The sequence below is a fragment of the Clarias gariepinus genome, chromosome 28, assembly GCF_024256425.1.
Source record: "Clarias gariepinus isolate MV-2021 ecotype Netherlands chromosome 28, CGAR_prim_01v2, whole genome shotgun sequence".
NCBI classification, from domain to species: Eukaryota; Metazoa; Chordata; class Actinopteri; order Siluriformes; family Clariidae; genus Clarias; species Clarias gariepinus.
In genome coordinates this window covers 4,031,009-4,103,097 of record NC_071127.1, presented here as the reverse complement: position 1 = coordinate 4,103,097, position 72,089 = coordinate 4,031,009, and the positions used below count along the sequence as shown (strand labels likewise).

The 72,089-nt window shown below is 36.6% G+C and overlaps 2 protein-coding genes and 1 long non-coding RNA gene across 4 annotated transcripts; all 3 read left to right on the top strand.

The window, feature by feature from the left end:
• The first annotated feature begins 17,620 nt into the window (after positions 1–17,620).
• Positions 17,621–29,364, top strand: LOC128516048 (uncharacterized). Its single transcript, XM_053490342.1, has 10 exons — positions 17,621–17,820; positions 24,856–24,993; positions 25,732–25,869; positions 25,957–25,975; positions 26,964–27,005; positions 27,109–27,202; positions 27,364–27,402; positions 27,794–27,910; positions 28,183–28,275; positions 28,419–29,364. Exons 2-10 carry the CDS (start codon positions 24,865–24,867, stop codon positions 28,429–28,431), a joined length of 684 nt encoding a protein of 227 aa, XP_053346317.1. The 5' UTR covers positions 17,621–17,820; positions 24,856–24,864; the 3' UTR covers positions 28,432–29,364.
• Positions 29,365–33,011: 3,647 nt separating this feature from the next.
• LOC128515703 (uncharacterized) lies at positions 33,012–35,278 on the top strand. The gene is made up of 3 exons (XR_008356696.1): positions 33,012–33,083; positions 34,401–34,526; positions 35,183–35,278. It is a non-coding gene; the product is annotated as an uncharacterized LOC128515703 (long non-coding RNA).
• Positions 35,279–43,240: 7,962 nt separating this feature from the next.
• Positions 43,241–61,039, top strand: LOC128516105 (NLR family CARD domain-containing protein 3-like). Of its 2 annotated transcripts, XM_053490402.1 has the most exons (10): positions 43,255–43,327; positions 43,692–43,768; positions 48,083–48,227; positions 48,385–48,501; positions 50,917–51,033; positions 53,113–54,873; positions 56,988–57,161; positions 57,747–57,920; positions 58,409–58,582; positions 59,907–61,039. In XM_053490402.1, exons 3-10 carry the CDS (start codon positions 48,175–48,177, stop codon positions 59,911–59,913), a joined length of 2,577 nt encoding a protein of 858 aa, XP_053346377.1. In that variant the 5' UTR covers positions 43,255–43,327; positions 43,692–43,768; positions 48,083–48,174; the 3' UTR covers positions 59,914–61,039. The 2 variants fall into 2 exon arrangements, with proteins under 2 accessions (XP_053346379.1, XP_053346377.1); XM_053490404.1 differs by lacking the exon at positions 43,692–43,768 and having other exon boundaries at positions 43,241–43,327.
• The last annotated feature ends 11,050 nt before the right edge of the window (positions 61,040–72,089 follow it).

Sequence of the window (72,089 nt, the reverse complement as noted above, 5' to 3'; positions counted from 1 at the left end):
GTCATTCATAGCGGCCCCACAGCCCTCGTGCGGACACTGAGCTCACTACATGTTCTGCTTTATACCGCTGGTGTCACAATGATTCAGTATGTATTTGGTCTTTATTTTTAAACGGGCAGATATAATTTTTATCCTCTATTGAAACATTGCAGCAGTTTAAGAACTGTGAATTTAATCGGACATCGTACGTTTTGCATGTGTCGCTAATGATTAGATGTTTAGCTGTTGGGGAAAGTATCCTTCAATACGGACACTGAACGATGCAAAACTGAAATTCATATACAGCTGGATTAAAAAAAATGAACGGGTGACAAATGCGTACATTCACGTAACTCAAACTAAATAATTATACATGCGCACATATACTTTAGTAGCTATGTGTACGTTTATATACGCATGCTAAGTGGCATTGAGAAAGTGGAGCGGAGAAGCAAATTTAAAATCTGTTGGTGTTGGCATAAACTGGTCTATGACTGGATCAGGATTACAACATGGGTAGCTGAAGAAGATGAGGAAATAAATTTAGACGATAACACTAACAAGGAGTAAAAAAGGATGCGGAAAAGGTAGAACAAGGAAAAACAATAAAAGGAGTTTAAAGGAGAACAGTTCAGGAGGTGGGCAACCGGTTGTAAAAAAAAAAAGGTGGAAAGGGAGGAATATAAGATTATTATTAAATTTAGAGAGGAAGACGGCTACCATGGGCCCAATAGTGCTGACACAAGACTTATACGGAATACTTATACAGCGTGCAAATGGCAAAAGGATTGCGAGACAGTAGTCTGTTTATAAAATGTAGAAATGAAAATCGAAGAGATAAACCATGCACCTAGAAAGTATATGCAAGAAATTAATAAAAAAGAAGAACAAATTGAGTGTATAAAAAAGTCTCGAAGAGTAATTACAGGTGTTACAATAGATTTGGAGAAACTGAAACAAAACAAAAGAGGGCGTATGGTGTTGAGACTTAAAACACTACAAAAAAAAACCTATGGAGAAAATGACCAGGAAAAAAAGGTTCCAACTACCTACCGGCCTATAGCTTTAACATCACATGTAAAAATGGGCAATAGCTACTTAGAAAACTTTGTGGTATTATTCCACCTATTTTAAGCCACCTGTGGTAATGGAATACCACAGGGTAGTATAGTGAGTCCTTTTCCGTAATGATAAATTACATTTTCCTTAAAGTCGACAAATGGATACGAGTTTCCCTCTTTTCTGATGATGGGGCAGTTTGAAAAAGAGGTAAAAATACAAAATATATAGTAAAGAAGGTACAGGAAGCAGTAGATAAAACAAAAACAGTGATTTTTACAAAGAAAATTAAGTAATAATATACAAATAAAGCTATATCAAGAAAAGTTCTAGAGAAATGATAGGGAAATATTTCATATTCTTAAGAATATGATTTGATAAGTATCCCACATGGGAGATTCATATACAAAACATGGCTGACAAAAAAGCTTTAAATATTATGAGATGTCTAGTAGAGAAGTAATAAGGAGCAAATAGGTCAGCACTTAGGACTATTTATATAGGACTGATCAAGTCAGTGCTTGACTACGGAAGCATAGTGTTTGGATCGGCATCAAATATTCCACTTAAAATGTTAGGAATCATAAAATTAAAATTTTATTTGTCACATACACAGTCATACACAATACGATATGCAGTGAAATGCTTAGACAACTGCCCATGAACTGAAAATAAAAGACTATTAAGAAAAATAGAAAGTAAATTTAACTAAGAAGGAATAAAATATCTGTGAAATACAAAATATACAATATAAGAAAAATAAGAAAAACCTAGCTGTACAATATAAAAAATATAGAATTTTTCTGTGGGAAGGAAGTTAAATATAAATAGAAATGTCCAGGGGGTCTGCAAATATGCCTGATCCTATGTACTATGTACAGGAGCAATTAGAACATCCCTGGGGGCAGCCCTAAAAGTAAAAATGGGGGGAAATGCCTTTAAATCTCAGAAGGTTGCAACTGTCAATTAACTTTTTGGTTAAGGTGCAGGGACACAAACAGGACCACCCTAAACCCTAGGTAACCCCAAAGCCTAGCTGGGGAAAAGAGAAAAGTAAAGGGAAAAAACTTTGGATGGACAGTTGCACAAAAAGCAGCAGAGGCAGGAATAATAAAGGTGAAAGTAAGTCCAATAGTTCAGAGACCAACAATATGCCCACTGATACTCCCAGAAGTAACAGTAGACTCAACTAGTGGACACTACTAGAAAAACGAGAAAGCAAGATATAATAAATACAGAAACCAGAGTGTTGGCACTAAAATTTCACTTCTATAACTTTATTCACATTTATACAGATGTTTTAAAGAATTAAACAACAAACTAGGAATAGTATTTACAGTACCAGAATTCAAAGTAGAAAACATGGCATGGATCACTGATGGACTATCGGTATACACTGGGGAAATGCTAGCCATCCTGTTAGCTACAAGTGCCTTACAGAAAATCAGAAATGAGGACCATAATTAAACAAAATATGAAAGAAGGATGGCAGAGACAGTGTGAAGAAGAAGTAACTGGAAGGTGGATGTATATAATATAAAAGGAGGTAGGAATGGTGAGAAGTGCTGGGACAAACAGAGCAGAGCAGTCAGTAATATCCAGACTAAGGTTTGATCACACCGGACTAAATAGCACATTATTTAACATGGGGGAAACAAGAGACAGGAAAATGTGAACATTGTGGACAGGTGGAAACAGTAGAACATGTCATGTATTGTGATGTATTGTGCAAAAATACAAAGACCAAAGTCAAGAGCTGATAGGAGATCTGAAAGACATAAAAAAACACAATTCAGCCTACAAGAATTATTACAAAAGGAAAGAGGAGATAAAAACTACAAACTCTTGATACAATACCTTAAGAGAACCAAACTAATTAAGAGAACCTAAAGGAAAACATGTATGAACGTTTATTCCCCACTATTACTCTTTCCCCACCTTTTTTATTCACTGTTAGTATAGACAGGATCTTGACTCACACCCCAGGTGGCGGTAATGTACCTTAAGCACCATAGAAGAAGAAAACAACCGGAAGAGAGGAATAACACAAAAAGAACACTTTAGCATCGGGCAAGATCCTAGTTTTGTACTCGTAGGTAAACTGTGATCTGCATTTTTATTTCAGTTTACTGTTACTCCTGATGTCTGTAGTAGTTTTTAACACTACTGAGTGTTTGAAACGGTTACAGTGTCGTGTTTCACATAGGCTAGCCTGTTAGCACTGTTAGCACAAACCTAGCATAAACTATGATGTAGGTTTTGCAGAACGCGTGTAGTGGATTATGTATTCTTCCGCTTACACTTTCATTCAGTTTTTACCATGAAATCACCGGAATTCATCACCTTATTGATTTTAATCTCTCTCTCTCTCTCTCTCTCTCTCTCTCTACACACACACACACACACACACACACACAGTTTAGGTGAATGCTTTATGAAAAATTAGAGTAGAACTCGCATCATATTACAAATCCAGTAAATACTAAACAAAAAGAAACATAAGCAAACAAAAACAACACAAATCTGACAGGTAAGTATCTGCACACAGGGCAGGTAGGGCTTGGTATTTAAGATGTTGAACTGTGGCACAGGAGGTCCCTGGTTCGAGCCCTGACTCCACCGAGTCGCCACTGAGCAAGGTCATTCACCCCTAAGTCCTCAGATACAATCAGGTGTTGAGCTGGAAACCCGACCCTGTACATAACTTCCAAAGCAGCATGTAGATGGAACATGTTGTAGAGTGAATATCGAGTGTATGAGAGACGCTCGGTTTCTCCGAGTCCCTCAGGATCCCACATTGTGTCACACTTTTCACTTTTACGGATATACTGCGGTGTGCTGTTACTTTAATTCTAACTTGCAGTATATCATCATATGTTTACGTGTGCGTATCCTGACACCTGCATGCTACTTGGCACAATGCAGTCAGACACGTCCAGTTCTTCTGGCAACCGCTTTACACCACTGCATTCCATGCATTTCACTGAATCGTATACTGTGTATGGCTGTGAACATGACAAATATTTGAATTTGAGAGTTTTTAAGTTGTCTTTTTCAGTCTCTCTTGTTTTAAAATGGCTTTAATACATGTTTAAATGTGTGGATTTATGAACACATCTTAAGGGTAAAGCCATTTATTTTTTTATTTATTTTATTTTTTATTTTTTGCAGAGTCGTGCCATGGAGAACATCACCACTTTATCCTGCACAAACATCTCTGCTGGCTTTGGTTTCACCTACATGGTGTTGCCTTATATGCTATCTGTTTTACGCCACGACGAGGACTGTGAACAAGCCTGGTACGATGAGGTGAGACCAGATTTAAAGCCACTTTTTGTTCAGCAAAAATTAGGCCTCGATATTGTGACAATATAGTATTGATCCAATAAATCTTGATTAGTTATGTGTTTTTAAATGTAAAATTTCCAAAAATCTGGAAGCTGAGTTTAAGAAAAATACTAGAGTTTTTTAAAATCATTTAAATACTAAACAAAAGAAGTACAGTATATTATACATATCTTCTCATCATCAATTTTTTTAGTGTAAAAAAACACAGAAATGGCTTAAAATATTGTAATATTACATTTTTGTTTTCTTTTCCCACCCCACACTTTAGTAGTCCTACATTTTATTTGTGTTGTATGAGGGTGAGTCAATATTGTTAAACAATTAACTCCAGTTATATTAAAACTTCTGTTGGCCGCACCGTCTTATCTGCCCCTTCCGTTCAAGGCTCCTGTCTTCCAGTCACTGCTGTGCAGGTGTGAACTTGTTACATCAGTACATTTGTAGCTGCGGTAGAACAAAAATGGACGCCCCCCTTGTGGTTAGCTTAAAAGAAGAGCAGCGTGCAGTGATTGTTTTTCTTTCATGGTCTGAGGGTGTACCTGGTGCTTCTATTTATTAAAGACTTTGCGCTCAGCATAGAGAAAGTGTTTGGCTATTTGGAAACTAAATTTGGACCAATACTCCTTGGGAGAGAATCAATACCTTTTGATGAGATATGACATCATCAGTACGAGCCTGAGTGTAAACGGCTACAAATATGGCACAGAAACATCCTCAATCGCCGACCGAGAAAAAGGTCTAAAGTCAACCATCAGCTGGATTTGAAGCTGGACTGAAGCTTACATTTTCTGGGATTTTCAAGGTCCAGTATGGGGATCAGGACAAAGGCTCAGCAATCAACAATGCTTATTGAAATGAGATGCTTATTGAAGAAATGAAGCCTCAAGTATGGGTAAAGTGCAGAGGACTGCTATCCAAGGGGTTTAGTCCCCTAAAATCAGCCTAAAGGAGGACAAAGATTCACTTCTGATCAAGTAGTGCAGACAACTTGTTGACAGATTAATACACTTTATCAATCTCCTTACTTTTCAGGTCAAAAAATAATTAACTTTGAAAAAAGAAAATGCGTCTGTGTCCTCGGAATTTTGCATGTAGCAGCAGTGAGCTTCGTACGTTCAGGCATCTCTGTTCGTTAATGTAATGTGTGAGTAACTGCGAAGTGTGCGTACATGCATGTAAAAAGTAAGCAGCGTTAACACAGTCACTAGTTTGCTGTACGTAAGTCCACCATTGCACAAAATATCCTCATAAACAAAGCTGACATAAAATCACACAGACATTGACTTCATCGGCACAAGGTGACGCTACAACAAGTGAAAATCTCAGTTTCCCCGTGTTCACACACCACCACTCAAAAAAACTAGTTTTGAAAAATCTTAACTTTATACAGAGTTTTCCAAAAGCTCAGTTTTCAACGGTGAAAACTGTTTGCATGAGGACAAAAAGCTAAAACCGCAGGGAAGAATATCTGTTATTAAAAATACCCGTCTACGTGTGGACATGGCCTAAGTCCTTTTAAAGACAACTTGTTGAAAGATCCTTAACCCACACTACACTCACTCCATTTGGCTAATACACTTTAATTGTGCACAGTGGTACAACGGTAATGACGTATTTACTTATTTAGAATTTACTTACTTTGATTGAAGAATAGTTATCAGTTAATGATATTTGTGATGGGCAGCAGCTTATGGGTAATTCAAGACGTAACAGAAACACTATTCCATCAGACAGTGACATAAAATTATATGTCATGGTCATCCCTTTTAATTAACAGAAGTACATTAGATACTGTTATATCCTGAACCATCAGTATGAATTGTCTGGGTTTCTCTCCTTTTTTAGGAACTGAAGTGTTTATCAGATGGACATAAGATTTGGAATACAACTGGGCTGGTTGTTGGTGTCACCAGTGAAAGCATCACGCTCTCCGAGTGCATCAAGCTTTACTGTAATGTCAACTGTGATGGATCAGGCCAAAAGGTTTATATTTTTATTTATCCTGCTATATGCTTTTAAATTTTTATTGCCCTTGATGTGATTTAATGATTGATTGTTTTTTTTTGCAGCTTCGACACATTTACCAAGGTATGTACTGTGTGGTGTGTGTCTTATCTATCTTGTGTGTGTCTGTCCAGCTCAGTTTAACTTTAAAGCTCAATGTTGTCTAAAGGAGTCTAAAAAAAAAATTCACTTCAGCCATATCTTTCTAATTACATTTAACAAACTATAAAGTTATTTCCACTTTTTTGTTTTAAATTATCTTGTTTTTAATTTTTTTTTATTTTATTTCATTAGATTACTATATTATTTTATTATTTATGTGAAGCACTTTGGACAAATAAACAAAAAGAGCTGGTCACTGTACTGAAAAAGGATGAATTCTTCTTTACCCTTGTGTTACAAAGAGTTCACTCTGAAGACTCCTTTCCCTAAGTGTTACACATAAACATGCCCCTTTGATAAAAATGTCACATCAATCATTAAATTTGGATTTTAATCAAATTCTTTAATTATAAATAGATGTCCCAGTAATTGCAAAGAGGGGTCCGCACATTAACCAACAACAACTAAACCTTTTTTTTTTTGTATTAATGCCATCAAAGGTCACACTGTAACTGTTTGTGTTTTGTTTCCTTCCTCAAAGTGACCAAAGAAGATGTACAGGAGCACAGTGAGTATTTTATGCAACATTTATTTTTGCATTAAAATGAAATGATCATTAGGATTTACGAAAGAATGTTTTCCATTTCTTTCTGTTTTTAACAGAAAATTCCAACTCTGGCACCACAGCGACTGGAGTACTGACTGAAGTCCTGATTTTAGTCTTGATTGGACATCTGTTACTTTACACACAGAAGGTATTTGTGCGTTACTATTTAAAGCAGAGCTGAATAACTCAAGCTGGAATATTTTAATCTTCTGTATGATGACGCTAACGTTAGGTTGATGGATTTAGTTAGTAATTAATACATTTTCTTCTTGTTATTTCGAATTGTGGGTTCAATGCTGGATAGGTATGAAGTCTGGGAGAGATTAGTGCATGACAGTCGAACAGATGAGAGATGTACACTGAGGCTGCTTTCACACTTGTGCTTTATTTCCCTAATAATAAAAACTTGGATCTAAATCTGAAATAAAATTGTGTGCAACGGTGTCCAAAATGTTTATCATTCTTTGCTATTTAATATCTATTGGTATACAAGGTGTATTTACCCATTTTCATTCTTTTTGATTGTTAGATTTCATTAATTGTAGTTTGATCTTTTATGGAAGATGATATAGTGGATAAATACATAATTATGCAGTTGTAAGGAAGCATGTAAAGATATTAAATTTTCTTAGATTAATTTAAATTGCTTTATTGGTAATGCATTACTAATTTTTTTCCTCCATTGTGTTTTCAGTGACGAGAGCTGAGTCTCGGAGAGCAGCTGAGGATTACAGCTTCAAAAACTTTGTCCTTTCTGCTTCTGCCTTCTCTATAAATGCACTTTCATGTTTCTAGAGGTTCACTAGACTACATTTAGAACACTTTTTAAATTTTATTGACAGTTTTATTTTTTAAAGAAGATCCCATATTTGTAGAATTTTAAAAGATAAAACAGTGTTGGGTGTTTTTATTTTTTTCTTTCTTGTAATTCTCCAATTCCAAGCAAGTAAAAAAAAAAAATCTTCTCCATGATTTTTAGATACTGTCAAAATAACTTAATTTTTAAGTACTAAATATTGTTTTGCCCTTTTCTATGCTCTGCACTTTTCTTCCGTACCTTGCTACAACCTGTGAATGTATATTTGTATATGTGTTTGTGCTTCTGCACGGTCTGCTCTGTTCACCAAGCGCGCTGGAGCTCTCTGCCAAATATAACGTTATCATTAAGCAACAGTATTTTTCTGTAAGGACAATCATGAATTAAATTCTTCCTGCTAGGACTGGTTCCGGTTATGGGTGTGCTTGCTCACTTTGTCTTCTTCTTTTACTGTGTTGGTTTTGACCTGTGCCTTTCCTGCAATTGAGCTTAATCTGTACCTCGAATTAGTTGTTAGCAACTTAGAATTATACTTATAAGTATTAAGTATTTTTTTTTGTGATATATTTTTTTTGTGGGGGAGGTTTTTTTTCCCCCTAATTTAGTCAAGGCCAAACAGGGAGGTTGAAGGTTATCACGTTCACTGCCAATGAAATGTCCAGTATGCTAGATCATGAATTACTGCCCTCATCATTACTGCACTTGTTTCTGCAGCATTTTTGGAAATTTCTTCAGGATAATTAAAGTACTGAACAACTGATGTAAACTGTTGCCAGTTTATCACTTTGATCTTTTTGATGTTGATACTGATGCATCAACCATGACTTCACATCCAGTGAATGTAGAATTATCCAATATGTAGTTATGTCGACTGCATGTCTTTTTTGCATTGGTGCTGGTCATTGAACATTACAGTGAACTTGAGCCTCTTCTAGCTATTTGTTTTTTTGGACCCATTCTGTTTTAATTTATTCTTATCAGTAGCTTTGTGTTTAGTTACATGCAACACCTTTACAGCTTTTATGGTTTTATAATGTTCTTATTAGAGAAACAAATAGGGTTAGCATTATCATGCACAACCTTCAGTGAAATGTCATTACCCCTCAGTTATTGCACAATTATGGTGTTAATTTAATCATCAGAGACCTGGTGGAAAAAGCTGCTCTTGTTATTAATTACTAATCAATTTAATTGCTTTCTTATTAAATTACACTAACTAGACACTGAATTATTATTGATGCTCAATGCCCAAGCTTTTTTTTTTTTTTAAGTTACTGAGAAAAGTGATCATTTACCTTTATTAATTAAATAACAGTTGCATATTGTTGGCCCATTACATTTATATATTATTTAGACTGTAAATTGTTTTAGCTTCTAACCAAGACTGTATTTTAGAAAGAAAAATGTTAAGCACAGTAATCAATGATGCAATGATGTATTATTTATTGTGTTTATAATTTATTCAATTAAACGGCCATCAGTTTGGTTACTGTACAACATTATATAGATGGAAAGATTCTTTAAGACATTGAAGGTATTTATATTTATTTATTTTTTTTTTCATTATGCAATCCTGTAAAAAAAAAAGGGGAAAATGTACTGACCTGGTTTTACGTGATAAAATATATCACGTAGCTACATTATATATTTTATATATCATATATATATAGTATATTTAAATAAACACCAGCTTCGCCACTGGTGGTAGGATGATGTGTTTATTCTCGTTATTTAATTTCTTACTAAAAACAAAAGTACAGTAGTGGAACAGTTTATGTTTTCCTGACATCTTTTGGTGGTTCAGTGTAACTGCATCACCTTAGTCTCATATGAATAAATTTTTTTTTTTCCCTCCCCACATATTTATGCTAATGTTAACAAAAATGAACAGTATTACAGTTATAGCTATTTAAAAATATATTAATATTGTAATTATTTTTTGTTTGTTTTTTTAATATGTCCCGCAAGGTTATTAGGTTAGATTCAACTTTATTGTCACTGCACATGTAAGTACAAGGCAATGAAATACAGTTAGCATCCAACCAGAAGTGCATTTTCACAGTAATTTCCATTATTGCATAAAAGGGTTACGTACAATGAGTGCAATGGTTATAGATAAAGGAACACATTGTATAGCACGGTTATGATATTGCAGTAGAGAAGGTTATATACATGTGTGCAACTTGTTATTGAGAGTGGAATGAAGTAGGTCATTTTATACTATATACAATACTGTATGTGCAACAGTTATAAATAGTGCAGTCCTGAGTGTTCAGTTTATGTTCAGTAGTGAAAGCAGCAATTTTGGTTGTGTAAGGTAATTTATTCAGTCAAAGTATGAATTACTGCTATCAGTGTGAAGCTGCTTGTCTTTGTCCGGAGGCTCCTGTAGCACCTCCCAGAAGGCAGGAGGGCAAAGAACCTACGAGCAGGGTGATAGTGTGTGCTTTGCTGAGACAACGCTTTCTGTAAATGTCCAAATCTTTGGAAGTGAAGCTCCTACAATGCGTTGGACAGTTTTCATCGCTTAAAGCTCCTAATATGCGCTGGACATTTCTGCAGCGCTTTCCAGTCTGACACAGTGCAGTTCCCATACCAGACTGTGCTACAGCAGGTGAGGATGCTCTCAATGGTGCAGCTGTATCACAGTCTGGTATGGGAACTGCACTGTGATAAAATCTCATATGGTTATTTTACACTGAAATATGAGAGAAATCTGAATGTTATTAAGAGTCCATGAAACAATTACTGGTCCCCTTACACCCTTATGAACAAATTTCAGTACCTGAAACATACTCCTAGTTGGATTTAATTTATTTAAAAATAAAGTGTAAAATAAAGACAAAAATAAACTGTAAAAAACAAAACAAAAAAAAAACAGGCCGCCTCAACGTAAAAGAGTTTAGTAGCAAGTTGCATATCTTTTTTTTTAATTTACTACTAAATGTTTTTAAAAAATTGTTGGCCAAACTATATATATATATATATATATATATATATATATATATATATATATATATATATATATATATATACTCAGCATTGCTCTGAGACGTTTCCTAAATCACTTTTAGTCTAGGACTTCCAGCTAAGACTTTTTAAGCTAAAATAGGAGCCATCTGAGAGAATTTTAGGAAGCTTTGTGAATACGGGCCCAGATCATTACTACAGTGATACACTAAAACAGTTTTGTGTAAGATGTGTAGGTGTGTGTGTGTGTGTGTGTGTGTGTTAAGTGGTTCGTATATATTTTATTCATCATTATAAAATCGTTTTGGCCTAAATTATAATACAAAAATGAAAACATTTGCTATAGTTAAAATCATTTTAAGACATTTATTCAAATCACAGACTCTTATCAAAAGCAATTTAAAAACTACGAATACAGCAAGTAATTAATCATAAGGGGCAGTGTTTTAAAGAAAAGACTTGAACATTCTGTTGACAACATTATGTTGATGGGCAGTTAAGGAATATAAGTAAGTATTGATGTGCAGAATAAAGGAACTAATGTTTGCAGAATGACCGAAGACAAAAAAAACTAATAGTTCAGACTGCAGGATCATGTCTTATGTGTGTAGGGAATCTACGGGTTCTATTTTGTAGAGGCTTTTATTTTGAAATTTTACATGGACGCCGCCATTTTCTGGCCCAACGTCTGAGTGACACGTGTGTGTGTGTGTGTGTGAGAGAGAGACTGAAGTAGAGTGGAGCTGTGGTGAGCCATGTGCTATGCAAACCTTTTTACAATATTAAAATTGTAATGTTTAATCTGTCATATGATTAAGGGATTCATGATATTGCCTCTAAAGTCTCCGTTTTTCGAGATGAGCCCGGATATTTATATTGACGAGACGAGTGTTCTATCATTTTCCCTATTTGTTAGAATTTCCTACGTATAGTTATAGCTATCGGTCTGTCCTACTTTATTGTGACGCGATGGAAGAAAATCAAACACACACACAAAAAAAAACAATCTATTAAACACCTTGGTAAATCCGCAAGTCACTCGAAGTAGTAAAATGGGTTTATGGAAGTACAGTACTATAGAATGGGTTTATGGAAGTACAGTACTATAGACTGGGTTTATGGAAGTACAGTACTATAGAATGGGTTTATGGAAGTACAGTACTATAGACTGGGTTTATGGAAGTACAGTACTATAGAATGGATTTATGGAAGTACAGTACTATAGACTGGGTTTATGGAAGTACAGTACTATAGAATGGATTTATGGAAGTACAGTACTATAGACTGGGTTTATGGAAGTACAGTACTATAGAATGCGTTTATGGAAGTACAGTACTATAGAATGCGTTTATGGAAGTACAGTACTATAGAATGGGTTTATGGAAGTACAGTACTATAGAATGCGTTTATGGAAGTACAGTACTATAGAATGCGTTTATGGAAGTACAGTACTATAGAATGGGTTTATGGAAGTACAGTACTATAGAATGGATTTATGGAAGTACAGTACTATAGACTGGGTTTATGGAAATACAGTACTATAGAATGGATTTATGGAAGTACAGTACTATAGACTGGGTTTATGGAAGTACAGTACTATAGAATGGGTTTATGGAAGTACAGTACTATAGAATGGGTTTAAGGAAGTACAGTACTATAGAATGCGTTTATGGAAGTACAGTACTATAGAATGCGTTTATGGAAGTACAGTACTATAGAATGGGTTTATGGAAGTACAGTACCATAGAATGGGTTTATGGAAGTACAGTACCATAGAATGGGTTTATGGAAGTACAGTACCATAGAATGGTTTATGGAAGTACAGTACCATAGAATGGGTTTATGGAAGTACAGTACCATAGAATGGATTTATGGAAGTACAGTACCATAGAATGGATTTATGGAAGTACAGTACCATAGACTGGGTTTATGGAAGTACAGTACCATAGAATGGGTTTATGTAAGTACAGTACCATAGACTGGGTTTATGGAAGTACAGTACCATAGAATGGGTTTATGGAAGTACAGTACCATAGAATGCGTTTATGGAAGTACAGTACCATAGAATGGATTTATGTAAGTACAGTACCATAGAATGCGTTTATGGAAGTACAGTACCATAGACTGGATTTATGTAAGTACAGTACCATAGACTGGGTTTATGGAAGTACAGTACTATAGACTGGATTTATGTAAGTACAGTACCATAGACTGGGTTTATGGAAGTACAGTACTATAGAATGGGTTTATGGAAGTACAGTACCATAGAATGCGTTTATGGAAGTACAGTACTATAGAATGCGTTTATGGAAGTACAGTACCATAGAATGGGTTTATGGAAGTACAGTACTATAGAATGCGTTTATGGAAGTACAGTACTATAGAATGGGTTTATGGAAGTACAGTACTATAGAATGGGTTTATGGAAGTACAGTACTATAGAATGCGTTTATGGAAGTACAGTACTATAGAATGGGTTTATGGAAGTACAGTACCATAGAATGGGTTTATGGAAGTACAGTACCATAGAATGCGTTTATGGAAGTACAGTACCATAGAATGCGTTTATGGAAGTACAGTACCATAGAATGGGTTTATGGAAGTACAGTACCATAGAATGGATTTATGGAAGTACAGTACCATAGAATGGGTTTATGGAAGTACAGTACCATAGAATGGGTTTATAAAAGTACAGTACCATAGAATGGGTTTATGGAAGTACAGTACCATAGAATGGGTTTATGGAAGTACAGTACCATAGAATGGGTTTCTGGAAGTACAGTACTATAGAATGGGTTTATGGAAGTACAGTACCATAGAATGGTTTATGGAAGTACAGTACTATAGAATGGGTTTATGGAAGTACAGTACTATAGAATGGGTTTATGGAAGTACAGTACTATAGAATGGGTTTATGTGCGGGGCCCTAAGATGTTAAAACATGACGTCTTTTGAATGCGCATGCGCAGAAAGCTTGGGTAGAAAATAACGAGGAGTAGGATACATTTAACGAACACCCCCCTTTAGAGGATAATTCTTTTTTTTTTTTTTAAGGGTTTAATAACTGAACGTAAAAACTGTTGTTTGTGGAACAGAGAAGTGTAGATTGTTTTCCAAAAAGATTTAGATACCTTTTTTTGTGGATTTCTGAACATTTTGACACACAGTATAATTTTCGTTTATGACATTTAAGTGACGGAATAATTAGAATTTATGTTTATTTGCGTTTTTTTCTTTTTAGTGCATTAAAAAAGGAAACACTGATTATTCATTATGATTATGATTATTATTCACAATGATATATTACATCATTTTTTATATATTTATAATTTTTTTTGTTTAATGTCATTCTGAGTATGTTAAGCTTAACAATCATGTCACTTCACCTTTAAAGAAATAAAAGTTACCTTTTATTTATTGCATAGATAAGTCATTACAGTAATATTTACTGACATAAATACTCTTGATAAGTTTATGTATAAAAAACTAATTCACTTTTTCAAAGGAATTTTATTCTACGTATGATTTGGAAAATTACGAGTGTTTTTACAGACTGTGTCACAAGCAATTGAATCGTTAAATCTTTACTTTTGACCTACTGACTTGTTTAGTGATAATCCACAAAACTCTCCCTCCTGAAAAGTACAGCATAAACCAGCACAGCTGGTGACCAGCTTGACCAGTAATTATACCAGCATATGTTGTGTTTTGGGCTGGTATGCTGGTGACGAGAAAGACTTTATCTCTCCTTAGATTCATACGGATTACATAAACTGAGAATATTTATTTTTTATTAAGCTTGCTTTATTTAAAATGAGACACTTTAAGCTTTCTATAGATATACAGTATATGATTAGATACAGTATATAGATACAGTATATGGATATGTGTGTGTGGAGTATTCACTGAGTTTCAGTTCATTTTAGTGACACGTTTCAAAAAGATTATTGGGAGACTAATACGGCAGAAAGCGCACCATATTTATTTTCTTTATTTTACAAAAGCCCAATGTTTTATTGATATGTGACTGTACATTAACAAATAAAGACCCTTTACAGATTCAAATGATGTATTACACTTATGTGTATGATTAAGAATTATAAAGCATTTCAAATTAATTTCACAGTTACCATAAAAAATGCCAGTGGTTACACCGCCGGACAGCTGACCCCATGATGCTGGTGCTGGTATGCTGATAACCCTGCTGATGCAGGTGCTGGTGACCAGCAATACAGTGACTATGATGCTGGTGCTGGTATGCTGGTCACCTTACTGATGCTGGTTCCCAGCATACCAGCACCAAACCTTAACAAATAAAAAAATCTGGTATAATTGCATGTCAATCAGGTGACCAGCTATGATGGTCTATGTTTTTTTTTTTTTTGGTATATGTGATTTCCATTGATTCCTTTTTAAAAATATGCATTTTTTGCTGGTGGATTTATATAAAAAGGTTTGTGTTGTGTTTTTAGACAACCCAGCAGATACAGTGGTGTGAAAAACTATTTGCCCCCTTCCTGATTTCTTATTCTTTTGCATGTTTGTCACACAAAATGTTTCTGATCATCAAACTGCATTTTGTGTTCAATTATGTTATCTTTGACTAATAAACGGTTTTTGATGAGCAGAAACATTTTGTGTGACAAACATGCAAAAGAATAAGAAATCAGGAAGGGGGCAAATAGTTTTTCACACCACTGTATTTAATAAATGTAAAATAATGCATTTACATGTTTTTGGTAAATGGATTTTTTTTTAAAATCTTTTTTATGCAAATGCATTTAAAGATAACACTACACGGTTCATGTATTTACATCACACACTATTTTCAGTACTAGCTATTAAAATACAACATAATGAGATATCAAAAAACAATTAAGAAGGTTTAAAATTATTGGAATTGTAGTTGGAATTAAAACCTGTAAAGACTTCCTGGAAGAAATAGTAAAAAAAAACATGAAAAAGATTGCTTAGTAAAATGCATAAAATATATAATCTATATAATAATGCACTATTCTCTATATAGTGCAGTACATTCTGTTTGATGTAAGATGCGAGGGAAGCAATTTGTCTTGAAGTATGCACACACACATCTACAAACAGTACATATATATTATTTATGATAACTTGTAACTTGCAAAATGTGAATTTTAACCTGCTCATGAAGTTATGCTGGGTTATGCAAAGAAATAATTTTACAGTGCAGCACTGTCTATGTGAAAAATAAAGGCTAAATTTCCATCCATCCATCCATCCATCAATCCATCTTCAACCGCTTATCCAAAGTCGGGTCGCGGGAAGGCTTAACTTAAAAAATAAAAATACGTTTAATGTAGATTTAACAAATCTTTTTTGACCATATTCACATCATCCATATAATAAGTCTGTATCCGCTTGACTCTATCTACAGAATGAAATTTTACCCAGGCTGAATGTGGAGGTGTATTCAGGTGGTAAAAAATCCTGACCCTCAGTTTGGCTTTACTGTAATTGTATCTCGAGATTTGAGCATGTTTTAAATAAAGAAACCTGTTAATATATTTTGATTAGACAGTAACTAAATATTGTAGTATAGTGTATGTGACTATAGATTCAAAGTAAAAAATCGTAATCGGCTCATTTATTTACTGATGTTTTTATGTTTATCATTAACAACTTTATGTCCAGAGATAAAGAGATAAAAAAAAATGAATAAAAAAATAAAAACTTTACATTTTAACTAAAAATCCACAAACTGCATGTTTTTAATCTTTAAGCAGGGTATTTAGCAGAGAAGGTGGAACGTTGCTATCATGTAAAGTGCTATCATGATTGTATATTTTGATTTTTGTCAAATGATGTGCTTTTCTAGGGGAGGGAAGATGGGAATAAGTGAGGCTAATGGCCATACAAGTCTGAAAGTTCTTGATCTTACTTGTATAATCATATTTATACAACTGAAAGGAATGCATCCACAGTGAGCATTTGGTCTTGGTCACCTTTTTTTTAATTAGATTGCAGTCTAACACTAGTTCAGCAAAACAAAACTGTGAGTAAATTTGTATAGGGAAAAAAATCATTTAATTTATATGAAAATAATAATGTAACACATAATCGGTTAGATGTTTAGTAAGGCATACCTGTGTTTTTGTCAACAAGGATTTTATCTACCTTATATGTACAGCTCATAATTACCATTTTCTCCCTTTTTTTTTTAGATTTAGCTGCTAACAGTATGCATTTTAGATAATAGAATGTACTGTATGGTGCATTGACTGGAATGAACCATACAGGATCATAACATAGCAAACATGGGTCTGACAGCAAGGCCGTGTCCTTGGCCAAAGGCATTAATTGGTAAAAATATTTAACACAGAACATTTCCTAAAAATGTATTCACATAGGTTTGTACATGTCTACAGTTGTCTGTGGTTGCATGTTTAGCTGTTTTGACTTTTAGTAAGTGTTGTTTAATATACCCTTCAAGCAAAAATGTGGACGATTGATGACTGTTTATGACAGCTGTTGTGAATCAGATAATGTCAAACGACCTTTGTTCAACTTTAATTTTAGAACTATTTTTCAGCCATGACGGGACGTGTCGGAGGGACGTCATTTCAACAGCCACCAACCGCTTGGGAAGTGTTAGGGGATTCATGCAGTATTCGTGCAGAGCTGATTCAGTAGGGCGGAGTAAATCCCGACTCACGTCATGTGTTCAACATTTTTTTGCGGTTTACTGTTCACTCTACCCGCTCAGTTCCTGACGCAATTTATTTTGCAGAATTGCAGAGTTTCCGTCGTCGATGTAAAGTAAAGAAAAGAACTAGCAATATGACTATCGGTCACTCTGTGAATTATAACACTGTCGAGGAAAACTGTATCAGGTGTAATAATGAAGAGCAAGATCAAAGTGTGATCCAGGCGGACTCTGGAGGAGCAATATTTTCTCGAGGTATATCTAATTACTGAATGTTAAAATGCATGTTTGGGTATAATGTATAATGTGTAACATTTACCGTTTGAAATCTGAAACCAAGCAATTTCTTTTCTTTTGATCATAATGTTAGTAGGGCTATATTTTAAAGGCGTCTCGACATTGTAACTCTTTTAGTTCCTCATCTCACGGGTGGAGTCTTTTCGTGCACTCCATAGCTGTCTCATTGCAGGGAAAGTTTAGATCGCACTGTGACAAATTTAATGCATAGACCATGCGCAGTATAATCGTTTATATTCAACATCAAAATCAGTGAAAACAGCTGAAATAAATTAAACATTATGACTTAATGATGTTTAATCAAATTTAATTTTCGACCAGATTTAATGTGTTTTATTTTATTATTGACCTAAGCGCATTGCCACAACAAAATAGTTTACAGTGACTGCACGTTCTGTAACTTCTTGTTTACGAGTGGATTATTTATCAGCAACGAAACATAACATGCCGTCAATTGTTGGTAAAAGCGGGAAGTAAAGCTTCTAAACTTAAATTATTATTATTATTATTAATATTATTCTAAATAGTAATCTTAATGTTGTTCTCTCGAGCATAACTTGGATTTCAGATTTCCGCTTGTGTGTATGTGTTCAGCATAAGACTCGGATAGGTGTAGCACGACGCTGACTTTGAAAAAAATAATTCCCCTTTCCTTAGTTGCGCAAGTGAGGACTGATTCGAATCGTCTCTTTGAGTCGGTTTGTATATATGACGCATATATTTGACTTGCATGCAGGAGTCGGTTTGATTAGAATGAAGAGTCGACTCTCTTTTGAACACAAGTTATTTGTCGCGAGCTCAGCCACTGTGCGGAATCGTTGCTCATCGGTGTTGTGCTTCATACCGTTGGTGTCGCGGTTCTCGGGTCTTTAATGGTAAGACTTATTTTTATTTTAAACACAGGAGTACAATTGTATTCTTTTTTTTTTTTTTGCAATATTTTAACAACTGTGAATTTAATCGGACATGGTATTGGTAATGATTGGATGTTTAGCTGTTTGGAGTATCCTCCTAGACGGACATCGGATGATGCAAAACTAAAATCAGTTGCCAAATATAAAATGGACGAGTTGGCACTCGCGCCCTCGGAAGTCTCAGATCGCCGTTTTACCCTCATTTTGGCTCGAAGTACGCGTGTGCTATAACTGTATGCACCGCCCTGGTCTTGATTGTTTATAGTCCGGAGCTATAGTGCTCTTTAAATACCGAAGCCCCTGCGACACGCGCGTTCACCGCCCGGTTAGACTGGTAGTCCCTCGCCCCCTGCCTGTTTCCAAAAATAGTTAGTGAAGTGAAAAAAAAAAAAGTCTATTTCCCATAAAGTGCATCCTAGTGTTAATTTTGTCAGCTATTTTCAATTGTAGTCTTAGTCCCGGGATAAAAGTTCCTGATAGTTTTTATGGGAATAAGTGAGGCTAATGGCCATAGAAGTCTGAAAGTTCTTGATCTTACTTGTATAATCATATTTGAAAGGAATGCATCAACAGTGAGCATTTGGTCTTGGTCACCTTTTTTTTATTTGATTGCAGTCTAACACTAGTTCAGCAAATGATAGTTTTTATCATATTTGAATCCTATTTCTGTTTAGTCAAGTTTTAGTCGACTAAAAGTCTGGACATTTTAGTCTAGTTTTACTCAGAGGAACCCACAAGTGGTTTCGTCTAGTTTTATTAAATGAAAATTGACTAAATAGGATTATTATTAATTAACCCTACAGTCAATCTAGTCTATCCAAAACATATTTTTTCCCCACAAAATAATTATCCTATACATTTTAAAATGTATCTTTTCATCTGATATGCACAAAACGTTTGCTAACCAATTAGTTTAATGATTTCGGCATCTGTTTACCTATAAAATAAAATAAACCACAACATAATTATGTTATCATGTGGTAACATAATTACCACAGAGAGGCTGTAAAACTGGGTGATTATTATGACTTGATGCGTCTCTTTATTGTGTGCCCACACTGTTTCCCCTCCGATATTACTAATACTTCTACTACTACTACTACTACTTTACTTTTTTCTCCGGTTCAATATAAAGAAAATGTATGAGGCGCCGTAAAGGGCTTAAATCAAACTTCACTTATGCATTCATACATGAAACGCTGGCATACACATATACAGTATGAAACAGTCACACATACATACATATATATTACTAACTGCTCAAACAACGACATATGAAATGCACAAGCACACACACAAACTCTTCGTGCACACATGTTTGTGTGTGTGTTTGAGTGAAGTTTGATTTGAGCCGTATACGGCGCCTTATAAACATGGGTCCAAATATCGTCTCTTCTCTTTGGCTCGAGTAATACTGCTGTAATGATGAAGAACTAAAGATGAATGAGCTTGTAACACGGGATCACTGCGCGCGCAATGATGATCCGCCGCGCGCCGTGACTCGGGAAACATTACCGCTCGCGCCATAATAAATAAACACCGTATCGCAGCGGATTGTGATACAAATTAAATGTTGACGAAAATAAAGACAAATGACTATCAATTTTTATTTTTTAAACCACGTTTTAGTCCCGTACTTTTTTCGTCAACGATATTGCATGCTGATTTCTTCAATGTCACGGTTCACTTATATCAGTGACGTCTCCTCATCGTCTCGTCTTAGTCCCAGAAAAAAATGTCGTCAGCGAATATTTTCCGTCATTATTTTCGTTGACGAAATTAATATTAGTGCATCCTGTATTATAAAATAACGCGCTTTTCTTTTTTCTGACTTGGCCACTTTGGGTGTTCGGTTTGTGAGCCAAAAGTATGATGTGTGTATATATATATATATATGTGTGTGTGTATGTATGTTTATATAGCCTATATAAACATCTATATTGTAGCGTTTTTACGCCGGAAAGGATGGTGGAGAGACGAATGAGCTTATTTGCTGCCCAATGCAATGGCTGGGAGTACTTTATTAGACACACAGCAGTATAGCATGAACAGCACCTTCACTCAGGAGCCTACATCCAATTCAGCGGCAGCCTGAACTGGAGCACATTTCACACGTCACACACCTCCACACTAACCCAAACACCTTTCCCCATCATGGTGAACACACCGACATCCCCGCAAGGCATGCTGGTCGTCAGCCGCCGCCCCGCCCACGCCACAATATGAAATAAATAACTATAGCAATATTAAAATATTTATACAAGTTTTTCTTTTCCTAAAATGTGTATACATTTTCTTTTGACTGACTGTACACAACGTGCATTACTTTATGCTTTATGGTGCCACATTGGTGGTACACCTTCAATTCACATTCCATTATTCCTTGCATGAACTATTGAATTAGCTTAGGAAAAAGATAGCTATACTGTATGTGTACTGTTTAAGACCTTGTTTAATAGTATTAGGAGCTGTATATAAAAAGCATTTCTATATGGTAAAACTGTAATCTTAGCCTATTTGGTCGGCTTTTTCTTTGCTTCTACAACTGAAATCCAGAGATATTTCATTTTTGATTTGAAAGAATTAAATTCTGTGAGCTGATTTAGAACTGAGGTTTCAGTTTGACATCAAAGACTCTTATCTGAATAAAAATATGCTGCTGTGGTCTGACTTGTCGACCTGGGTAATAAAACTATGGATTGTTTTAAAATTTTACTTAAATACATTTAATGCAAACTGCCAAGAAAGAAAAGTTCAGTTGCATGAATAAACCCCAAGCCTGCAAAGAGTAAGACAAACTGCAGCTCATTTAATAGGCATTTTTGGGCGGGAATTGCAAGAGTAAACTAATTTCAACAAGAATAACGTTTTATTCTATTTATTATTATTATTATTATTATTATTATTATTATTATTATTTGGTTGATATCAGAACGTCATTGTCTGTAAACAACCACACTGCCTTTTCTTTAAATATGTAGTTTAAGTTTCATTGTTTAAACCCTATTACATAAACTTGGAGTTTAAATTTGCATTCAAGTGTTAGCCAGAAATCGCCCAGTGTGATTTCCATGAGTTGATCCATTACAGATAACACACGTCTCCTCTAATACAGCTTAACCTGTATTAAAAATACCTGGCCCATGGTTCTATCGTACTATTTGCATCCAGTGCTTTTAGGCCTATTATCTGCTCTGTTTTTGGTTTTAAGGCATGTGTGGGTTCTGATATTTCAATTCAATTCAATTCAATTTTATTTGTATAGCGCTTTTAACGATTTACATCATCACAAAGCAGCTTTACACAATCAAAAGAATTAAGTTTGTATGAAATGTGAATGTGTGTGAATCAAAATTATATGATTGTCCCTGATGAGCAAGCCTAGGACGACGGCGACAGTGGCAAGGAAAAACTCCCTGAGATGGTAATAGGAAGAAACCTTGAGAGGAACCAGACTCAACAGGGAACCCATCCTCATCTGGGTAAAAACAGATAGGAGGGATTGATGTGCATAATAATATGCGAGACTGGAAGTTCAGTATGAGAGGAGATGTGTAAGATTAAAGTCCAGTTTGTTCCTGGAGGCTCAGGTAGACTGTGAAAAATTCCAGTCCTGAACTATTGAGTGACTGAAGTCACAGGTCCTCAGGGAACAGCTGTCTGCATCAGTCGAGGACAGGACCACCTTCATGGAAAAGTGGAACCAACCCCAGTCACCACACGCATTCCAGGCAGACCACACGGGGGCATCCATGTGATGAGATCTCCAACCAGAAGCAGGACTCCAGGATGAGTTAAAGAGGTCCAGTGGGCAGAGGGGGTCTGGATCACTGGCAGCTCAGGAGCGACATGTATAGCTCGACAGAGAGATAGGTAGAGGAAAAAGGAGAGAGAGAGAGAGGAGAGAGCAGAAAAGGAGAGAGCAAAGAGATGGAGAAATAACAGTTAGGTATGTTCACAGTCGAACAATGTAAAAAGTGAATGTATATTTAGTGCAGAGTGCAAGCAGAGACTCCGGCAGGATTAACTATGACAGCATAACTAAAATGGGAGAGCCAGAAGGAAACACAAACATGAGGGCTTCCAGAGATGTAAGGCAACCAATCACCTCACCGTCAGCAAACCTGAGTGATCAATGAGAATGGGCATATGTTTGTTTGGACACTAATTCTTATAACTGCTTTGCACATCTATGAATTTCTGTTCTGGATTCTCCAATTGAATATGCCCAAAGAGTCTTTCATTTAACTGGTACTTGTTTAAGTCAAGTCAAGTAGGCTTTTATTGTCATTCCAACCATATACAGTTCAGTACACAGTGAAATAAAACAACGTTCCTCCAGAACCAAGGTGCTACATACAGTACTGTACATGCAACAACATAAATTAACAACACAACTCTACCGGCACCAGCTAGCTAACTAACTAAGAGACCTAATTAGCTGACTAGCTCAGATATGACAGATTTACATTTTTTTTTTCAAGTTAACCTAAAACTATTTCTATACAAAAAAGAGACAACAATAGACAACAGACAACAAAGTGCATTTGCAAATGTGCAAACAAAAAGTTATGGAGTGACAAACACAACAACGTAACACGTTTCAGTACTTTTTTTTTGCTTTGTAGTAATGGGGTATGAGTTGAGGTAGTGGAAGCAGAAACAGGAAACATTTGACATTCCTGAAGTAGCAGCAATGATTTAAAAATACTTCGTGCAAATAGCAAGACAATAAATATTGTGCAATATAGTGCAAAAAGAGAAGATCAGATAGGTAGGTATGAACAAATTGTGAGATGGTTGTAGATCAGAGTGTTTGTACATGTGTGTGTTTATCAGTTTAATCCTGATGTTATTTAAATCATCTGAGTGATTTGTGTGTGTGTGTGTGTTTTATCAGTCCAGTCCCTTTGTATTTAGGAGACGGATGGTGGGTAAAAAATTGTTACCTAGTCTGGATGTGAGTGCCCGAATGCTTCGGTACCTTTTTCTAGATGGCAGGAGGGTGAAGAGTGTGTGAGAGGGGTGTGTCCGATCAGCCACAATGCTGGTGGCTCTGCGGGTGCAGCGTGTGGTGTATATGTCTTCAATAAAGGGGAGAGAGACCCCGATGATCTTCTCAGCTGTCCTCACTATCCGCTGTAGGGTTTTGCGGTTCTATGGGGCACAATTCCCAAACCAGACCGTGATGCACCTGCTCAGGATGCTCTCGATTATCCCTCTATAGAAGGTGGTGAGGATTGGTGGTGGAAGCTGGGCCCTCCTCAGCCTTCTCAGGAAGAAAAGATGTTGTTGGGCTTTCTTGTGCAGGGAGCTGGTGTTGAGGGACCAGGTGAGGTTCTCCTCCAGATGGACACCCAGGAATTTTGTGCTCTTGACAATCTCCACAGAAGAGCCATCGATGTTGAGCAGAGAGTGATTGCTCCGTGTCCTCCTGAAATCAACAACCGTCTGTGGTAGTGTTTGAAATGGTGTTTATAGTACATACATTTTCTTGATTGCTGTTGGTCTTTAAGAGCTACCAAACAAATTTTATCAATACAATGACAATAAAGTAGCTTTATTTTTAGCATTACATGTAACAAACAGAAGCCTGCTAGCATTAATGGTAGAAGAAACCTAAACTATAATAAGAAAATAAAGCTAAACTAAATAACACAGACAATGCTAGTAGTGGTTTCTGTAGACAACTACATTTTGCACATTCTGTGTAATTGATATCTTTTGTAAATGTACTTTTGTAAATCTATAAAATGTTTAACTTTACATTCTTTTTATGTATTTATTTATTTTTTTAAAATCTTTAGTGTAATTGTATTCTTATAGAAATCTTTATATCGTCCCATTTTATCCTATCTTTCCTTTTTAGGTCACTGAACATCATACTGTAAATGTGACAAATGAATATCTGAATTTTTTGGTTGTCCTTTTCTATCTTTATTGTTTTGAAATAGCATTAATATATGTGTGTATTTCTGTATTTATGTGTGTTACACATCTTAAGGTTAAAGCCATGTATGAATAATTATGTTTTTTTTAAATTATTGGATATATAATTATTGTATGTTATTGTTTGCAGAATCGTGCCATGGAGAACATCACCACTTTAGCCTGCAGAAACATTTCTGGTGTCTTTGGTTACACCTACGTATTGTTTCCTTATATGCTGTCTGTTTTACACCTCGACAAGGACTGTGAACAAACCTGGTACGATGAGGTGAGACCTAATTCAAAGCTACTTTACTTTCAACAGCAAAGGAATTATCATGGCTGGACAGTGTGGAAATATAATTTTGCTCTCACAATAAACATTGATCAGGTATATGTTTTTAGGGTGAGTCAAATATTATCCCCGCTCTAGCTATATTAAAACTTCTGTTGGCAGCACTTCTGAGCGTTTTCTGTTTAAAGCTACTGTCTCCCTATACATGTATGAATGTGTTACATTAGTTCATTCGTAAATGCAGTGCGGGTAAAAATGGACAACCCACTAGTGATTTGCATGAATGAAGATCAGTGAGCAGTGATTTTGTATTATTTTGTGGTCTGATGGTGTACCTGGTGCCATAATTTATCAGCCAGAGTGCAGATAATTTTTGACTCACTATTGTAGTTTTAGACTGACTTGAGTTTAAATTTTCCTTCAACAGAAAAAATGTTGAAAGATCCTTAACCAACACTAAACTCAATTAATTTGGCAAATACTCTTTAATTAGGCACAGTGGTTCAATGGTAATAACATATTTACTAATTTAAAAATTTTTCCTCTCATTGTGATTAATGGTCAGTTAATTATTGGGCTTTCTTGTGCAAATCAAAGCTGTGATGAGCAGTAGCTTATGGGTAATTTGATTAAAAGTGGTGAAAAAAGGAGACAATTTTTTTTTTCTTATGTACAGAAGTACATTAGATACTGTTATATACTGAACCATCAGTATGAATTGTCCTTTTTTAGGCAATGACGCTTTTGTCAGATGGACACCAGTTTTGGAATCAAACCGGGCTGGTTGTTGGTGTCACCAGTGAAAAGATCACACTTTCTAAGTGCATCAAGCTTTACTGCAATGTGACGTGTGATGGATCAGGCCAGAAGGTTTATATTTTTATTTATCCTGCTATATACTTTTAAGATGTATTCCATTTGAAGTGCTATACTGATTACTGTTGTTCTCTTTTGCAGCTTCGACACATATACCAAGGTATGAACTGTGTGTTGTAAGTCTTATGTATTTATCTATCTTGTGTGTGTCTGTCCAGCTCAGTTTAAGTTTAAACCTCTATGTTGTCTAAAGAATGGTTTTCCAAATAAATTTTCACTTTAGCCATATCTTTCTAATTACATTTTACAACATACAAAGTGAAGTTATTTCTCATTCTCCCTGGCATTATAGAAGCTAGAAATGTTCACTCACGAGCTCCCCCTTTTTTCTCTTTTTGTGTCTCAAAGTTAATTAGACAACAACAAACAAAAAACAAATACAAACAGCTTGTCATGTTACTGAGAAACTGCAAAGGTTAATCTCTTTTGTCCTGAAGATGAGGAACACCTTAATGTTACAGCACAAAGCACTGACTTTGGAGACTCCTTACATTAAGTGTTACATAAACATGCCTGTGAAGAAAATGTAATATTAATCATTTTTTTAATTCATTTGTTAATTTATTTGTTAATTTATTTATGTATCTATTTATTTATTCATTTATTTATTCATTTATTATTTTAATCCTATTTAATCCTATATATACATATTCGATTCAGAGCATTGCCTATGCAAGTACCTGTGAATGAGCTAAAATGAGAGTATTAATACTGCTGGTATACAAGTTTAAATAAGTGCAAATATATAAAGAGATAAACCTCTTGAACACCATTTAAGTTCAACAAGTCATGACAAAGTTTGCTTCATTACAGACATAATGCACTTCTGCATATCACAAGTGATTTAAATGTACTATACGTGTAGTGTACTGTACATGCACTGCTGATATTTTGATTGACACTGATAACCCTCAACAAATACCAAACCTCAGCCACTCTACTGCAAAAAGCTAAATTATTTTATGAATAAACATTCCTGTAATTGCCAAGAATGGTTTTGTGGATTAACTTCTACACAGACCTTTCGTATGCATTATTGGTGTCAAAGGTCATATATTAACTGTTTGTGTTTTATTCTCTTCCTCAAGTGACCAATGATTCCTCAAGCCAAGAAGATGTGGACTGGCAGAGTGAGCAGTTTGTGCAACATTTTTTTTTTTTTGCAATTTGAGGTGAGCTGGTTATTAGGAATTATGGAAGAATGTATTCCATTGTTTTCTTTGTTTTTAATAGAACATGCCACCTCTGATGCCACAGCGATTGGTGTCCCGATTGTACTCCTGATCTTAGTCTTGATTGGAGTCTTGTGTTGTGGCATAAATCGAAGGTAATTCTGCATGACTCTTGAAAACAAAGTTAAATTATTGAAGTTGAAATACTTTAATCTGCTGTCTGATGATATTAACATGAGATTGATGGATTTAGTTGGTAATTGGAAGCAATTGGTAATTGGAAATAATTTTGTTCTTTGTGGTTATGGATTGAAAGGAGGATAAGAGAAGTCTGGCAGAGATCCATGAGTGAAAGGTGAGTTCATTCAAACTGCAGGAGATTTAGACACTATAGTTGCTCTCACACATTTATCTTTTACATCTGTGTTTTGTGGACAAATTCTGGCACTTTGTTCCGTAAGAAAGGATGGATTGTTAGTGTTGTTGGCAGCTCTATTTATCGTTGAATTACCCATAAAGCATTTGTTGACTGGGCACAAAAAATCTTATGAAACCTAAGCAAAGTGAAAAATTGTCTTTTACACATGTATGTGTTCCTTAAAGTGATTAAAGTGATTTTTCTGAAAGATCTAAGAAGTATTCTGGATAATATTGAATACAGAACACTTATTTTCCCCCACACATACAAGAGGTAAAAAATATATATATATTTCTCAAAGACTTAAGCTTGTGTCTATGTTTGTTAGGTCAAATAAGATCAAACTAGGGAACACTCCCAATGAAACCGATTCGGTGAAGGACATTGAAGTAGGACACACTGAGACAGGTGAAACTGATCCAATGAACCCAGCAAACACTAAAAGGCAAGAGCTTTTTTTTTTTCTTTTCTTTAAATCCACACATCAACTTTACCAACTTAAACTAATTGGGAGGATGGAAGATGGGGCATAACATATTGATTTTATATTTTCTGCATTGTAACTACAATAATGGTAAAATAGAGTGGCCTCTAGTTTATATGTAATATTATATAATGTCTTTTTTATTTGATCATTTGATTTCATACCAAGGGCATCAATTTATTATACAAAATGACTGAAGATAAATAAGATAAAGTAAAATGTTTATTTATTAGTGAAGAGCCTGGTGATGTTGTGGAAAACGGCTGTGTGAACGATGGTGCTATGAACGGAGAAGCATGTACACTCCAAGACGAAGTCAATGCATGGTAAGGGTCAAACCTTGACTATTGCACCTACATAAATTGAATGGATAGTCCTGGATAGATGATGTGATTGATAAATACATGCTGTAATTAATAATGCATTATTAAGTTTTAAAAATTATTATTAATTGTGTTCTGTCCATCAGTGATGAGCATTGATTCTCCAAGATTTGCTGAGAAATACAGTACAACCTTAGAAACTCTGCTCTCTCTGCTTCTGCACTTTCACTATACATTTAGAACACTTTTTACATACATATTTAAACATGAAATAGATTGTCAAAAGAGCAGATGCAGTGATTTTAGAATTTAAAAAGCTATATTTACGCAGTATTGTACAGTAGTAATGTTTGTTTATGCTTGTAGATATTGGCATTTATAACACATTTTTACCAAAAAGGGGGAAAATAAAATACTGTTTCTCTCACTTGTAATAGCTGTAACTCTAAATATCAATAGCTTAAAAAAAAAAACCAGCCAGGATTTTTGTATGTATTTTTATTGTATTAAAACAACAGCTTTCTGCACTTTTTATGCTCTGCACTTTTCCTTTGTGCGTTGCCACATTCTGCAATGTATATTTTGTATTTTGGTATGTTTGTGCTTGGGTCAGTCTGTGCCATCCTACACTACTTCAGCTGCTGTTCTGTTGACCAAGTGTTAAAGCTCACAGTCAAATATAACATATTTATTAGCCAACAGCATTTAGCAGCAAAGACAATCAGCTAAATTCCTAGCTGATAAAGGTGTTCCTGCTCACCTTCCTGTGTTTGTGGTTGTGCTTTGCACTGGTATCTTTGGTCAGCTCACGTTTATGTTGTGATGTATGCCCTATATTATGTAATCACATCTACAAACCCACCTTTGTGTTACTGTCTTCATTGCTGTTGGATGCTTGAAATTTCTTTTAGCGAAAGAGTCAAATTAGAGGTGCATAGAACTAACTACTTTAAAATCCCCCCCTTTCCCCATCCCATCAATTTTTTTTAACCTATCTATATATCTACTTGTGTCAGGTAATATGTGTAAATCCATTCTATTCTGTAAATTTAAAGGTAAAAATTGCATATTCTAATCTGATTTCCTTTTTGTTTTGTTTTAAAGTCTTATCAGATGATGATCATAATAAAACAGACTATTTGATTTTGATACTGATGCATCAACCATGATTTCACATGCATGTGCAGTACTTATGTTCCCAACAGAGGACAAATGGATCTTAATGAATGAATTTTTAACTTTAAGCTACTGTATTGTAAAATGAAGGTTTTATTGTAATGATTAGGGCCTGCTCTTAATCAGCTATTACTAATCAACTATTAATTGCTTTCTAATTAAATTACAATAACTAGACAGAATAATTGTTAATGCTTAATGCTTGACTTATTTATTTTAGTTACTGAGAATAAGGGTCTAAATCTTTTAATTACATAATTCAGCATATTGTTGTCTCCTTACTCTAGTTGTTTTAGCTATGCAAACCAAGATTGTAATATAGAAAAAAATATGCACACGAATTAAGGAAATAGATATGCATTATTTATTTTGACTGTAATTAATTAAATTAGATAGATGTCAGATTGGTTACAATATAAATTTTATATAGATGTGGATACCAATTTCAAGTAAGGCAAAGATTCTTACAGATGTTGAAGGTATTTATATGTATTATTCTTTTATCCATTATCCAATCTTCCAAAAAAAAAACAATAAATAAAAAGTACAGATCTGGTTTTACATGATTAAAAAAATAGCATATTAAAATTATTTTAAATAAATATCAGATTCGCCACTGGTTGTAGGATGATGTGTTTATTCTTCTTCTTTTCTTATCAGTTCATATCTTACTAAAAACTGAAGTAGAAGAACAATTTGTGTTTTTTCTGACATCTTTTGGTGGTACAGCTTAACTGCATCAATATAGACCCATATGAGTAAATGTTTTTTTTCCTCCCACATACTTATACTAATGTTAACTAAAATTAAAGGGCTGATATTTACGCACCTAAGGCATTGCAGTCATATTTATTTTAAAATACTGTACATTAATATTGTAATTATTATTTTTATTTTTACCCTAAACGTACTGACACCCTCTGTACATAATAATAATAATACCACATTTCCATAGTCTAGGTGCTGCTGAGCAAAAAGCCAGATCTTCTTGGCTTGGTCTTTCTAGGGTTCAGAGAATGTACTGAGACAAAGCGGAGGTTGCGTGTAGATGTAGGGGAATAATAAGTTCTTTAAGATAGGGAGGGGCATCCCATATATGCTCTGGTGGGTAAGAATGGCAACCTTGTATTCAATTCTGAATGAAACAGGGAGGCAATGACTCTTCATTTAAGGAAGGGCGTAATATGGTCATATTTACATGCTTGCATCAGGATCCTAGCAGCACAGTTCTCAATATACTGCAGCTTTTGAAGGTTTTTTTCCAGAAGTCCCAAAGAGGAGTGCATTTCAAAAGGCCAGTGCAGTGCATGAGGCGATTAATAGAAGAGAACAGTTGTTTGGAATTTCCAGAGTTATTGTTAATGATATTTGAGTACAACTGTGATCTTTTAGCTCTTAATGCTTTTGCATAGGTGTTACGACCTTTGATGGAAATTTTTGTCTAGGAATTTAAAAAGGAGTAACATTGAGATGACCAGGGGAAAAAGCTTAGCATGTGGCAAGAGAAACAAGAGACACTCAAATTAGCACCGCAAAACGTTTATTGCTCCCAAACCATGAATATTAACAAACATTGAAGAAAACAAAAATAATAAACAACAATAAATTAGATAACCAAGACAAACGGGAGAGGGAACGAGAAGTGGCGCTAGAAACTCAAAGAAATAAACATAACAAAAAGAATCCCCACTGTCTCCTCCCAGTCCTCTACATAAGCAAACAAAAATGTGAAAAAAAGGTCTTCAGCGCAAATGCGCCCTGAACTTACTCTGACTAAAAACACAAAAGTACATATTTAGCGCACTTCGCTATACTAGTGTATCTAATACATAAAGAAAACTCCTACGTGCAAGGAGTGTATGTCACGTGACTTAATAGGCTGTTCCACGTTTCCGTTGTCTGAAAGACGGCAGTTAGTTTAAGTGGAGCTTAAGCGGACTAGTATCGAAAGCACTCATTCAACAAGAACACCGATGTCACCAGAGACAACGTTACACAGATCATTTTAACCACAAGCGGTTAACGTAGTAGCAGAAACGGATAAAATAACACAACGCAACACACGCAACACAACAGTGACACGCCAAGTCATGCAGCCTCCATCTTCCCGTTGCCGCTTCCGTTTTAAGGGCATCAGAACAGATCACCATTGGCGGAGACCACACGACGTCACAAGTGACCAACGATGATTGACAGGGAGATCCACCAATAGTGTCCTGAAGTAGGCGGCACCTAGAAGCGCTAAAGAGAACATAGAACACACACACAAGGAAAAAACAGTGTACGGTTTGTAACAATAGGCCTTCTGATGTTCTCTGTAAACTTGGTTGTGAACAGTAAGTCCTGAGGCGATCGAGGAGACTGATGAGGGATTTGTTGTAAAAATCCACTGCCTCGGTGACTGAGGAAGATTCAACAGAGGAGAGATGCTGAAGATCTGAAGGGGTTTTTTTTCTTTCTGTAACATATTTGCTGTTTTGCAATACTGTACATACACACTTTTGTCCCCATTTTTCTTTTGAACACACATATGAATATGCCATGGTCTTAACTAAGTGATTAGCCACTGGTGTCTGATTTGCATACCTCAGCTCCACTTATTTCATGTAGAAATAACTTTCGAATGAAAGGTTGGAGTTTCCTTCTATTCATAACTCCACGTGTTCATTCATAGTTTTGATGCCTGCAGTGAGAATCTACCAATGTAAATGGTCATGAAAATAAAGAAAACACATTGACAGATAGATGAGAAGGTGTGTCCAAACATTTGGCCTGAACTGTATATCTATATATTAATTTCTCTCGTTACTGTTTTATATAAATGACTAAATGACTCCAAGTCGCAAAACAAACAAATTTGATACTTGTTTCTCTGTATAATTCTTTTGAGCTTTACATGTTTTGCCCATCTGAGTCGGTGTTCTGTCGATTTATGCTGCCTTGTCGAAAAATGCTACCGTAGCACAAATCGATAGCAGAGCCTATCGATTTAAGCTACCGCATCACTACAACTACACTGTGGATGTTCAATGTTAAGAGCTGTTTGTGTTTATTAGCATTATCATAAATTAATTAATTATTTTATTATATTAATGATAATTAATTTTATCATTAAATTAAATAAAAAACGCATGTCATCACGCAGTTATGTATGAACTACTCTGTGCACTAAATAGTGCTGCACACATATGATAACCAGAAGATATTCAAGTATACAAAAAGATGTAAACGTAGGTGTTTAAATTTGAGACCCTGAACCAGTTTAAAGTTACAAGTTTTTATTTTCCTCAACCTTAAGCCTCATTCACGACAATTTATGCAGAAACTCAAAAGGTTCGATCAAATTAAGCAAAGGAAAACGGTTTAAACTCACCGCCAACCGAAGTCTCAGCACCAAAGTAGTATGGATTTATGGGCGTGGAAACAGAGTGCAAACTTGTGGGACTGCGCATGCCCAGATCCGGTAGTTAGCACAACTCGATGCGTAGCATGTTTCGATGGAGCACGGGCTCGGCAACGCGTAGTGACGTAACGAGGTTAAATCGTCATACCGAAAGTTAAAAGAAAGAAAAAACACTTCGCCGGTGAATGGAGTTTGGGTTAGAGTTCATTTTACGATCATCACGTTTAATACGGTGAGTAACGCTTTGCAAAACAGAAATTTATAAACTGTAAATAAACATAAGGACGTATTAGCTATAAATAAGTTTATTATAAAAGTTATAAATGAAGTGCGGCTGCACGTGCACGGTCGCGGTGGTGGTAACTGTACTAAAGCGGACTGTGTGTGTGTGTGTGTGTGTGTGTGTGTTTAGAGGCAGAGTGGTAGTGATCTACAGACAGTCCTCAAGTACTGTACACACTTAATTAATGCAGAATTATACGCTGCCGCGAGGAAAGCGTTTACAGTAGTAGAAATAGTAAGATAGTGTTCTTTTGTGGTTTTAATTTTCCTTAGTGAAGATGATAAAACTGTGCAGAGACATTTCCTCCTGTGCAAATATTTTTAGGCAATGCCTAAAGGTCAAGGAGGCAAAGTCATAGGAGATAGGAAGGAAAGTGACATAATCACATGTCAAATTAATAGGGAAATTTATTTGTTTTGTTTATTTGCTTATTAATTTATTTGTTTGAGAGTGAGAAATTAATGGCCCAGGAAGGAAACCCCCCGCAGAAAAGTGTTTTCATTTTTGTGTTGCACTTTGAGTCATGCTATTGTCAAATTTGTTTAAATCTTTTGTGCATAAGTACGTAACAACACACACAGGTCCATCATTTTAATTCTGAGAATGTACAGCCTTTTATAAGTGAGGACTGTGTGAAAAAAATACCTCTGCTGCAGAGGAGAAGTTCATTTAGAGTCACCAGCCTCAGAAATCACCATTTAACAACCAGCACCTCACATTAGAGCCGATATGAAGCTTTACAGAGCAGAAGTAGCAGATAAACATCTCAATATCAACTGTTCAATGTTGGATTGGATTTTGGATAAACACCTTTAGTATTGTTTTCCAGAGCAGAAAGAAATAAACATCAGGAAAAACCATGGAGTTACAAAGTGTTTCCAAACAATTGACTGGTACTCATAAATTGAGTTTTGTGGGTGTGCGCGCTTATTTTTTATGAGTTTGCAATATAATGTTAATAATAATAATCATGTATTTTAAAAATTGTGATACTAACAGGATCACAATACAAACCAAACTGGCGCCTATGTATCCTAATAACGTTATATTGGGTGGCCCCTGGTGATTCTTGTCCCTAATGACTATAGAACAGCTGAATTATAAGAAGCATTTCAGCATGGCCGTAAGCCTTTGCATGGTCAACCGCACTTGTACTGGACATGTGAGGTTACTAAAGTTTAAATTACGCACAGTCAGGATATCTGAGCCTAACGAAAATACTGTCATGTGTGTGATCTGTGCTAAATACAATGTTTTGTTTTTCAGATACCAGACATGATTCAAAATATCACCAAATTTTGTGATGAAATTCATGCTGATGAAGTGTTCAACTACACCCCTCCACCAGACTCCCCACAGAGCAGGGACTGTGAGTTCAGCTGGTATGCTCAGGTGAGACCAGTTTTGGAGTTTTAGAGAGCCTGTCGGCTCACGCGCATTGAGCGCAAATCTCATGCAGTCCCTCATCTTCACATGCTCTCATGCCACATGAAAAATTGGCAATTTCTTATGCTTTCAAATTTGATACAATTGTTTGTGGAAGATGCAAGCAAAAAAACTGAGGTCCAGCCTCTTTTTGATAAGTCGGCTCTGAACGGCATCAAATCGCTACATTATGCCCTCAGCACACTGGTGTATTGGGCCAGAGCGTAAAGTAAAGAGAAATGATATTTGTGCAATCCAATTGAAATTAACATTCATTTATAACTGCACAAAGGCACTTATGAAATGCAAAAGAAGAAATAATAGTTGGCACAGTCATAGTGCTGATTGCAGCAAAGTTATTCACCAGCTGAAGCATTGCATGTGTACTGTACAGAACCTAAGCCATGGTGGGTAAGGTGTATGGTCATTGTGGCTGGGCATACGCGGTTAGAATGTCGTGGACGTGCAGAGCCAGTACCCTTCAGAATCTTACTAGGGCTGTATTTACCCCCTGTGTGATCACTGAAGATGTAATAAGTTGCTGTGAGGAACTAAATGTTGGGATGAACTGGGAATTTATCAAATTGTTAATTTTGTTTGTTCTCTATGTCACTGGTGTTTAGAATGAGACTGTACTTGGCTATAGAACGTTACTGGTTCGAGATGCCTGTGAGACGGGGATTCGGCTTGTTATAAGGTGTTATGACACAGATAAAACAGTACGTACCTTTAAAGTAATGTATAATTCTCAATATTTCTCTGTATGGTTTCTGAGTACAAAGATTTAATCACTGTTGATCTTATTTTTCCGCAGTATGAGTATGTCTACCAAGGTAAATACATTCTCTCTCTCTTTCTCTCTCTCTCTCTCTCTCTCTCACTCGTTCTCTCTGTGTTCATTCGTTATTATTCTGACTGTTTTAGTATCAGTGTTGCACAGTTTTGCTCTAAAATTCTGTGTGCATAAATGGATTCAAACTGCTAACTATGATTCACCTGAAGAACACTGCTATTACACACGCACATCTTACAAACATTCTGTTTTAGCTTGATAGAAAATACAAGTCCAATGCACTACAGACAGGGAAATACATGCAGGGTGTCACAAGGACAGCCGCATGTACATTAAACACAACAGCTAGCTATTAGTAATAGCGGTGTCAAAAGACAGTGGATACTAAAATAGCTAACAGGTAGCATGGCTAATGTGGTTAGCACAGCTTACAGTAGGTTATCATTAGTTGATAATGATTGATAATAGCAGAGGCAATTAACTATTAACCAAAAACAATGCTTCCATATTGTTTGTTGTTAGACCAGGAATACCTACCTATTCATTTGTAATTCATTAATTGACAACTCAGTTGTTTTTGTTACAGTTACCAGACCTGAAGAATGTGAGTACTGTATCTTGTTTCAGTTAAACATATTTAATATTAAATTTGGAATCTGATTAAAAAACAATTTAGATATAAATATACTGTATACAAGTTCTATACAATTTACATTAGACTTTTTGTAATGGTTGTAATACATTCTATTTGTGTCATTTTGCCAACATAAAGATTTTTAACTCTTGATTATATACAGTAATATCTTAAGAACTACACTAGATAGCAACAAGGTGTTTAAATAGACAAATGTTTCTCCCGAGTAATGCTGATAACTTGTCGGTTCAAATACCCAATAATAAAGTAACTACAAGGTGACACAAAAAAACAGGAACTTTTTTACAATCCAATGAAACTAGAAGTGATAAAAGAAATGAATTTTATTCATAGTAATTGAAACCTACTATGTTACAAAACATTGATGGAAATGATGTCCTTCCTCCTGTACGAATACATTCTTGAAATCTGCTGTTGAGATTCCTCATTGACCGCTGCAACATCTCAGCTGGGATACTGTGAATTTCATTCTGAATTCTCTGTTGTAACTCTGGTGGCTATATCATGTTCTTATTGATATCTCATGTATTACTTCAGCTTGCTGTTAATGTATTATTATTATTATTATTATAGCTCTCAATGAGACGCTGCCAGGTGATAATGTTGATAATGGGCTCAAACGTAAGTACTTTCTGTGATGCTTCTTTTAAGATAAGACATTAAATTAAGATATCATGTGTGGGAATCTTACAATTATTTAATTATGTTTGTAGATCTGTCCTGGCTTCTTCTTCTTCTGCTTCTGGTTCTTCTAGTCCTGTGCTATGTGTACAGGAAACTAATCTTCAGGTATTCTTTTTTCAGCATTAGCATCTAAGCTTCAGCATTATGTTGATTATAAGAATATATAAGAATAAGAATATAAGCTGTCATACATCAATACATCTTGAAAGCACAGTTATCTGGTCACTCGAAGACCATATTCGAACATGGTCCGGAACACACATGGCCTCATTACATTTATAGCTTGAAGAGTGAAGGACCACCTAATTGGTGACATCATTGCCCTTACACCATGTAATTATTTAGATAGTGTTTGAAAAATTGCACTGAATTGATAATAAATGTCTATTGCACTGTGACAGCACATTGGGTTCAACTTAGAATGATGGGACATTTCACACTAAACTTGGCAAAAGCAGCAGTTAATATCAGGGGGGAAAGACTTATGGTTGTGAAGGTGTGGTCAAGCTTTGCCATGTGTTGGGGGGAGAACATGGAAATGACAGACATTTGAAGAGAATGTGGCTAATCTGTAATTTCTTTTTTCTTTTCTTTTTTTTTACAGCTGGTTCAGCCATTGTTGTGCTTTGGTGTTCTGTACAAAAGGAACGGATGCAGAATCTAGAGCTGATGTTCCATCAAGCCGGGAGCAGAGGTAGTGACAGGGTCTAAACAGCTAATAACGTCTGTAATTCTGTCCTTATTATAACGAGTACTGTGCATGATAAATAGATGATATAATATGATGATATGATGTATTATGATTAATAGATGAAGCTAAGTTATATCAATGTTTGTTTATTAGCAAGGAGTCTTGTGATGTGAGGGCTAACGGCTGTGTGAATGGTGATGACGTAACAACAGAGAAGCTCATCCACTCACAGTCTATGTCGATGAAATGTAAGAGTTAAACTTTACCTACTGTATAAACAGGACTGATGGTACAAATATTTTTAGATAGATCTATATATGATTTGATGGATAAATACATAATTATTCAATTAGAAGGAAGCTTGTATCAATTTAAGATATAATTTAATTAATCTTTGTTCACTGTGTTTTGTCCATCAGTGCCAAGTCCTGAGTCCCGAAGAACAGTTGAGGATTAGTTTTCCGTGTCAGAAATGCTGTCCTTTATGTTTCTGCCTTTTCTGTAAATGCACTTTCATACATTTGCACTTTTACACTTTTCTGTACTTCCATTAGACCGCATTTTCCTCCATATTTAAAACACTTAAGTCCAAAATAAATTTTAAATAGTTTGGATTTATAGCAATTTGGCACTTTTGGTCAATTGTCTCAAGACACATACAATAATCTTTATACCCTGCACGTTTTTTAAATGTTGTAGCAACATATTTTATAGCGTCAAAGACCAAACAAATCCAAAGTCAATCATTTTTTAAAAGCATTTTCAATTAATAAAACTTTATTTATTTATTTATAAAAAAAACAAAAAAACATTGCACATCTTTCTGCATTTTTATGTGCTGCCCTTTGTCTGCATGTGGCTGTTTTCTATGTTATTTCTCCTGAGTAATGCTGATAACTTGTGGGTTCAGTTTACTTAAACGTTATCTTCCACCCTCTGCAAGTGTGCTTACATCATTGATGTAATGGGATAAAACGCATTACCAGCTGGAATGTCAGCAGTGCTTTGGTGTTTCAGCCTTTGCTTGTTCTTTGAACATACAATGTTTTAAAGTATTATTTTTAACTCTACATAAGGGCAAAAACAATATATTTTGGGTAAAAATGGTACTTCAAATTTAGAATGTTTTATCTTTTTCCCTAACTAGTGATGTGTGAAAGCTTCTGTATTCTACAGAGTACTGTGTTGGCATTGTTTTAGCATATTCATCATCTAGCATATCATGAGCAAAAAGTTCAATTCCTCAAGGAGTCTTCAGGCCCAGTCAACTGTGTATCTTAACGTTACATGAAACCCATAAAAGCATGAATTTGTGACTTTATATTTTAATATTTTGAACAATGGATTAACTGGGGACTTTAGATTGGGGACTGTTTTAACATATTAAAATATGTTAACATTCTCTATTTACTATGCAATCCAAGTCACTGGGTGAAGTGTGTGCCATCTGGTTTGCATGTATAGTTTTAGTCAAGGAGTAAGAGAAGTAGTTGTCATTTAATTGTCTTTTATTTGATAGGCAAGGATTATACTGTACACTTGTCAGGTCTGATGATTTCCTCTGTCTGTAAATAACGATTTATATGTTAATATATCTGTATAGATCTATATAAATATCATAAACCATAGTATACTGTACTGTATATGCTGGTGTCCATTTTTTTCCATCTAACTTTTATTTCGATTAAACTTATTCCTCTGTTGTCAACAACCATAGACATATATATATATATATATATATATATATATATATATATATATATATATATGGAAAACCTTCCTCAATTTGTTTAATGTAAAATGAACTAAATGAAAATGGCAGGAACAAAAATCCAAAAGGCAACAGTCTGTTAAAAAACAAAACCTATTTTAATCTAAATCAAGGTTCACATGTTCACATTAGAAAGTGAATTAGTTGAGTGTAACTAAACATATCCCTGTACACTGTCCACCCAAAAGAAAAAGTCACACATGCTAATATTTTGTTAGGCCGCCTTTTGCTTTGATTACAAGACACATTTACAATGGCATTGTTTTAGTAAGCTTATGCAATTTCACAGTATTTATTTCAGTCTAGTGTCACATTAATTTCTCTCCAAGGTTTTGAATTGATGATGGGAGAGTTGAACTGCTGCATAAATATTCCCAGCACATACCAAATATTCTCAATATGGTTATGATCAGGAGTATGTGGTAGCCAATCCATGTGTGTAAATTACATCTCATGCTCCCTGAGGCATTCTTTCACAATTTGAGTCAGATGAATCCTTGGCTTTGCCAATTTAGAATATGGCTGTGCCATCAGGGAAGAAAAAAGTCCATGTGTCTTAGTGCTTATGTATTATTATTTTTTTCCTACATACCTGATTCAGTACTCCACTCTTACTAGTGTGTGTGTGTTTGTGTATGTACATTGAAATAATTGTGGCATTTGAAAAGAAAGCAGCTGATTTAAAACAAATTGGCACAATAGACACATGCACAAAAAAAAAATGCTTCAAAATTGTTTCCCTTATGGATGTTGGCAATATAAACTGTGTGGTGAGTAATGTGAGGTAATGTATGTTATGTACTTTTTTTTTTTTACAGTTGCCTTCAATAAAATGCCCTTTATGGATGGGAGTTTGTTTCTTTTAATAAGTTCTTCTGCTTCCTTTGAAGCAATTTAGTTGAATTTTTTTCTACACAAAGTAGACCTTCTGGCAGCTAGACTCTATAATTGTTTTGATGTTGGTGGAGCAGGCAAGTTCATTGGTAATGTGTACATTGCCAAACCTAAAGTTCCTCACCTCTTTATATAGTGGTTCCATTGATGTGTATGGGTGCATGTACTCTGGTCTGGGACTGTGTAAAAGGCTATCATTCCTATGAAAATAAAAGTTGCTGTTTAGAGTGAGGTCATTGTTGTGGCACAAATTTAACACAGCTGTGATCTCTTTTCATGGCCCAAAACATTTGATTATATTTTTTAGATCTGTGCTTGAACGGGTAGTAGAAGCCACCTGACGCAAAAAGTCAGTGAAGTGACTGATTGACTTCACTTGGGATTAAATCTTTGGGAAGGCCATCATCAAACTGCACAAAACTGAAACTATTAATAATTCTGTAGCGCAACCATGACCAGTTTTTATGTATTCTTACAGTGAGAAATTCTCTGCAGGTTTTCCAGTATATTGTTTATTTTGGTGTCCAAGTTATAGCTCATTTAATGGTATTATAACATTATCAAACAAGAAGAGTTACCTCTAACTGAATAATAAAAAAATAGATATTTTGGGTATGACCGTCAATAAAACCAAAAAAAGTTTTCAAAATACCCTGACAGATCGAGTGGTGCATAAAAGAGCTCTTCTTTATTTAGATGCTTCCCTTATTGCAGTCTTTAGAGCCAGATGAAAATTGTTGAAAAAGGTTAATTTGTTTTAGGGCTAGACGTGACTACTATTTAACAATATATTTTCACATTAGTAAGATGTAGATCAAAAATATGAATAACTAACTAGTACATATTTAATCATAATTTAAAGAACTAAAATCATTTTTTACTGACAATGGTAAAAGCAATATACCTGTAAAAGTCATAACGCTACAAATGAGTTTAATGTAATGATTAATAATACTGTACTTACCACTTTAACTTAGTCAAGGTGCTGTTTTTAGCTGACAAACACATGACAAATGTTGGCTATAGGTGTCACACCTGAGCCACCTCAGCCCTGGGGAATAAGAGCTGGCTCACCGGATTACTGAGCTGTCGCTTTGTCTCCCCCTAATGTGTCTACGTGTTTATTGTCCCCCGTTAATCTCTTCTAGCACCAAATCAAGTTTGCCTGTGTCTACCCCGTGTGTCTCCCTATTTATTCCAGTCGAACCCGTACCACCCCGTCTGTTCACTATTGTGCACCTCCCTGTTTGTGACTCTAACCCCTTGCTTGTGCTTGTATGTACTTTCTCCCAGGACTGAGCAGTGTCTGCAGGTTTGGGCCACAATGTTCGTCCCGAGGTTGAAGTGGTTGTTTTTTAATGTATTTCAGTTCTCGTTTCTACTAGCCCACCAGCAGACCCAACCTGGGGAGAAAACAAGAGTTTTTCGTCCCCTTTGTTTTGGACATTTTATTGAACAATAAACCTCTGTGTGTTAAACCCTGCATCTGCGTTCGCCTCCTCTCCATACAGACATGACAATAGGTTGATTTTAGGTATGGCTAATTTGTAGCTAAACTGTGTGTATTTTTTTTATCATCAATGCATTATCAGTGGCTGTTTCTGAAAACTGTAAAATCAAGGGTGTGTGTTATGGATGGTGTTCTTTATAAGATTTTTTTAATAAATAAAGTGGTGTTTGGATGATTTTTGACCCACAATTTGTTCTAGTGTTAATGTAAAAGGAAGCCCTAGAGCCATGGAGGAGGCCATCTGCAAAGGCACCTTAATCATAACCCTGGACAAACAGCAAGGGGCTTTATTATACAAAATATTTAACGATCGTCATGTGACTTGTACTTGATGTCCATATTCTGTATTTCTATATTTCTACCCCGCTATTTAAATACACTGAGCAACATCATAGAAGTTCTGGTCTGTGTTAATGCTGTAGTTACTTCTTGGCAGATAAAGTAAATAAATTAATTTATATAGTTACATGACTGTTCCTATTTTTATGAAAATATATATATTTTTTATGACTTTAAACTAATGGCATATTTTAGAATGTCATTTACTGTTTACTTTTACAATTTGCTTTACTTTAAGGTTGGGAAGATGTCGCAATAAATCGCTTGTCTTTACAATATTTTTATTTAAACTTTAATTTTAAACTATTAAAAGGAACCCTTTTGTATTCAAACATGCATATCTAGACTAACAGCAAATAAAAACACAGATCATCTCATTGAGATTTATTTACCAATATGTATTTAGAACCTGAAAATAAATGTATTTATTTATTGTATTACATCCCAGTCTAGGGTTGGGTCGTACAGCTAAAGAATGGTTTGGGATTCCATTTTAAACCGTTTGAAAATTGTGGTATATAGCAGAAACAACAAGTCAGAAACAGTAGTTTACAAAAAGGTGAGGTTTGTATCGCTTTACAAAATGCACACACAAATAAAGATACACACAATTATCTAATTCCAAAGAGCCAAGCAACCAAACTAAAGTGACAAAGCAATAATCAAAGTCAATGGGAGGCAAAAAGTCAAAAACCAGAATACACATTTAGAAAATAATCTCTCCCCAACACAAACAACACCTCGTTAGTTAGTTCAACTGTAATATTATTTCACTATTTCTCCCAAGTCTGGATTTAAATCATTATGTTAGGGCTACACAATATGACTAATAAAATCACAGTGATTATTTTACACATTGTGATTGTGATTTATTCTGTGATATTTTACTATGAAATATAATATTTTTCATTAAATTGTATTTAACATCAAATAAAGAGCGTCTCAGTAGGTGGGTGATTGCCATCATTTATTTATGATATCAAAATAATTTAAAAAAGAAAAAAATACTTAAATTATTTACAAACTCTACATAAATTTGACTATAGAATAATGCTTTTCTAAAAGATTGATAAAAAAAAGATGATGACTTGTACCACCAACTGATGGAAGCAAATTAGCAAAAATGATTTATTAAATGGAATCCATCCATTTAAACTGACCAGCAACTGATGGTTTGGTGTAATAACCTTTAACTTTATCCCAGTGTATATTGTATTGGTGTAGGGAAAGTTTTACTACACTCACTCGATTGATATATGCCGTCATATATTAACATAAAATGTTTCCCGGAAACCCTCTCGGAGTGAATCAGTTTTATGAAAGTGAAAGTATTTTTCTCAGCCTCGACTCCATTTTAAAGAGCGGGTGAAATAACAAATCAACCAAGAAGGAACGTCAATCTAATGCCAAACAAAAAGGACTGCTGACTGTGTGAGTGGTTTATTTATGATAAACAGCTTTATAATTTACTGAAGTGTAAATGGATAAAATCCTGAAGTGTAGAAACGGTATGAAAAGTGCGCCAAAAGGGCAGACTGAAAACACGTGCTAGGCTGTAGCTTACCAGGTTAGTTATATACTATATATCCTATTGTTTCCTCATTTCTCCTTAGTAAAACTTCCAAAAAATTTTGTAACATTAAATTTTAAACAGATTAATTATTTTAACCCATTTTATGAGCTTTAAATGATAACGATCTTTCTAGGGCAAATAAATAGGTTTTACTGTATATTTGCATATCAGTCTTATCAGGTTTGAAGGTTCACCAGACAATATCATTGTTTCCTTACACAGGAGTTGTAGAATGTGCGATATAAAAGGATATACAAGGGTGTGTGGGTATGCCAGCAGCAGAATGAGTGGAACATGAGGTATGGAATGTGAGTGTGTTGTCTGTGATGTGTGTGTGTCAGCAACAGTCTTATTGTTTCAAAGTGCAAGTTAGCCCTCATTTTCTGTAAACAACAATAAGAAATGTGCAACATACAGTATGAGCAGTAGTGCAAATGTGCAATGTGGTGAGTTATGTAATGTGCTCAAATACAGGTGTAAAGGAAACAAAGGCAAGTCCATTCAGTTAAGTTTTATGTGATGTTCTGGTTAGGAGCCCAAATAGCCTGCTGGAAGCAGCTCCTTCTCAGTTTCTCTGTGTTGGTCTTCTGGGAGCAGAAGTGCTTTCCTCACTTCAACAGAGGGAACATTCTGTTAATGGAGTGGCTGAGATCCTTCATGATCTTCCAGGCCTTGGTCCAGCACCGATTGCTGTAGATTGAGTGCAGGACAGAGAGCACAGCGCTCAGCTGCTCAGATCACCCTCTGTAGAGCTCGTCTGTTCTGCATGGTGTTGTTCCTAAAACAGGTTGTGATGTTTCCTGTCAGGATGCTCTTTATGGTGCAGGAGTAGAAGTACCTAAGGACGATGCAGAGCAGTCTAAAGTCCTTCAGGCATCTAAGGTGGTAGAGACACTGTCTGGCCTACACATGTGATAGAACTATGAGCATTTTTGTATGATGTGAACACATTGCATACACTCAACAATTGTAACAATGCAGAAAAAAACCAAACCAAGTCAAACCAAAAAAATAATCAAACCAAAAACTTTCCCTGCAGATACTACAAAATACTTTATGGAGATAAAGTTAATACCATGTCATAGGGGACTGGATAATTAACTGAATTAATTAATTAATTAATTAATTAATTAATTAATTAATTAAGTTAGATAGCATAATTATTTTAATTAATGATTATTCAGTTGTTCTGTGGAGGAAGAGAATGGGATAGGATGTTCTCTTTTGTAGATAATGGGGTACTCTGGAAGAGAGGTTCAGATTTTATAGTACAGAAGTTACCGGAAGCAATTACAAAAGGATGATCATATAAATAGGGTTATACATTTTAAGTTGACAAAACAAAGACAATGTTTTTTATATTAACAAGTATTGGTAATAACTTAAAATTGAAAGTGTATTATCAAGAAAAGTAATGAGTAAACAGTTGGACGCTTCTCCTCAGAAAATATAATACAGAAAATGTGTGTGCCAAAGAACCTACTTCTGAAGTTTATACAACATGGAAGTGACTAATCTTGCATATATGACTAGTAAAAATTGTTGCTTAAATTAAAGCATTGCATGCAAAATTAAGCATTAAAAAAATCTGTAGTGTCCGTAACCATGTCAAATTCATATTGCAATATCTTAACAATTTTCAGGCTTGTCTTTTCATGTGAAATCTAAATTAAGCAATAAACAATTAAGATCATTAAAGATTTAAATTCAAGAAAGTTATTAACTCCTACGCGAGGCACTTTTTAGCACCAATACCATGTATTGCCCAATATTTTCCTTAGCTTGATACTTGCTGTGGTCTTGGCACATTCTGAAGCACAGTCGAAGAAGTCCAGTTTACACTTGACTGGGTGCAGAAGGAGCAGCAACACAAGTGGCATTTTTCATAAACTCACCTACATGCAGACAGTTTGTCAAAGCATTCCTGTCCACCTGGTTTCTAAATCTAAAGAATGTTTTTGCAAAGCTCTTACTGTGTGCATGTAAAAGCCAGAGTTAACTGAACTTTTAGTACATTTTAAGGCTATATGAAATGTTTTAAAATAAAAACACTAACTGTAGGTCAGTATTTAATATTACGTAAACAAGCACTGAGACAAAATTCTGGTTTAGTGAAGGAAGGTAGACAATAAAATTACTATTATCAGTAGTATGTCTTAAAGTAACAATAGATTGAACTGTAATTACATGATGTGTAATTTACATGATAGTCTAAGGAAGCATAAAAAGTCAGTACAACCAGTAAAGATTGGCATTAGATCTAAACCCATAAGGTATAGCACCAGAGGGTTTCACCCTCAAGTTCACTCACTCACTCACTCACTCACTCATCGTCTATACTGCTTTGTCCTGGATACAGGGTTGGGGCATGAAGCCTATCACAGGGGACTTAGGGCACGAGGCAGAGTACAACCTGGACAGGGTGCTAAACCATCACACACACACACACACACACACACTTACACACCCATTCACACACTACAGGTCACTGCACTCAGTGTGGTGGTTTATCCATCTTAAAATGTAAGGCACTAACAACAATTAATGCTTAGATAATGCAGATCTGTCTTCGTTCCTAACCCTTTTTTTCAACATTGATGAACTTATCCAAACGTTAATGAATTCTAGTAAAGTGCAACTTAAAGATGAAGAGCTGATTCGTTCCGAAACGAGGACAAAGAATCGGTTCGTTTGTGAATCACTCGTAATGAGGTGACGTTTTTTCCCCCGCCTCGACTCCATTTTGTTGCTGTTGGAAAACAAAACAAAACAAAAAACACTTCAACACCAGACAAAACGGTGATATTAATGTCACACAACAAGGAGTGTTTACCAAAGTAAGTGATTAATTATTATTATTATTTTTATTATTATTATTATTAGAATCGATGTAGTGAGCTGGCGTATAAACCGCGGTCAGTGAAACTGCGTCAGTTGAGGGAACCGAATCGTCTTCCTGTAAAGCTGATATCGCAGCGCTGTGTCTCTTCTGTCGTTCGTTCGGCGGTTTTAATTTAATTGTAATTTTCACGCGATTATAAACAGAATCGTATGATGGCGTTAAATCGTCTTCATGCTTGGTTCTGAAAAAAAAAAAGACATTTATGTTCACTGATTGAGTGTTTTTCCTGTAGTCTTTACTGGCCCAGAAGTTCACACCTGATGAGCTCCATGGTTCATCTATTTATAGTATTTAATGAAACATTCTCTCCACAAATGCATTTGAACTCATCACAGTGAAAACACCGATATGTTCCAGATATGGAAGTTAAGTAGTGGCTCTTGATGAAAGTCAGAATGTAGAGACGCGGCTTTTAGTCACACATTACATAATCAAAACCTAAAGTTGTTCTCTTACCCGTGTTTATTGTGCATGCGCTACAAAACACAGAAGCGCGCTACCCAGACATCAGTGTTGTAGTGGACATTTTATATTTGCATCTTTCAGTATAAATTTGGATTGATGGACAACATTAACAGTAATTGCTATCAGTGTGTGAAATGTTACCTTCAATAAACCTGTACAATATTTCTGATGTGCTTCTACCATTCTAAAATATAGGAAGAAACTATTGAGAAAATAACACAGACTAATAACTATAAACTTTTGTTTTCAGGAGAAAATTGACATTGTCGAAAAAAATATATAGGATATGTATTATTATTACTATAATAATTATCCAGCCATGAATGATGCTTTACATCAAAGTCTCTGACTCCAAAATATTAATAGTTTACTTTAAATATCTTGCTTTAAAAAAAAAAAGTCATCATTTCTCACTGACTTTTCCATTCTCTTAACAAAAATATATTCATTCTAAGGTAGAATTTCAAAGTTATTTTGGACTTTTCTAAGTCCCTGTGTCACTCTCATTATAAAGGGACATTTCAAATCAAGCCCATTCAGTTTAGTTAACCATAAACGAATCTATGCTCACAATAAAGATTCTGAACTATATTGTAAAATCTGTCTTATTATTTTTTTTTTCTTGCGGAGTAATGGAAGTTATTCTAGAAAATTAGTATACATCAACCTTCAACTTCCATTTTAAAAGATTGATTCTAATTTACCAAAGACATGTTTAAGGGAAGTTCCACGACAAGAATGCTTATTTAAAATCCAATTGTAAAAAGGACATATCTGTAGGCAGTTTTATAGAAAGCTATTTCTAAAAAAAATGTCCTGCTGGTTGTTTTCTCACCATTCATTTAGTGTTTCCAGGATGGGCTCTGGATAGGACTGGCTATTTTTCAAGAATTTTTGTACTGATACCTTAACTTCTCAAAACCAATTTTGTAAGAAAAAAGATCTAAATTATACATTAATAGCCTACTTTATTTTATTTTTTCAGCTGTTTGTCACACAGTTTAAGTTGTTTCTTATTAAAAAAATAATACAAACCGATCTAAATAATGGTGGCTTAACTTCTCTGCTTCAATTATTTAATTTCGTTTCAGCAACATGTCATTTTTTTCTCCTCAAGCTGTTTTACACCATAAAAAAAAAAAAAAAAATTGAACTTGCATTGTTATGGAAGTTCACAATGTACAAAATCTAGTTCAAAATTCACACACACAATGTTGAATTTTATGTATTTTTTTTCTCAAACAAGGTACCCTGAGAACTGCACTGTGTGTCATCACTTTACATCACGTATGAGTTACCAGTGAGTGGGGAGTGATATTCAAAAATATTTAAAAAAAAATGGAGAGTTCTGATCTGGGCAGAGAAAATGTCACCCCGCCCTCAAAAAAACGGTAATGTCCTAAAGTGGTATTCACTTTTAATTTCTAAAATATGTAATGAGTATGCATGAAAAGTATCCAATCAGAAAAGACCAAGTAAATTATTAAACCAGCCGAAATGTATAGAATGTATATAATTCACTAAAAGACTGTCTATCATGTTGTACAGTAAACTTCAGGAGAAGTTATCAGACTCAACACCACCCAGCTGTGTCTCCATGAAGAGTGATCAGTCTATGGAAGTTCCTTGGAACTTTAAAAATGGAAATCTCTCATCTATTCACAGGTAATAACACAGTTCTTTTATCACTACAGTGAGGAAAGGCAGGTAAAAATGTGATGGATAATTAAAATAATAGAAAGTTATGATAATAAAGGCATAGTGCTTATAACGTACACATTTCAGAAGAGTTGAGTGCTTATTTTCTTTAGCGAACCTAAAACATTTTTAATGTCGTTTCATATAACAGGAAGGATTCTTTAAAATGTGTAGTAACAGCGCCATCTATAGTAGATAGTGCAAACTGTAGAGGATTTTTTTAAATACCTGTTAGCACTACTTGCTATAGATTGTGCTGTTAGGAAAACTAAGAGATCAGTCAAAATCTTAATCAAGCAAAAAAGGCTTACATTTTTAGGGAGTTTAAAGAAGGAAGTCCAAGGAAATATTAGTGTGTGTGACTTTCTTTTTCTTGCCTGGACAATGTACAATAATGTTACGTTCCCCTCTAGTCTAGTTGTGGAAGGGAAGTAACAATTTAAATTAAGATAGCAGATTTTTATCTAAAATTAAGAATACAACGTTAAATGAGCTTTTCCCCTGTCCCAGCACTCCAAAAGAGATTACATTAATCTCAAATGCCAAACACTTGACACATCCGAGATAAACTGACACATCTAAGATGAGATCATCGTGCTAATTACGATCTGGCTAATTCGGTTCTTCGCGCTCACCTGTTGTTGATGATTAGTGTAGCTGGACTGAGTTGTCTAGGATTATTGTGCGCTCGTGCGTTGGTTTAAAAGGCGATATGCATCGACAGTAGAAACACTGATCACAAGCTCTCCGATTGGTTGACGAAATGAAAAAAGAGCAGCTCAACTTTTTTTTTTGTAAAACGTGTTACGTGTAACCTGTTTTATGATTAAGGAGGAGCTCTAGTAACAATTTCTAGATTATGCACACATTTATGATTATTAATACATGATACCTTTAACGATTGCTACTTTTTCTTCCCTTTCTTGGATAGACCTTGTGGTCTCTACCTTGTAATCAGGAGAAATTATAGCTAATCTTAGGTTCTCTGCTCAGGGGTAGGCGAAAAAAACTCATGGACTAAATTTGAGGAAAAATTCCTACCCTGCCAGTGGTTTAACACTCGACAATGCATTGGCATCTGGTCAGAGGACTCAACAGTAATGAACACAGATCATTATAGCACATAACCAGTTGCAAAACAAAATATCAGATATCAAATATAAAAAATAAAACATTAAGACAAAAATCAAGAAATGATTATAAAGTAAAATCATTAATACCTAACTTGATTACAGTAGAACTCTACATTTACAAAGTGAAGTTACATTTTCTCTGTTTTTTTTTTTTTTTATGGACCAGGAGTTTATGGTTTGTAAAGTTGGCATGGTTCCTGCTGACTACGACATTGTTTATGCATCCAGGTTGGCAAATTGCTTACGTGCGTTGACCAAATGTTTTTTTATGCATCCATAGTCCGCTTTGTTTTTATTGGTATAGTACAGATCAGAGTTATCTCGCGTGAATGTTCTGTTTGGGGAGGTTGTTGGCAGGCTTGCCAACCAGGCTTGTTGCTTTGGGTTAGAGTTCCATAGCTCAAAATCGTTAATTGAGAAAGAGACAATGTTAAATGTCCGGTATTGACGAATTTCTTCCGAGATTAAGTATACTTGATAATTTTCTGTCTCATAATATTCAGAGACAGATACTGTTCGTAAACAGTACCATTGAGTTGTGGTAAGGCATAGTTCAGGAGTGGTCTTTATGAAGTATCTTGTTACAATCTTACGTTGCACCCACGTGTCTCGATTCAATACTAGATTTACAAAGTCAAGGTGGAGTTCAGTAGGCGAAAGGAGCTCATGTACCATAGTCCATTGTTTTAGATCTGTAAGGCTATGATCCGGTATTATGTGCTGAAATGCCCCCTGCCATGGATTGACCCCCCCCCGTGACGTTTGCAACGTCTACAAAAAGATGATAACTGGTGAAGTTACACTTAGCACAAGCAACAAGCTAACAAATAGCACTAGCAGTAGCACACAAGCTTATGCCTAAGGCAGGAGAAAACACAATAGTCTGGTGAAGTGGGCTACACTGCCTGTCTACAGTACTACTAACCCCCCCCTCAGGTGTCTGCAGCCTTTAACTCCACAGAGCTCTCCTTGTTAGCCAAAGTGGATCCAGTGATTGGTGCAATCAGGCACAGCTGCGCGCTACATCAAGCTGGCAGTGTGGTAGACGAGAGAAAAAGGAGAGAAAGAAACCAAAATACTGTAGCATGACAGTTCATGTTTACACAATATAATTAAAACATAACATGAATATGTCAGAGGACATAAATAATAAATAACCAAATTTAATTATTCATTTCGGTAAAACCTACCAATCAAAATGTATAGAGTGTATATAATTCACTAAAAGATTGTCTATCATGTTGTACAGTAAACTTCAAGGGAAGATATCAGACTCACCACCGCCCAGCTGTCTCTCCATGAAGAGTATTCAGTCTATGGATCTTCCTTGGAACTTTAAAAATGGAAATATCTCCTCTATTCCCAGGTAATATGACAGTTTTCATAGTTAATGTCACTGTAGAGAGACAAGGGGGGGAAGAGGTGAAATATTGCACATGAAAGAATAATAGAGATACTGACGTACTGCTAATCATGTACAAATGTCAGAACAATACAAAGAGCTTGTTGGTATAAGTTCGTCTGATAGTGTAAGGGTCCACCACCAGAGGTCGCTGTGTTTTATTTGTAGTTTTTGTTGGCTGACTCAGTTTCCCAACAGGCACCTCAGTCAGGTATGTACTGTTTCTTGTCCCCTTGTTTTTATGTGTGTTTAGCTAGAGCAGGTAAGTAGGTGTGTGTTTGGCTAGAAGTGTGGGTAGCTAAAATCTAGGTTAAGCTAACTAGCATGCTTCTAGCCATTCCCCTTTGTGTCTCTATCTATTCTGTGTTTCCTGTCTCCTAGCCTAGCCACTGGGTATCCCTTGTCTCTGTGTTTCTGTGCCCCAATTCCCTAGTGTGTGTTGAGCTATTAGGTAAGTGTAGCTTAGTGCATGTTGGGGCTGAAGACATGTTTAGCTAGGTGTATGTGCAGCTGACTGCCATAGTTAAGAGCAATCTTAACCATGTTTAGCTAAAAGCCATGCCTAGCTGACTGCCATGTCTTTAGCCCTAGTCCCGTCTCTCTCCAGTCTCTACGTGTCTCCCTCTAGTGTCTTCCTCTAGTGTCTCCTGTCTTCCTCTAGTGTCAGTTTCAGCTCCACACACAAAGACCCAGAGAACATACACAGAAACATTGCCAATAAGAGAGCCCAAGTCAACACAACTTAAATCAAAATATAAACTAAAACAAAATGCCCACACAAATGACAGTGGTGATACCAAATATGCTCGACCCAGTCTAAACAGCTATTTATAGATGGAGTAATGGCTACCTCGGCTCAGGTGTGCACTCGCATCACCTGACCAAGGTGCCTGCTGGGAAACTGAGTCAGCCAACAAAAACTACAAATCAAACACAGCGACCTCTGGTGGTGGACCCTTACAGATAGTCACACGTCTGAGATTTCCTTTGCAGATCTCACCAAGGCTCTTATAAGGCTTAATAGGTGTGTGTGTGTGTAAGAGAGAGAGAGAGAGAGAGAGAGAGAGAGCGCGAGAGAGCGAGCGAGAAAGCGATATTAACAGACTTTAATAATGGAAACAATGTTACATATTTTCACTTGTCACCCACACATGCATTCATACACATACACACATACAGTACACATGTGCACACATGCAATGTATTTATATATTTACAGAGATTTTTTTTGTCCACCCCACCATTAGCAACAATTCTTTTTCTTAGTTTTTGGTTTGCTCAGCTTCTGTCCATTTTTTCTTTGACCATACAATTTTCCTCATATTTGTACCGAATAAAAAAAAAAATTATTTCAAGGCGTTCCGGTGAAATTGCATTCACAATGACATAATGCTCTGTGGTGACATTTTTAAAAGGTAGAGGAAAGCAAAATTATAGGGGGCTATAGGGGCTAAATACAAATGCACACCGCACTTTTCAGATTTTAATTTGCAAAATTAAAACTTTCACTTCACAATTATGTCATTTTGCATTGGTATACCCAGAAATTGCATGTGCAAATTTATCATTTTTCATTATGGTTTATTTAATTTTACCTTATAATGTAATAATGTTCTGTCCATAGGACCATGTTAAAAAAATTATAGAAAATCAAAAATTATGATCCTCATAATTAATGTGTATTTAGCACTATATTTCTTATAAGTTTAATGTGCTTAAATTGTGGAATTATTAAAATAAAATTTGTGCTAAAGATGAAGCTAATTTTTTTCCAGTGTTCTCAGAAGGCAAGGGACAGAATAGTATACTTCATCACAGATACACGGTAAAATAAAAAACAAGAAAATGACTGTGACACTGCCATGCTGGTTTTAGGAACCACTCAGAAGATTAGATAGTGGATAGCATACAGTTAAAATAACCTAATATATAATGAGAAAATAATAAAGAACTGTCAGCGATAACCAGCCAGAAAATGTGTCTTAAAACTGTAATAATTGATTCCCATGTCTCATCATGTCTTCTCACTTCACCCTGTGACAGACACGACCCAGAATCTGCTGCTGTAAATAAATTCCAGAAGACGTTCAGATTAAATCTGATGAAGAAGTTTGAGTGTGTAAATGGAGTGATAATAAATCAGAAAAACCGAACACTCCTGAATGAGATCTACACAGAGCTCTACATCACAGAGGGAGACAGTGGAGACGTCAATAAAGAACATGAGGTGAGACAAATCGAGGAAGCATCCAGGAGAATAACAACAGAGGAAACACCAATCAAATGCAATGACATCTTTAAGTTCATATCTGATCAAGACAAACCCATCAGAACTGTGCTGACAAAGGGAGTCGCTGGCATCGGAAAAACAGTCTCTGTGCAGAAGTTTATTCTGGACTGGGTTGAAGAGAAAGCAAATCAGGATGTCCCCCTCATATTTCCACTTCCTTTCAGAGAGCTGAATCTGATGAAGGACCAGAAACTGAGTCTGATGGAGCTCCTTCATGTCTGTTTTAAGGAAACAAAAGAAACAGAAATGTCCAGTTTGGAAAAGGTTCTGTTCATTCTTGATGGATTGGACGAGTGTCGTTTCTCTCTGGATTTCCAGAACACAGTGAGTGTGTGTGATGTAACTGAATCAGCATCAGTGCCTGTGCTGCTGATAAACCTGATCAAAGGAAATCTGCTTCCCTCTGCACTCATCTGGATCACCTCCCGACCTGCAGCAGCAGATCAAATCCCCTCTGAGTGTGTCGATCGATTCACAGAGGTACGAGGGTTCAATGACCCACAGAAGGAGGAGTACTTCAGGAAGAGGATCAGTGATCAGAGCCTGGCCAATGACATCATCACACACCTGAAGTCATTAAGAAGCCTCTACATCATGTGTCACATCCCAGTCTTCTGCTGGATTTCAGCCGCTGTTCTAGAGAGAATGTTGGGTGAAGCAGAGAGTGGAGAGAAACCCAAGACTCTGACTCAAATGTACACACACTTCCTCATCATTCAGATAAACATCATAAGAGAAAAGTACTCAGAGAAGCAGGAGAGTGATGAAGAAATGCTTCTCAAACTGGGACGACTGGCTTTTCAGCAGCTGGAGAAACACAACCTGATCTTCTATGAGGAAGACCTGAGAGAGTGTGGCATTGATGTGAGAGAAGCAGCAGTGTACTCAGGTGTGTGTACGCAGATCTTCAAAGAGGAGTGTGGGCTTCACCAGAGTAAAGTGTACTGCTTTATTCATCTGAGTATTCAGGAGCATCTCGCAGCTCTGTATGTGCACCTGATGTTCATGAGGGAAAAAAGAAATGTTCTACAACCAAGTCAGTCCTTAAATACCATCTCAGATGTTCACATTAATGCTATAGATCAGGCCTTAGAAAGTCAAACAGGACACTTGGATCTTTTCCTTCGCTTTCTTCTGGGTCTCTCACTGAAATCCAACCAGAATATTTTACATGACTTGGTAACAGGAAGTAGCTCTCAGAGCCAAGAAAGAATCATTCAGTACATTAAAAGCGTCATTAGTAAGAATCCCCCTAAAGAGAAATCTATCAATCTGTTCCACTGTCTGAATGAACTGGGTGATGATTCTTTAGTGGAGGAAATCCAAGACTACCTGAAATCTGGAAAACAAAGAAAACTCTCTCCTTCACAGTGGTCTGCTCTGGTGTTTGTGTTACTGACATCAGCAGAGGATCTGGAGGAATTTGACCTGAATAAATATATCAGTCCAGAGAAGATAACAGATTTAGTTCTTCTGAAGGTGATGCCTGTGATTGCAGCATCCAGAAAAGCAATGTAAGTGAATCCGTATAAATCTGTTCTACTGTTACGATTACCAACAAGAGATGCAGTCAAATATAAAACTTAAGCCAGCACATTTCCATCACATTAAACAACACACATGTGCGCGCACACACACACAAACTTTAGATTAATAATGCTGTGTATGTATGTATATCTTTACATTTTAGATATTGGTGCATACAAAACCAGTCTCAGAAAATTTTACATGTATCTGTATACATCTGCCTAATTCTAATGGCTGTTTTTCCTAATAATTGGCAATTGAATTACAGTGGAACCTCGGATTACAAGCATAATTCGTTCCGGAAGTGGGCTCGTATTCCAAAACACTTGTAAACCAAATTTAATTTTTCCATAAGAAATAATGGAAACTTAAATTGTTTGTTTTACAGCCCAAAAAAATACATAAAAATAATGAATACAAAATATAAAGTAAACATAAAACAAATTAACTTGCACTTTACCTTTCAAAAAAGTAAAAAATAAATCCCGGCAGATAAGTGTTTCCATTTGTGCACGCAGGCGCTGTGTGTGTGCGTGTGCGTGTGTGTGTGTGTGTGTGTGTGTGTGTATGTGAGTGTGAGGCTAGAGTAAGTGGAGACACTTGCTTTCAGCCCCTCCTGTCTCCCCCTCCTCATCTTACACATTAAAATTTTCTCCTCTCGTTTAAACATATTCACACACACACATTAACAGAAAGACTGTTGTTCTCTTCTAAATTATTAAAGCTTCTCCGCTTTTTCACGACAGCGTAACAGCTCGTTAATTCATGCTCGTGTAATGATGAGATGGACAAACTGGTCGATGCCCGTTCTTTTATTTGCTGCATTGTCAGGTTATAGTACAAACTTTTGGGTGGATCCTGCACTTAAATCCAACTAAAAAAACTACTGAAGAACAAAACTCAGGCTCTATATCCTAACTTAAATCTCACATTCGCGTTTACACACACCGGACTGCATTACCCACAATGCATCTCCTGCACTTGACTACACTTCCGTAAACAGCGGTCATAAATCAACGTCTCTCTCCCACTACACTGTTTTATCTGAAAATTAGCAATAAACATCACTAATGACACTCGTGTGAGCGCAAACTAACAGAATCACTGCTGTAAAGTAAAACAAACAAACAAATGGCCCAGCACCTTACCTCTGAAAAGATTTGCGACAGAGCTGAGTTTATTCGGATAGCAGATTGTGTGTCTCTTGACTTAATTTCTGTGTGCGTGTGTGTTTGAGCAGGGGGTTTCTCACACACACACACACACACACACATAGCCGGCACAGTGTCAAATTACGCTCGCGCACACACACACACACACCGCGATGAGGAAGATAGATTTTTAACCTCTGTATTGAAAATTTCTTTTAATAAAATATGTTTTACACACACACACGGGGTCACAGTGTTATAGGAAACAGTACACGCGTGCACGGATATTGATTATACCAGTAAGAGACAAGCACTAAGACCCAGGAGGGAGATGATTCCGCAGCGCAAGAGAGAGAAAAACCGTTGGCTCAGTTGTGATCACGTAATGCCCGATGTTAAAAACAAGAAGCGCATGCGTGAAACATGATACTCGGTACTCGTAAACCAAGACAATGCTCGTTTTTATTTTTTTTATAAAAAAATCTTTGCTCGTCTTGCGGAACACTCGTAAAGCGCGTTACTCGTAACCCGAGGTTCCACTGTACTCATGAACTGTAGTCAAATGTGTCTATTTTTCATTGAACACCTATTCTGATATTAATTTTATTTATTCATTTATTTATTTGCTCATCACAGTAGTAAAGTGTGAACTATAGTTAACTATAATCACTGGAGTAACTATAGACTTCTGTTTAGCTCAGATTAGTCATTCTCCTCTGACCTCTCTCAACAAGCTGCTTAGAAACAGTAAAAAAGACAGTAAAAGAGTGTATGCAGTAAAAGTATGAAAAAACGTCAATACATCAATACAAATGAATGCCATGTCAGAGGCACTAATCTAGAGGCAGTATTTACTCTTGTCAAAAATTCTAACCTGATGTTTCTTTCAGCTTTAAGTACTAAATTATTTGCATTGCTGTTACTGTATTGTGTATTATTTTATTTTTTAGCATTCAGCATGTAACATTTAAAGAGAAAACGTGTGCAGCGTTGGCCTCTGTGCTCAGCTCTGAATCCTCCCACCTAAGAGAACTGGACCTGTCTGAGAGTAATCTAGGAGACTCAGGAGTGAAGTGTATCTCTTCTGCACTGGGTAATCCTCACTGTAAACTGGAAACCCTGAGGTTAGATTATCTCTCTGAATCGTAATAACCCTTATACAAACATAAATATCATAAATACCAAATCAGTTTTAAAGCAGTACTACATTCAGTAAACATATATTAGTAATTAAATTAAAAAGAAAAGAAAATGTTTATATAATTTTTTTAAATACAATTTAATGTATACAAATGGGTACATGACCACTAAAACTACAGGAAAGTTAAACAAAACCCAACTTAAATATTATTTTGAATATCAATAAATATTAACAATAGTAATGATGTGGCCTACAGTAAGTCTAATAGTATTAACATTGGATAGACAGTCAAAATTAAAACATGGTCAGTGTTCAAGCTGCTGCTTCAAGCTGCTTATAGTATAATATCACATATAGGAGATGACTGAAACTTAATATAATGCTCGACAATATGACAATATTGTTATTAATTATATTGTTAATTAAATAATAAGATTATATTAAATCCATATGACATTTCTAAATAATAAAATAATTTTACAGACACATTACCTTAGCATATTTACAGAAGATCTCGTGACGGACCAAGAAAAATCTGATGATAAAGTGTGTCATTGTCTCTCTGTAGGTTGGTGTTCTGTCGCATTTCAGATGAAGGCTGTGCTGCTCTGAGTTCAGCTCTGAGATCAAACCCCTCACACCTGAGAGAACTGGATCTGACCTATAATAATCTAGGAGACTCAGGAGTGAAGTGTGTCTCTGCTGTACTGGAGAATCCTGACTGTAAACTGGAGACACTGAGGTAAGATTATCTCTCTGAGAGTCACATGACCTGCTCCTCAGTAAGACACATTCTCTAATAGTGAGACTAAAGCAAAGGTTTATTTTACACAATATAGTTTTACATTTTTCTTAATGCAATTTTTCTGCTAATTGATGTAAAGATGTTAATCTTAATGAAAATATTTATTTCAACATACATTATGGCACATACATTATTTTCAACATATTTTTATAGCTTAAAAGTCATAACTTGTATATGCAAAAACTTAAATATTTTGCTTATATCTAAATGCACATTTACATTCTCATCCAATTCACAATAATAATTAATAAAACAAGTCAGTGCCTGATTCTTAATTTCATGTTTCATGCAGTGATTCATATAATGCTAAAAAAAACATTTCTGTTTTACATTAGCTTGCTTTTTACAGAATAAAAATGTATTTACAAAACACACGCACACAAACAAAAACACAGAGTGAAGTGTGTGTCATTGTGTCTCTGCAGGTTGCAGTATTGTGGTGTCTCAGATGAAGGCTGTGCTGCCCTCGCTTCAGCTCTGAGATCAAACCCCTCACACCTGAGAGAACTGGATCTGTCTGGGAATAAAATAGGAGACTCAGGACTGAAGTGTCTCTCTGCCCTTAGGGACGATGAACATTACAAGCTACAGACACTGAGGTGAGTAATGAACTTTTTTCAATAAATACCAACAAAATTCTCTTTAGTTAAAGTAAATATTAGAAATACCTGATTATGGTGTTTAGGAAATAAAATGTCACTGAATTAGAATTTTTAGAATTAGAATTCTTCGAGAATTCTCCAGACTTACATAAAAAATCTTTTGTTTGTGGACATATATTCTTTTAAACTTCACGTGAAAGCAGAGGACAGGGAGTCACAAAGTTTACAAAAAAATCCCACCTATGTGCATCAGAGTGAGTGTAAATGTACAGCTGGGCCTGTATTTACTAAGTGTCTCAGAGTGAGGCAAATTCGTTCCTACTTTTAGGGGAAGGACTAAGAGCAATTTATCAACAGTCCTAAAAGAGCAAATCACTCCTACCTTCACCAAAATGTAGGAGAGCTCCAGAGGTGTCCTAATTGGTTAGGAGTAGTGGAGAAATGGTGTTCGGGGAGAGACGCACACGGAAAAGTATTTGTGACACTGAGTGACATGGACCTCCAAAAAGATACGTTTGGACAAAAATGGATTACTTTTACTGTAACTCCATTAACGAACATGTCGTATGCTGTCTCCGCAGGTGACTTTTCAGTAACAGGAAAGATGCAGCTTTGAGAAAAAAATGATGATTTGGGTTTGTCACAGCCAAATATCAAAAATAAATATATTCAAATTTAATTAATTCATTTTTTTTTAAGATTTTTTGTTATAACCAGCACTTCTTCACTTCTTTAACACAACATTAACATCCCCGTTTTTCACACTCCTCAGGGGTATGTGTGCAAGTTTACAGGTGGCATTTATGCTTCCACTATTTGTTTTTATTCACTTTTTCATCTTTAGATGTAAGAGAAGGGCAGACTATTGCTTTTAATAATTTTTTTACAATTTATTACGCAAGCAAAATGCTCTTTTCCTCTATCCAGTTTCACTTTCTTTGGTAAATAATTTTGATGAGATTATGACCCCCACACAGCTCTATTATAGAGGCTTTAAACAGTTGTGATTCAAGCAGTCTAATTAGAATAACTTCATGCACTAAGTCACACATCTATAAGTTTTGTCTAAAAATGGAAACTACTACACCCACTATAATATGCAGCCTACTTTATAGAGCTGGTGTCATCACATGCTTTCTTAGGAGCAGTGATACTTCTTGCTAATATTCAGAGTAAGAAGCTTCATTAATAACTTTTTAATCGATGTGAAGCGTCAATCAAAATGTTCCTTCTGAGCCCCCAAATACAGTGGAACAAAAATTTTACAAAACAGAAGTAGTAAAGTTATTACTAAATGATATGTTTTTCTTTTACATTTTAGGGTGTGATTAGCTTGTCTCTGTCTGTGTGATGAAGTCTCCAGTGTTCCTGCATTTCCATGTTGGAGAACAGACAACATATTTACATGCTCATCACTCTGTAACATATTAATCTAAAAAAGACTACGTGAAAAGTACTACGATGAGATGAGAAGTTCATCATGCTCAGTCAAAGTTCATCATGCTCAGCTGCACATGATTCTACACTGAGGCTGTACAGCATCCAGACATGAGGACTGAACGGCTGGGATGGAGACACTTTGTTAAACATAACTCCTAGTAAAAAAACATGCTCTCAACATGACAGCTACGCCTGCTCGAATTGTGGCACCATTATAAAACTACAACAATGTATATAAACAGACTAAAAGAAGGTACATTCTGACTACCTGGTTCACTCTTGGCAGAAACAACATTCATTGCCAATTATTTGCAATAGCTGGCAATGAGTCCTTCACTTTGCTTTGCAGAATTGTTTTAATTCAGCCACATTGTAGGGGTTTTCAAGCATCAACGACCTATTTAAGAATCTCAATCTCAAAGAGATATGGCCACCCACCTATACTGAAATGCTAAGCAAGGTGAGCATTAATTAGAGAGGTAGCCAAGAGGCCCATGGTAACTCTGGAGGAGCTGCAGAGATCCACAGATCCAAAGGACAACTATTAGAGAGTGGCAAGAGGAAAGGCATGCAAACATGTAGAAGAAAGTGCTCTGGTCAGATGAAAACCAAAATTTTACTTTTTGGCCTAAATGCAAAACACCATGTGTGGAAAACTAACACTGTGCATGGTGGTGGCAGCATCATGTTGTTGGAATGTTTTTTTTTTTTTTTGTCAGCAGGGACGGAAGCTGGTCAGAATTAATGGAAAGATGGATGGAGCCAAATACAGGGCAATCTTAGAAGAAAACCTGTTAAAGTCTGAAAAAACTTCACTTTTGTTATTGCTGCATAATTCATGAAAGGGAGCCCTGACCCTGACTGCTGTACATGTTCATACTTTTCAGTAATCCAACATTTGTGTTAAAATCTTTTTTTTAAGTTATATTCTAATTTTTTCTGAGATTGAGAATTGTGATTTCGTTACCTGTAAACCATAATTATTAAAATAAAATAAAAAATAAAAAAACTTTGGAAACATATCAGTGTGTCTAATGAATCTATATAATATGAGACATTTTGAATTATTTTTTTAAATTATATTCTAATTTAATGAGATGCATACATGAGGGGCAGTAATAAAATTATTATTGCTAAGACAAAAATAATGTAATGGACATGAACGTTGGTCATGAGCTTAGTCCTTTTCTACATATTCTCCTCCTAAGGAGAGACACATTTCTCCAAACGATGGATCAGCTGCTACAGACCATCTTTTGAAGAAGCCTTGTGTGTGTCTCTCTCTCTCTCTCTCTCTGAAGCCAGGCCCAGAATACCTAATAACTTGAACAACCATGGTTAATTTCATCAAGAGTAGTTTTATTTATGTAAAGGAGTACCAATTTCAGAAGGGGCAACCCAGGCTAACCTAACTCCTTATCTAACACAACCAGGAGAAAATAGGATACTGACAAACAAAATATCACCCACTTTCCCACCAACCCCAACAAAGAAAAATAAATATATTGAATTAATATTTACATTACACAACTCAAATTAATGTCTACTTCTGTCTTTGAAGCCTTAAGCAGAGCTGTAATCAAATGAGACAAAGGACAGAAACTCTATTTTAATAGTCTTAACACAATGTTTTAAAAGCTTCACAGCAGCAGCAGGCCTAGGAATAAAGCTGAAACCTTACCATATGCAGACCATTAAGTCACCACCAATAACTGCTCTGTGGGTAGCTGAAGTTTATTTATTTTCTTTATACATCATCCAATCACAGCAGGGGCCTGTTTCAGAAAGGAGGTTAAGTGAAAACTCAGAGTTTGGTAACCCTGAGATAAGAGAAAGTCTGAGTTTTCCGTTTCAAGAAGGCAGGTTTGTCAAACCCGAGAAAGCAGGGTAACTCAAGCCTGTTTCTGAAAGAGAGGTAACTATTACTCAGAGTCAGTTACCATGGTAACTTACTCTGTGAACCTAACCTGGTCGGGAGCAGGTTTTATTCTCTGAACTCGGAGTTTCTGTCGGTCTCCTCCCCTTTTTTAAAGACGCAGCGGTATTTCGCCGTAGCCTTAATCATTCATTGCCCACATTTCGGACACAAACCGAGAAGACAGTTAGGAGAATGGCTTGTCCTTTTTTGGAGGATCCCATAGATGAGGAGGCTGCATTAATACGAAGAGAATTACATTTACGTCGGGCAAGGATTTTGAGACCCAGAGTGGATTTTTTGTCTTTTTCCTGTACATTTCTGTTTGAGCGTTACCGTTTTTCACCACCACCACAAAAAAAAAAAAAAAAAAAAATGAAATAAACACAAGTCACAACACTTTATTTGGTCTTCTTTATTTCCTAAAAATAAAAAAATGGTAAATTTCTATATTCTTTAAAAACTTTTATATAATCCACGAATCACAATACACCTTACCTGTAGCTTGTGTTTCAGGATCTCTATATCGGACTTTAGGATCTGTCAATCCAAGTATATCATTTCTTTATTGGGTTTTTTTATTTGCTTAAGTAGATGCAGTCTATATAACTCCTTTACTGGTAACTGAAAATACAGTAGTTTAGGGTTACATCTTGTTGTACATTAAATAAAACTCTGGCATTTACTGTACATCACTGAACTGTGTTCATCTGTGCAGAGGAAGTTGATGGACCCTCCTCCTCCTCCTCCTCTTCCACACTCTGGAGGGTGGTGATGGGGGAAGACAAGAATACGTTTATACTTGGATATACTTACATTCTATAGGTTACTGGACACAAAAATGTAAGGATTGTTTGATGTCTACAGACATAACATTATCTCTATAGGCCTCTCTGTATCAGCAGAAATAGTGTCATCATCCCCTACATCCTGAGAAGAGCATTTGGTTGAGCACACTTTATAATATTACTTAGCCTACTCAATACACCAGAAATTAGGACACTTACAACTGCCGGGGGGTTCTGATAAGACAGGAGGCTCCAAAACACAGATATTGCCATCAGAATCTACTGACACCAATTTAAAAATGAAAGATATATATAAGAAATATAAGAAAGATATATACAGGCACTTGTGTCCTGTGGAGTGACTGGCTCTGATGAACACCCTGCAGGAATTCCCTCAGCCACTGGCCTTCCAGTGTTCAAATTTAGGGCCATCTCCTCAGCATTTGTGAGTGGTGGTGCTGCAGGGCCTCCCCCCCCTGTCTTGCGAGCCTCTGCCTTCTTTCTGTTGGCTGAAGAGACGTCAAATAAAACAAAAAAGAGCACGGTATGAAAACAGCATTACACATGTATTGTCATGTACATACTAAATGTCATTTGTAAAGAAAAACTACATCCATCACATGCTCAAACCTTACCTGATTGAATTATGTTTTTATATTTCATTTTCACTACATGACAATTACAATTAGATTCAATAACATTTTAAGTTTTACCTTTGATATAACTGCAAAAAAAAAAAAAATAATAATTAGCTTCAAATAACTGACCTTCAACAGGAACATGTACTGTAACTAGAGTAATGGGATTATTACTTGTTCTGAAAACTATTTTTTAGTACTGCTAACATTCTAAAGGTTATATGTTGTATGCAGTCATATGCTATTCGTTTTTTCAAATTTGTTGTAGAAACTATGCAGTACCCTATTTTATGTAATTTAATGCAATTTTATCTGAAATTACTTTACAGTTATAGCCAGTTCCCAACATTTTCAAGTGAAAAGTCAATAAACGTCACATATTACTTATTATCTATTATACTGAATATTTAAATACTTTAAATGTAAACTTACGCATTAACTTGAGCAGCTATGTTTTCCCACGCTACCTGTCTCTGTTTCGCCGATGCAGTGGTGTTACTTTTTTTTTTTTTTTTTTTTTAATATGTGCTCATATTTGCTGTAAGTTTGCATGAGCATATAAAGTTCAAGTTTTTTCTGCTGTTGCCATGGTGACTCGTAATATCTGCGCTCCATTGATAATGGCTTTTTATAGTCGCGGTGTACACACTTAACTCTGAGTTAGTCCACTCAGAGTTGATTGACCTTACTCAGATCAGCTGTTCTGAAACCGAAAACTCTGAGTTTTTAATCTCTGGGTCAATTAACTCAGAGTCCAAGTTTTAACTCCGAGTTGTTTGAACCTCCTTTCTGAAACAGGCCCCAGAGGTCTAATCAAAGCGTCAGATCTGCTCTAACATCAGGTATTGCTACTGGTTCCGGTTCAGGTGGTGGGGGGATTCCAACTCCAGGTGGTTTCAACTAAAGAACCACCATACTGTAAGTCTCTGGGCGTAACAGCATAATTCCATATTTGTTTTGTCATAATTAAATTTTCCCTTTAACCCTTTATATGATTTGTTGTGAGGCTACAGCTCCTAGAAGCCCCCATCTCAGTTTACTATACTTTAACCTAGTAAACTGTTTGAAATGTTAATATTACTTTAACAGCTACTTTAAAAACTGGCTTATTGTAAAACTGTTGTGTTCCAGCTGTTCTGCAATGTCACATTTGATATTTTGATCTTTTTACCCTTCAGTTGCTGTTACTGTTTATTGCTTATTGGGTCAGGTGTACATTGTAGCTTCAGAGACATTCCCACACTCCAAATTAGTAATATCCTCCCTCCTACCACATAAAGACTTCCATTTGGCTATTGTACATGTAGGGTAGTGAACTGAGTTGCCCACTAGGTGTCACTATAAGTATTTCTGTACACCAGTTTATTTTGTAGAGTTTGAGCCTCTTGACTTGCCGTAGTACTGATATACCTGCAGGTTACCATTTTGGCTTCAGTTAATGTTGTCAATGCTGTAGGTAAGTCATGTTAAAAGCAGCGGGAAGTTAAATGTAAATTACTTCTGTTGTATGTACACTAAAGTTCAATTTAGTGATATGTTTTTGGGGTTTAAACTGCTGGGTAGTGATAAGCAGAAGAAATGAGATAAATAATGTGTTTTGTTCTTTTATTTAAACATGATTAACAAGTTGTTACGGATGCAGAGTGATGTAGAATTAATACAGTCATCAAAAGAATCCTATTGAATTGTATGTACATTTAAATGAGAGGAAAACAATGTTGAGTTAATGTTATCAATGCTGTAGGTCGTGTTTGGTGAAATAAACGGGTCAAGCCACGATCCACGAACAGTTGCCTTCTCCCCTCGGGTTCGTGTTTCCCCACCATCGCACACACACGATTACAACACAACGCAGAGCAATACGGGCGGTGCTTGGAAGCGGATGCACACGGATGGAGAGGGAAAGAGAAGAGTAAAGAAGGGTTACATACACATAGTAAACACATTTCACTAAAGAATGTGCTCTCATCAACAATGTACACCTGGCACATCAGCATCACACCCCATCACCTGTATGACCATGTACACCTAAATAAACACAATGTCAAGGAGTTTACTAGGACACTGAAAGATGCGACACTGGTAAGACACACACCAACACATCCAGCACCACCACAGCAACAGCACTACCAAGAAACAGAGCATCAGCACTAGCATCTTTACAAAAAGTAAGGACGGAACACAACCTAAACCAGCAAACTGATCTCACACTGCACAGCACACACAACCAACCAGACCCGCACCACCAAGACCAGCACTTCAGCATCTGCCAGCGCTGCCAAAACCACAGGCTCACCGGCACCAAACAAGTGCACAATGCCAATAGTATCAGATCACCCTGCCTAAAACATACAGCCACAGGATAGCTATGCTGATGCCCCCAGAGGACCATAACACAGAGATGGAAATTTTTAAGATTTCAAGAAATCACTTAAATAGGACTTGCCTGACAAAGTAAAGTAGACCAAAAGATCAACGCAGCGCAGTGACAACTCATCCAAGAGGTCACAAAAGACCCCACAGCAACATTCAAAGAACTGCATGCCTCACTTGCCTCAGTTAAGTGTTCATGACTTCACCATAAGAAAGAGACAGGGCAAAACTGGTTTGCATGGCAGATTTCTAAGACGAAAACCACTGCTGATAAAGGCTCATCTCATTTTTGCCAGAAAACGTCTAGATGATCCCTAAGACTTTTGGGAAAATACTCTGTGGACTGACGAGACAAAATTTGAACCTTTTCGAAGGTGTGTGTCCCATTATGTGTGGCATAAAAGTAACACTGCATTTTAGAAAAGAACATCATACCAACAGTAACAGGGCAACATAAGGATTCAAGATGGCGCCGGTGAGGTCGGCTGCCGTCACGACTGCTCCGACCACCTTTTTTTTGTTTTTGCTCTTTAACTTAGTTTACAGCGTTTTAAAACCGGCAAAATTACCACCATGGGGTACATTAGTTATGATAGAGACACTCTTGTTTCTATTGGTATACAATGTACTCACAATTCGACGTTTTTAACTCCGGATCCGAGCTGGCCGAGTGAGATCCTGAGGGACAACAAAGGACAAGACGCGAAGCGGCGGCCCCGAGGGAAACGAGCCGGCGTCAGGAACAGGCTGAGAGCCCGTGCACACCGCACACCTCTGCCTAGCATCCTGCTCGCCAACGTCCAGTCACTGGAAAACAAGCTCGATGACCTCAGGGCCAGGATAAAGTTCCAGAGAGACATTCGGGACTGCAATCTCCTCTGCTTCACCGAGACATGGCTGAACCCAGCGGTGCCGGACCACGCCATCCAGCCGGCCGAGTTCTTCTCGGTTCACCGCATGGACAGGACACGGGACTCGGGGAAGTCAAGGGGAGGCGGCGTGTGTTTAATGGTGAACAGCAGCTGGTGCAACAGCGCGAGCGTTGTTCCTCTCACATGCTCCTGCACACCAAACCTGGAACTACTGTCCATTATGTGTCGTCCTTTTTACCTTCCTCGGGAGTTTACATCGGTCATAATCAGCGGTGTAAGGGCCATATTTCATTCTTGTGATTTGTTGTTATGTTTATCTTATTTCAGTTTATTAGTTAAGCATTGAGCATTAAGTATCATACATATAATTTGTATTGTGACATCATTTCATGGGTTGTTCTGTGACATCATCCCACAGTTATGCAGTTCCATGTCTATCACGCACGTTAGTTGTAGTTGTTGTTAAGACACGGAAGGATACAGAAAGGTGTGGAGCACACAAGCTTTTGACCGTAAGACAGTAAGCTAAAAGGAATACAGTAAAATAAGTTGTTGTAACTGTAATCTATCGAAGCTACAGAACACAGCAAGCGACTTGTCGTGACTACAGTGGATTTATGCAAGAAACTGTAACAACCGTTGTTTTTGATGTTGAAAATAAACAAGAGACAAAGAAATCAACGAAACGTCTGATGTCGTCAGTGACACTGTGTAACTAAAGACACGCGTCAGAACTTGTGAATAACATGCACCTACATTAAAGTCAAAAGCTTGGCTCCGTCGCAGAAATGAAGATAAGTGATTTAAGATTGTGAAGAGCGCACGTGCGACTTCAAAAACGCGCATCAACCGAAACCGAAAGCGAGAAGAGGACTTGCCTGCCTTAAACTTCACCATGTCACACGGCGAGGACAACGCCGCTATCGCCGAATCTGAGCAGGTGATGGTGCTCGACGAACTGAAGAGCGCCAGAGAAGGCAAGTAGAGTCTGTTGACTGTATTATACAATGAACTAGAGGCGCTTATGGACAATGCTTGTAATTTGCATGACGTTAAAGCCAAGCGCCGCCAATACAAAGCGCTGCTAAATGACTTTATTGAAAGTAATGTAACAGTGCGATCGTGCGCAAAGGATGAAGTGCGTGAAACTGATCAGCACCACTGGTTTCACCCTAGATTAACACGCTGCTCAGAATTCATGGTAAGAGTGGAGTCGTGGATCACGGACACTAGTAATCGCTTTAAGTTGTCTCAAACAGGTGACGATGGAGTTTCGCCAAACGACAGTGTGTCAATGGCGGAGCGTAAGACGCCCGCCCCCCAAAGGCACGGAAGCGTAACGTCAGCGGCATCCAAGAGGTCCTTAACGTCAGCAGCATCCGAGGCTCGACTAAAAAAGGCAGAAGCCAACAGAGCAGCTTTGCTGGCTAAAGCAGCAACTTTGAGAGATCGGCAGGCGCTGAAGCTGGAGGAAGCACGATTAAAGGCTGAGGAAAAGCAATTGAAAGCACGATTAAAGGCTGAGGAAGAGCAATTGAAAGCACGATTAAAGGTTGAGGAAGAGCAATTGAAAGCACGATTAAAGATTGAGGAAGAGCAATTGAAAGCACAACTAAAAGCTTAACAAGCACAATTAAAGGCACAAAAGGAAAGTCTGGAAATGGAAACGGCGCTTGCAATGGCCGATGCTGAACTAAATTCTTACCAGAACCGCAAAAAACAACATCCTGCCAGACGGAGCGTGGTCGTCGAAACGAGTGGTGCATGCCCCCCGGAACCAGAGCAAAACGACCACTGCAACCACAGTTCGGCAACGGAATACCTCGAGCTGCCAACACGCCTCCGAGCAACCCACTTAAGCATGCCAGTGAGTGCCAAACCCATAATGTCAAGCACCCTAATGGAACGGCCCACCCAAGGTAACGAACACTCACTTTACAACACTGACATAGTGGAGCCTCAGGGTCGGATGCCACTTCAGGCAGATCTTACAGAAATGTTTGCGAAGAGTCAGAGGCAACATTCCTTACCTCCGCGCAACGTTCCTCCATTCTATGGGGACCCTCTTGAGTTCACGTCCTTCGTAAGACCTTTTAAACATGCCATCGAAACCAAAACTGATAGCAATCATGAAAGGCTGTTCTTTCTCGAGCAGTATACTGAAGGACAGCCTAAGGATCTAGTGAGAAGCTGCCAGCTCATGCCAGAACATCGTGGTTACGCAGAGGCTGTGAAACTGTTACATGACAATTTCGGAAATAGACAAATAATCGCTACAACGCTGATGCAAAAGGCACTCAACTGGCCGGAAATAAAGTCAGAGGACGGAAAGTCGCTAAAAACTTTCTCCCTGTTCCTAGTAAAATGTTACAATACCATGTCAAGCATCGATTACATGGATGAGCTAGACAATGCTACCAACTTGAGAGGTGTTGCCTCAAAACTGCCCTAAAAATTGCGTGAAAAATGGAGAAGCCACGTATACAAGTACGAGGAGCGCAATCAGGAAAGAGCTTAGTTCGTGCAGCTGATGAAATTCGTAGAACGAGAAGCAAAGGTAATGTCCAACCCACTTTTTGGAGACCTGAACGTTTCGACTAGTGGTAAAAAACACAGCAGCAAATCCTCTCCAGGATTCAAGCAAAAAATTGAAGAGGGGCAGCAGCTTTGCGACCGGCGTAAAACAGGTTGGTAAAAATCATAGAGACTCAATCACAGTAAAGAGTAGTGGTGCATTAGTTATTAGTGCCTTCACTAAACCTTGTGCATCCTGTGAGCAAGATCATACCCTAGACGAATGCCACAAGTTTAACAATGAGACGTATAAGGTCAAATTGGACTTTCTAAAAAAGAATGGATTCTGCTTTGGCTGTCTAGTAAAAGGACATTTAAGCAAAGACTGCACGAAGAAAATTACCTGTCAGTTGTGCTCAAAGAAACATCCTCGCATGCTACACATTGCAGCAAAAGACACAGCTCAAGCGATCGCAAAGGCTGACGAAACCGAACCAGTTCGAACATTGCCTGTTGCAGCGAGTCACGAAACGAGTGCGTGTATCAGGGCTGGAGATGACTGTATTCTCTCCATAGTACCTGTTAAAATAAAGTCCAAAAAAGGCAACAAGACAGTAGAAGTATATGCCTTTATGGACCCAGGTAGCTCTGCTACCTTTTGTACAGAGTCATTAGCAAGGCGATTAAACGTACAAGGTAAAAAAATTGACATCATGTTAAGCACCATGAACGCGAGGAAACAAGTAGAAAGTTACGTGCTTACTGACCTAGAGGTTAGCAGTCTGGAAGAAAACACCTTTGTTGAACTCCCCAAAGTGTTCACACAAAAGAGTATCCCAGCCTCAGTGGAAAATATTCCACAACAGCACGACATTGATAAGTGGCCATACCTCAGCGAAGTAAAACTGCCTTACATTAATGCTGGAGTTGAAATTCTCATAGGTAACAAAGAGCACAGGCTCCTAGAACCATGGCGAGTAATTAACAGCAGGCACAATGGGCCATATGCAGTAAAGACTGCTCTCGGATGGACCATAAATGGACCTCTTCGAGAGTCAGTCGAGGAAGGCACATGTGACAATGAGCAAGTGAGCGTTGCAGTCAACAGAGTCTCCATCGAAAGTGTGGAACAAATGCTGATACAACAGTACAACCATGATTTTCCTGAACGGAACTGTGATGACAAAGCTGAGTTGTCACAAGAGGACTATCAGTTTTTAGACTCTGTAACTAACTCCCTGCAATTTACCGATAATCACTTCTACATCGGTCTCCCATTTAAGAAAGCAGCTATTCAAATGCCCAATAACCAAAGCGCAGCCATGCAGCGCGCACTGAACCTCAAACGAAAGTTTAAGCATAACCGCTCCTTTCACAAAGAGTATCTAAACTTCATGAACGACATGTTTGAAAAGGGTCACGCAGTCAAGGTCCCCACACCCCACCTAAGTCGACAAGACGGGCAAGTGTGGTACATACCTCACCATGGTGTGTACCATCCTCAAAAGAAAAAGCTAAGGGTAGTCTTTGACTGTGCTGCCAGCTATCAGGGAATATCATTAAATAGCGAGCTTCTGCAGGGACCCGACCTGACAAACTCACTCATTGGGGTGCTCGCACGCTTTAGACAAGAAGAAGTTGCCATGATGGCAGATGTAGAAGCCATGTACTATCAGGTCAGAGTTCCGGAAAAGGACACAGACTTGTTGCGTTTCCTGTGGTGGCCGAATGGAGACATGAGTCAGGACTTGGTTGAGTATAAAATGGTTGTTCATTTGTTTGGAGCAAAATCATCTCCAAGTGTAGCTAAATTCGCCCTTAGGAAAACAGCAGAAGAAAACCGCAGCAATGCATCTGCCGAGGCAGTCAACACAGTACTTAAAAACTTTTATGTAGACGACTGCTTGAAGTCTGTCTCTAGTCATAGTCAAGCAGTTGTGCTATATAGTAATCTCACCAAACTGTGCGCAAGTGGAGGGTTTCACCTCACCAAGTGGGCAAGTAATAGTCGTACATTGCTAGCTTCCATCCCTGAGGGTGAGAGAATTAAAGACATGAGGGACTTAGATTTGAGTAAAGACGTACTCCCTGTTGAGAGAGCTCTAGGGGTGCTGTGGTGTATTAATTCAGACACGTTCAAGATAAGTTTAAAAGAGCGGCCTGTGACTAGAAGAGGAATCTTGTCAGTCACTAGTTCAATTTATGACCCCTTAGGCTTCCTTGCACCAGTCATACTGCCAGCTAAGATCTTAATGCAGCAGTTATGTAAAGAGAGACTCGCTTGGGACGATGACATTCCCGAACAATTTATAAAAAGATGGAGGGCCTGGCTACACGAGTTGCATCAATTGTCTGAGTTTAGTGTAGCAAGATGCGTAAAACCAGTTGACTTTGGAGTTACAACTATAGCACAACTTCACCACTTCTCAGATGCAAGTGAAATGGGATATGGAGTTGTCTCATATATTAGGCTAGTAAATGCTGATGGACTTACACACTGTGCATTCATGATGGGGAATTCTCGCGTAGCACCCTTGAAACAAACTACTATCCCCCGAATGGAATTGACAGCGGCAGTGGTCGCCGTAAACAATGACAAAATGTTGAAAGGTCAACTGGAAATAGAACTGCTGGACTCTGTGTTTTGGACCGACAGCACAACTGTTTTGAGATACATTGTTAATGAAAAACTTCGCTTTAAAACCTTTGTCGCTAACAGAATCTCCATCATACGAGAGTCAACTAAGCCACAGCAGTGGAGGTACGTCAACACTTCGAAAAACCTAGCTGACGCTGCTTCCAGAGGAGTTTCCTGTGAAAAATTCATGAAAAACAACAATTGGATCCATGGTCCCCCCTTTCTTAAAACACCAGAGAGTAAATGGCCTGAAAACATTCACGATCTGTCGACGAAAGAGGATGACATTGAGATTAAACACTCAGCCTCAGCGAATCTCGTAAAAA

What these genes read in the sequence shown, in the direction of transcription:
- LOC128516105 (XM_053490404.1), top strand. Translation starts at nt 48,175, where the DNA reads ATGGAGAGTTCTGATCTGGGCAGAGAAAATGTCACCCCGCCCTCAAAA. An exon ending in ACCCCGCCCTCAAAAAAACG is followed by an intron (nt 48,228 to 48,384) that starts GTAATGTCCTAA and finishes CATGTTGTACAG; the next exon opens with TAAACTTCAGGAGAAGTTAT. An exon ending in AATATCTCCTCTATTCCCAG is followed by an intron (nt 51,034 to 53,112) that starts GTAATATGACAG and finishes ACCCTGTGACAG; the next exon opens with ACACGACCCAGAATCTGCTG.
- LOC128516048 (XM_053490342.1), top strand. Translation starts at nt 24,865, where the DNA reads ATGGAGAACATCACCACTTTAGCCTGCAGAAACATTTCTGGTGTCTTT. An exon ending in AACAAACCTGGTACGATGAG is followed by an intron (nt 24,994 to 25,731) that starts GTGAGACCTAAT and finishes GTCCTTTTTTAG; the next exon opens with GCAATGACGCTTTTGTCAGA. An exon ending in TGTTGTGGCATAAATCGAAG is followed by an intron (nt 27,203 to 27,363) that starts GTAATTCTGCAT and finishes ATGGATTGAAAG; the next exon opens with GAGGATAAGAGAAGTCTGGC.